This window comes from Poecilia formosa, unplaced genomic scaffold, assembly GCF_000485575.1.
Source record: "Poecilia formosa unplaced genomic scaffold, Poecilia_formosa-5.1.2 Scaffold129, whole genome shotgun sequence".
Lineage (NCBI taxonomy): Eukaryota > Metazoa > Chordata > Actinopteri > Cyprinodontiformes > Poeciliidae > Poecilia > Poecilia formosa.
Window position 1 is genome coordinate 612,857 of NW_006800068.1, and position 61,440 is coordinate 674,296.

The 61,440-nt window shown below is 39.9% G+C and overlaps 4 protein-coding genes and 1 long non-coding RNA gene across 18 annotated transcripts in view; 1 reads left to right on the top strand and 4 right to left on the bottom strand.

Annotated features, from left to right (window-relative positions):
- The window catches only part of vav2 (vav 2 guanine nucleotide exchange factor), a 189,734-nt gene extending 173,007 nt beyond the window's left edge, over positions 1–16,727 (bottom strand). For 5 of the 12 annotated variants that reach the window (XM_016676164.1, XM_016676165.1, XM_016676168.1 and 2 more), the window contains exon 1: positions 15,523–16,727. In XM_016676164.1, the coding sequence (XP_016531650.1) occupies positions 15,523–15,861 (339 nt within the window). In that variant the 5' untranslated portion in view covers positions 15,862–16,727. The remainder of the gene's footprint in view (positions 1–15,522) is intronic. The other 7 variants (XM_016676169.1, XM_016676167.1, XM_016676166.1 and 4 more) reach the window with 3 other exon arrangements.
- Positions 16,728–22,894: 6,167 nt separating this feature from the next.
- Positions 22,895–28,637, bottom strand: LOC103144565 (bromodomain-containing protein 3-like). 2 transcript variants are annotated; one of them, XM_007561616.2, is made up of 10 exons: positions 28,471–28,637; positions 26,935–27,251; positions 26,666–26,803; positions 26,450–26,585; positions 25,301–25,560; positions 25,086–25,214; positions 24,861–25,007; positions 23,607–23,725; positions 23,217–23,536; positions 22,895–23,129 (listed from the first exon to the last, which is right to left on the bottom strand). In XM_007561616.2, exons 2-10 carry the CDS (start codon positions 27,127–27,129, stop codon positions 23,023–23,025), a joined length of 1,551 nt encoding a protein of 516 aa, XP_007561678.1. In that variant the 5' UTR covers positions 27,130–27,251; positions 28,471–28,637; the 3' UTR covers positions 22,895–23,022. The 2 variants fall into 2 exon arrangements, with proteins under 2 accessions (XP_007561678.1, XP_007561677.1); XM_007561615.2 differs by having other exon boundaries at positions 28,167–28,637.
- Positions 28,638–39,554: 10,917 nt separating this feature from the next.
- On the bottom strand, positions 39,555–45,297 carry LOC103144567 (bromodomain-containing protein 3-like). Of its 2 annotated transcripts, none has more exons than XM_007561619.2 (10): positions 45,131–45,297; positions 43,595–43,911; positions 43,326–43,463; positions 43,110–43,245; positions 41,961–42,220; positions 41,746–41,874; positions 41,521–41,667; positions 40,267–40,385; positions 39,877–40,196; positions 39,555–39,789 (listed from the first exon to the last, which is right to left on the bottom strand). In XM_007561619.2, exons 2-10 carry the CDS (start codon positions 43,787–43,789, stop codon positions 39,683–39,685), a joined length of 1,551 nt encoding a protein of 516 aa, XP_007561681.1. In that variant the 5' UTR covers positions 43,790–43,911; positions 45,131–45,297; the 3' UTR covers positions 39,555–39,682. The 2 variants fall into 2 exon arrangements, with proteins under 2 accessions (XP_007561681.1, XP_007561680.1); XM_007561618.2 differs by having other exon boundaries at positions 44,827–45,297.
- Positions 45,298–47,806: 2,509 nt separating this feature from the next.
- On the top strand, positions 47,807–54,136 carry LOC103144569 (WD repeat-containing protein 5). Its single transcript, XM_007561620.2, has 14 exons — positions 47,807–47,970; positions 49,673–49,782; positions 49,889–49,997; positions 51,007–51,080; positions 51,160–51,249; positions 51,328–51,417; positions 51,591–51,674; positions 51,755–51,810; positions 51,891–51,937; positions 52,703–52,778; positions 52,931–52,964; positions 53,133–53,207; positions 53,290–53,377; positions 53,591–54,136. The coding sequence occupies exons 2-14, from the start codon at positions 49,705–49,707 to the stop codon at positions 53,689–53,691; spliced, it is 1,002 nt and encodes a 333-aa protein (XP_007561682.1). The 5' UTR covers positions 47,807–47,970; positions 49,673–49,704; the 3' UTR covers positions 53,692–54,136.
- Positions 53,806–60,634, bottom strand: LOC103144568 (uncharacterized). Its single transcript, XR_476928.2, has 2 exons — positions 60,395–60,634; positions 53,806–60,112 (listed from the first exon to the last, which is right to left on the bottom strand). It is a non-coding gene; the product is annotated as an uncharacterized LOC103144568 (long non-coding RNA).
- Between the last annotated feature and the right edge of the window lie 806 nt (positions 60,635–61,440).

Consider the following 61,440-nt stretch of genomic DNA (forward strand, 5'->3'; position numbering starts at 1 on the left):
GTTCTAATTTTGGCTGCAGCACCTGGCGCTGCACGCTCACGTGGGATCAGCAAGGCGGAGAAAAAAGAAAAAAAAACACGTCTGCGTGACATAAGTCTCTTTACAAAATCAGGAGGATGTGAGAACACAGTTTACATCGACTCTGAACTTATCAGCAGCACAGTTTACCAGAAATAGAAAGAAAATGTGATCCACGCTCAAAAATAGATGTGAAACACTTATGAGGTGAAAATTGGTTAGAAAACACACCGCTGCAGAGCGAAAGCCTGCGGATGCACAAACTTAAACCTCTGGAAAGGAGGTAACAAGGTGTCGTAATGAAAATTTGGAAAGGAAAATAACACCTTCTCAGAGCAAGAAAATTACACACTTTGAACACCACAGCGAGTACTTCATGTTAGAAACCCGCCCCATCGGCATTCTTCTCTGAAATCAGCCGAGTAACGATAAGAACGCAGCGCTCCGAGAGGGTTTGGCAGGAGAACAGCGGGGCGTCCCGACTCCAAGCGCTCAGTCCAGAGCCAAGCATTGTTGGACTCATCCGAGGAGGGGAGGGGTGCGCTCTGCGCCTTCTGTTCTCCGGCCAGATGTTTCTTGTTGTCTGGCTAAGTGGGTGTTGGGGGTGAGGGGGGGTGAAAGGGAAGGAATTACACAACTCCTTCACTTACTCTACCTCCCTCTCTCTGAATGTTTAATCCATGGAGGGCTTTAAGCTGAGCGGGAAGTGGGAAGCGGAGCATGTCCTTAGGAACGGTGAGGGAAAAACTTGGGTAAACAGTCAAAGTGAGTCTAAGCCAAACTGCAATTCACAAGCAGAGTCACTATTGTTGTTTAGGGGAAAACAAACAATAGTTTTTACCCTCAGGGGAAGAATTTCAATCACCAGCTACCTTCATCCTTTGAGGCATCTCAACCACTGTTAGAGCATCTCATACTGATTATTTCCACTTTGCTATCAAGTCACACCACGGCATCTCACATTTGTCCCAAAACGTCCTGATGACACCTGAGATTCGCAACACGTAAATGATGATGATGTGTTTGGGATTATACTTCAGGTTAGATTAGGCTAATTCATAAGAGTTTTAGCCTAATCTAAAACTCTTGGGTATTAGTGTGGATTATTTTCTTAATCCACACTATCCACTATTTCTTAAATAGTACTACTACTTTCCCTATTAGGGATTATTTTCTGATATCAACATGTACTTGTAAGGCTTAGACACTTAAATGTAGTGAATGCTGCCATTATTCAAGTTCCTGTCTGAGCTGAAGTCAGTGATTAGATTTTCATGAACTAATTTCTGTACAAACAGATCCAGAACAACCAGGAAGTGAACAAGGAAGAGTTTTATCAGATGTCATTCCAGCTTAATGATAAGGTTAGCAGCACCTACAGAGACAGTTCACTTTCTTGTTTTAAGTTGGGCTGAGTACAGTTCTGATGAGAAGTGAAAAGAACAATCAGTACAGTCAGCAGGAGAAATTACCACGTTCCTTAATTATACCACAATAATTGCTGGAGCTATCTTTAGCAGAAATTAATTGAAGTAATTGCTTTTTGTCTGATTTCTGTCGGTCTCTCTCAGCTTACTGGGGAGAAATTTTCTACCGCTCTTCCCGGTATTTTGTTGGGATTTTAAGAAGCGGATCACAAAGCAGCACGCTTTACTAATATAAATCTGAAAAGTGTGGCATGCATTTGCCTCGAGCCCCTGTGTAAATATTATATAGAACCACTTTTGACTGCAATTGCAGTTGCTGCTTTCTTTTTTACTGCCGCATGAACTTTAAAGTGTTGACACAGAGTCTCCGTAAAATCTAGGGCTGGACTTTGACTAGACCATTCAAACACAATTTATTTAAACCATTCGACTCCAGCTTTATGTTTTTATAAACCTCTCCACCTGTTTCCAGTAGCAGTAGGCATTTGCCATGTTGTTTGGCATTTATTGTGATAAGTTTCTTATAAGAATTCTGATTCATCCCAATAAATTCCAAATAATGATGTTTAAAATCCCCCAGAACGCTTCGCATTGCTTAGCCATTTTCTCCACTGTGTTCAATGTCTGTATATTGGGAAGTTTCTAGAGCAGAAATTATCCTTTAACTGAAAAATATGACAAACAATCCACTAAGTTCATGGGGAAAAATCAGTGGCAAGACCCAGAACAGGTGCATCACATATTAACTACAAAATATATCGACAGTGCATTCTTTAAATCCCCCACACCGAGGCTTCTGTTACCCAACGGGTCCAAAGCTGAAACAAAAAAAAAAACAGATAAGTGGTCCCCCGGACCGACACGGTGTCTGTAAATGCAGCTTGTTGTCCCGGTTTTAGCACATCTTTGTCTGCTAATGGAGGATAAGTTGCTGAAAACCAGACGAGCTGCGAGCGTCACTTCGAGGGACATGCTCAATTTCACAAGAGAACGCCACTAAAAGCGTCTCCTCAATCAAATTCTCTTTCTGTTTTCTCTCTCAGTTTGTTTCTCCCCCCGAGCCTCTGCCATTAATTCTAAATTGTTTAGCTTTCCTGCCTTCACACACTGTTGCTTTCATTATGCTAACACCAAGCTGGCGTCTTTCCCCCCCTCCACCCCACTTCTCCTTTACGTCTTCAGATGGGATTGAGGATGCTCACCTGCCTTTCTTTCAGCTGCCACTTATGAGAGATTGGTTTTTAGAAATGTCATCAATCAGGGGAGGACTGGACAGCGCGCCAGCGTTAAAGAAAACCGAAGCAATCGTCAATATCATCCGGGAAGAGGAAAAAAAAAAACAGCCTTCCTTTCTTTTGCCTCTTGCACTAAATCAAATGACTAAACTGAGGAATGTGATGATAAGTGGTTAAAGCAGAGCGGCTTTCAGTGCTTGTTAAGGTTTAAGGATCTTGATGTCCAAAGAAAATACTAAACCACACAGAGTTTCTGCATATTTCACATGGTTCAAGCCATTTTACCAATTCTCAGTGGGAATATGGACATTTCCAGCACCTTGCAACACCAAGAAATATCTTTATCTGAAATAATAAATAGCCTACATGTTTAAGATGTGGATTTCACATCTTCATCCCTACATTGCATTGTGCCCAACAATAATTCACAATTCTTGCATTTGTTCTCAAAAAGGTAAGACGGAAGACTCGTAACATTTACCAACTAAAACTTAAGGCGGTAGCTGTTACAGTTAGCGATGTGCTAATGGCTAATGAACGTACTTTAAAACAGCTTTAAAATGCCATCATATGTTCTTGGTTTCAACTGGCTAAAAAAAGGAAACTGTAATTTTATTGAGCTGTTTAGTGCAACTCCTCTCAGTCTCTCAGCACACAGATGGTTATGGCTCCGTTCATGAATTATTAATGACTTTTCAGAGCACTAAAGCTCATTATGGGAAGATTGTCACTTTTTTTTTTTTTTTGCAGTTTTTTTATACATTTTTCCAACATTTACTTACAGCACATAAAAAAACATTTAACAGTGGGAGCTTTTTTTAAATCAATGTTGTGTTATGGCTTTGCAGCTTGAAAAGATTATTCTGAAGTTTCTCATTTCTAAAATGAATACAGCTGAAGATGGAGTGTGACGTTTTGCAGACGGTGTCGTTGTGAAGGGGTTTGCTTTGTCGCATTATCGAAATCAGATCCGAGTCATCTCTATTAAATGTTTCCCTGGCCCCCATTTTCTGACAATGAGCTCGATAGTATGCAAAAATTATACATTAATTACTAAAAAAGAGCCTGATGAGGTGGGTTTACAGCAGCTGTCTATCACAGCATTTTTTTATTACGTTTCCAAAGCCCACACCAGCTTTACTGTGTTGCGCATGTCCTTGAGGATGATTCAGAAGTTGGAGGTGGTGGAGAGGCGTTTTATCCCTGCATTGCATTCTGGGGTTTGCTTCTTTAAGCCTATAATCACTCATCAAACTAATTTACTATGTGAGAAATTGGATTAAATCTAATAACAAAACTCCCAGCCAGAAATTCATGCTGAGCAGTTTATTAGTGTTGAAAGAGTCTGATTAGTCAACGGGAAAAAAACATGAATTTTACGTGTTTTCCTAAATCAACAGCAAAGAAAAGGGGAGGAAAAAGACTGTTTTTATAGCGTTACATCTGAATTGGTAACATATGCTCACACTAGGCCAGGAGGGGATTCAGGTGGTGAGACAACCTCAAGTTCAGATCAGTTCAAAATGAAAAACTTAAAAATAAATCTAAATTTTGTTATCCGATTTAATAACTAAAAATTTCCTCATGACAGGTTAAGGCTTCTGTGGCACCACAGCAAAACATGACATGTGCAGTCTTCCTTATTTCTGCATTTAAGGGTTCGGTCAATCAGCACCGAGGGAAATGAATGGTGCTCCTGGATTAGCTACTTTGCAAATGCCTTTCGAATATTTTACATTTGCTCTGCGAAGAAATCTGTGAATTTCTCTGAATAATTTTCCAGTAAAAAAAAAAAAATAAATCTGCTATTACTGAACCGTGTGTGGGTAAATGTCTGCTGTCTCTAAGCAGAAATGTTTCTCTATTGTGTAAACAGTCAACAAACCCTAACCTAACATATATCCACATACATCTGAGGGAAGCTCATGAACTGTCAGAAAAGTATGCTGAAAATATTTTAGCAAAAAAATGAAGTCATAAATCTTAAAATCTCAGGTAGTACCAAAATGCTCAATTTGCTTGTGTTCCAAAAAATGCCGTTACATTTTAGGGTTAATTGTGCTCGTTTCCCCACACATATCCGAAATAGTTTCACAGCCAAGAACAAGTACAAAGCACAATCCTTAGAGGACTAAACAGAAAGCATCAAAACGGCAACTGGGAGAAGTTTAAATTAAAAGTCACAAAGCAGCGTCCCACAGATGGAGCGTGAGGAAATAAGCTCTTCCGCTCCCTCCAGCCCACAACGCTGTTCCACTTTGTTTGCATGATTAACAAGGGAGATCAATAAGCACCGGCCCTTTACGGGACTGAGTGTAACATTGCAACCCTACCTTTGTGCCCTTCCAATCCCACAGCTAATTATGTGATATGATCAATACATGTCAGTAATGGGATATTGGTGCTTCTTGTGGCAGTTCAGTGGCAAAAAGCCCAGGGGAAAAAAAAAATGTAGTGCTACAGTCCCTAATAAACACAGCTATTCTTAGGAGGCACCAGGCAATGACGAGCGCGTTATCTGCTTCCGTTTGGAGAAGAGATAGAAAAAAATATGAAACTGTTTATCTTTCCCTGTGTTTGTGAGTATGGAGAAGAAGAAGAAGAAGAAAAAGAAGAGGGAGTTATGATTTGGATGCTGTGCCTCTCCCCCAGCCCAGATCGTTATCTGCTCCCAGTCAGCAGGAAACAGCCACAAGCAGTCTGCCACAACAACAACACCACCACAAACGAGACCAGCAAAGTCCCCATATCACAGGGTAAATGTTGTTCAAGACGGCGGTCAATAAAAGCAGAAAGGCAGCCAAGGCCAGGCAGAAATGGACTGCTGTAAAAAGAAATAAAAAATCACATACTTCAAACCGTTTTGATTTCCTATGATTGAGAAGAACAAGAGGAGGAAGATCCAGCCATCTGTCTCGCTCTGACAGGGGGAAGCACTGTGGCCTCTCCTCTCCCGTTTCTCCGCGGAGTGACGGTGCCCAGCGAAGCGTGGCTGGCACCAGAAGCATTCAGGCGCCATTCCGCTGCAAGCCCATGCAAATGAACCCCCTCAACAACCACTATGCAGATGGAGCCACTTTATAAATCAAACGGTGTCCATAAGGTTCGGTGATCCTCGAAGCTGGCTGCATGTCACCATGGAGGGTCGGTTTCCCCTCTAACTGGCATGTTCCCCACAGGTTCATAAGGTAACGGAATACATTTTTGATTTGATGAGCTAAATAACTGAAGAGTATTGGAAAACAAGAAATGGTACCAAATCTGAAAAGTTTGGTGTGTGTATTAGCCCCTTTTAACGTGATACCCATAAATAAACTATTATGCAACTAGTTGCCTTCAAAAGACATCTAATAAGTAGACGAGAGTCCACCTGTGTGGAGGTTAATCTCTATACGAATACAGATGTTCTGTCAGATAGTCCACAAATTCCACAAGTCTGACCTTTATGGAAGAAAGGTAAGAAAAAAAGCCAGAAGGACAAGTCTTATTTGTACCAAGGTATATTATATATTGCCATTTTAGACTTGATTCATTTTGTGTTTACAGTGAACCCTCACCAAGGTCCAGTATTCATTGAGTCGATGAAAACTGGAAGCGTTTGAAAGCACGTGCAGCTTGGGAAGCTAAAATAGAGAGGTGCAAAGCTTCTTGACATAAACCATTTATTTTTCTTGGTGCTGATTGGCTGTGCCTCTAAAAGCAGAGATATGGAAGATTGTAGATATTAGCTTAAAATGCAAGTTAATGCATTTTAAGGTATTGTTGGGGTCTTAACTATTAAAAAAGGCAATTATGCACACTTTTAGAGGTAGTCTAAATATTTGCAGGTTTTAGCTACACTAGGATGGTTGTGGTCCCTAAACCGGACGGACACCAGAGAGCCACTGGTTGTTATTCCAATAAAATACACTGAAGTTTGAGGTTTAGCTTTAATCTGCCTCAACATGACATCACTTGAATTATCCCTCTCAATCAAAGGATTAAGTCAGCTTGGAGTTCCCCGTATAAAACACATAAGCTCTCACATCTCAGACAATAAGCCGTCCCCGAGGAACGCAAACAGAAGAAAGATGGACATTAATGTACCACAAGCTTTAGGTGGAGCAGAGTGTTTAAATGCAATTGATGAAATATGTGGCTCTGGTTTTTCAGAACAGACTGGCTGACTCATGCACAGTCTGTCCAGTGTGCGGGGGGAAAAAAAGCAGCGGATCGCATTTTTACAATGTGCATCACGATGCAGTAACACCATGACCGCTGTTAAACAGATAAAATGAGTAAGAAATAAGGAGGATATGTTCAAGTTAAGGTAAAAAAAAAATAGAGAAAAAGTAAGAAAATATGAATCACTGACCAAACGTTAAGCAAATTCTCTTTACAGATGTTTGAGCCTCGTTAGCAGTAAAACACAGTTTTATGTTCCCAGATACCACCATCAAGGTTTCTTCACTCCTTTAATTCTTCCAGTCAGCTTTCTACTCTTTGGACTTTTAGCCATTATTTCATTGGTGTGTGGAGAACTGAGTATGATCTCAAAGTCTGGCAGGATTATTTTCTGCTCACTGGGGGGATAAAGAGGTCCTTATGTTTAATTAGAGCTGAAAAATATACTCAACTGTAAATCCTTTTGATTTTACAAAACAACTTCAAATAGTTACTAGAAAGTGGTAGATTGTTCCAACACAGAGTTCAATCCCTGCAGGAAGCTGGACTTCCTTATAATAATAATAATAATAATAATAATAATAATAATAATAACCCTGTTCAGTTTTGTTCAACACATTGAAGTTTGACTAAAAGAAAGCTTGAAAATGCAAGGTAACATATCGGACCTAATTTGCATTTTTTAGGAAAATTAAGCACCAAATTTCCAGGGTTAGACCAGTGCACAATCACTGTCATGGATAGGTTTGCAGAATATTAACAACAACATGGAGCCGATTTACCAGCTCTCCCAGCTTTCCTTTGACAAAATGATTTCATTTTCTGGCGCATTAGTTATCATCCGACATAAATTGAGTTTTATAATTAAAATATTGTCCAATTTTGGCAGCTAATAGAATTTAAAGATTACAGCACTGAAATATTTCGATCCAATAATTCAAACTTTACTTCCATCTTTCACAAAGCTGCAAAACTGTAGGTGTGAGAATCCATTTGCACGTCGTACACACTGACAACAGCTACTTAGCCGTTTTACCATTTGAGACTCAACTAATGCTGTTCTGCATTCTTCCTGCAGAATGGGAACTTTTACAGCTTCGCATTGATTTATTCTTATCAGAGCCTATGGTATACCACCAGATGCTATCTTAGTAATGAAAGTGATAAAGAAAAGAGACGCAACACTCCCTGCTCCACAAACATCTTAATCTAAAGAGAAATATTTTTCTCTTGCAGCTCAGAGTGCATCGCATGGCACATAAAAAAAATATATTACACAGACGGTTAATGAGAAGCAAGAGGTAATTTTGTTTGTACGTCTAATAAAAGCATATCATTATGGAGAGCTGTTGATGTGTTAGCACCATGTTAAACAGAGTTGTCTTGTATTGTAGCAAAATCTCACACTCCAAATGTTTTGAGAACATTAACCTTTAATTTGTGTCCATCTTTCAGTGGCGATTTTTATATAAAATAATAATAAATCAATATCTATACCAGTGAAACAAAAGCTTATACTTTACCTTATAAAATACACAAATGCCAATTACATCATGCTAATTATTAAGCACGGTAGAGGGTGAGTGATGTTTTGGTCTGTTTTTTCTTCAGCGCTCCAAATGATGGACTGAATGACATTATGAAATCTTTAAACTACCAAAACGTTTTAAATGAATCCTGACACACAAAGCGCAGCTGCAGCGTAGCGTCACATATACAGATGTACACTTTTCAGCAAGTCCCTCCAGGCATCCCTTTAGATTTATTAACACTATTCAAATGTCTGATTTGTACGCCTGACGCGCAGATTAACTTTAAGAGGATGAGTCTCATCTGGATTAAATAAAATTGCACCAACTTAAAAAGAAGCAGTTGGACGCAGGCATGTAAAGCCCTCCTCTGTTTAGTGCTTTCCTCTTGTTTCTACGTTACAATGTGTGGTTTTTCGGTCATGTGGACGCAGAAGCTCATTTATATCAAAGCCACATCCTGACAATAGGCGGTCGTCCTAAATAAGTGAAACTGAACACTGACTTCTGCAGCTTGTCAGTGGTTGACGTGGTTCTTCCCTCAAAAATGACATGCTATATGTTTAATGGTTGCAGAAATAATCAGCGCATTTTACAACCATTGTCCTATATCAGATTTACGTTCCTGGCATTACATCCTATCACCGTATAAAGGCGACTCTGACTTGTAGCAGAGCATTAAAGTAGCGACATTATAGAGATAATAAAATGCACGTCTCATTATCTGACCAATTTAAAAGGAGGATCTTAAAGGTGTGCCTTTATGCACATGACATCACACTTCAGGTGCTGCAGGCATCACTGCATGACTTGTTATCCATAAACTATTATCATGTCTCAGAAAACATCGATGTGTGCTCTCCGTTTCATTTTCTTCATATATATATTGAGATTAATGTAAAGCTTTAAGCGTGAAGCCCTGATCTTCTTTGGCCAGAATTCCTGGTTAAATACAAAAGACAATTTATTCCATGATATTAAAAAAAGCAGATCAGAAACATGGTCAAAGGCTTGCAGAAAATGTTGCTTTTGTGCTATTTGTTTTGTAATTTTACTGTTTCGTCAGCTGGATTTTCCTTTGCAAAAGGGAAAAAGTTAAGAGAGTGTTAAAGAGAGCTGCAGCACAGAGCTCAAACATGTGGTTAAAGCCCTTCAGCCACGTACGTCAATGATTTATGGCTGAATAATAAATTCCTGTAGCTTCTGTTGGTGTCAAGCTGAGGCTCATCTTACAATCTAAATCACAAACTCTGATATTAAGAAACTAAAAGCTTGATTATTTTTAACACCAAACCTAAATTTGTTTGCCGTTTCATAATTGGAACAGCGAAAAAGCAAATTTTATCTCCTGAAGAAATGGAAAGTGTCACTGAAGCCGCAAGAAACAGCAACAGAAACTCTCTTTCAAAGATTCCTGTGACCTTAAGAGCAGGATCACTTCATAAAAAGGTTAGACAGCCCTGAGCTGGGACTCATTCCCTTATTGTCAATCCCATTAGCTTTCAGCTGCACTACCCCAGCTGTTCAAACCAGTGTGGATCTCTAATGAGCTCCATTAACAGTATTACCTGCTTCCGGTGAGCACTGGGGTCACGGGTCAACAGCAGACCCAACGCTGAGATTAAATTACCCCTAGGGGAGGCTGGGGGCGGCTGGGCAATTTAACCACTGCCATCCTCCGTTTTTCTCTAGTCGCAAACCGAAATGTGAGAACAAGCTGGATTTACTCTCCTGATATACTTTGTTCTGATCTCACTTCCGCCACAGTGTGGTGTACATCCGCCCGTAACCTCAAACAGAATCCAGACAAGACGATAAATGAGTCTTATCAAGAAAACAAGGATAAAGAGATCAGCTTCAATTATCTACACAAAAACAGTCCAATATTATGGCAGGTGAGAAAAAAAAATCCAGAAGCCACTTACACAACTTTGTGAGGGTCAAACAGCAGTGAGTTTTTGTTAGCCCAGGAAGGCAGCCATTATTTTTATTCGTCATCAAGCAAACAGCAAATAACCTACATCTGGGAACACATAACTTACATCCATTTTAATAGTTTGAACACAAAATATACTTTAACACAGATTCATGCAAAAGTAGAAACTGTCATAGATGTTCTGCAGAAGCTAATATCTACAGCCTTACTTATTTCCTGCCATTGGTAGCCAACGAGCGGCTGCTTAGCCAGACAATCTGCCTTGGTAGCAAACCTGCAGCAGGTTGTTTATTCTGCAGACGCACAATGCGATTGTTATATCTTGTTGCGAAGTTGTGTTTCAGATGTGAATCAAAAGCTGTAGATTTTTATCTTCTAATGCAGAGAGCCATGACTGTAGAGAACAGATTGGGATAACTGTGGTCGTTTACATCCTACACGACTAACTGACAGCTCACAGGAGCAAGTTGGAGAATGTGGTCTGAAAAGGCTGAGTTTTTATCGATGGGCTCTGGGTTATTTTTTTAATTTTCTAAAATTTGATTTACTGCCTTAAAAAAATAATAAAAAAACCAAATCCTATTTGCTATAATGATAAGAATTTCCTTTGAAAAGCCTGGTTTGCCAGGCGAGCGTGTAATGGTCGATTTCAAATCAGCTCTTGCTACTTGCTGTCATCAGCTAATCTGTCAGGTGGGAGCAGGACAAAAAAGAAAGAACCTGGATTGCAGTGATTGGAAGCAGCAGGCGCTGTGTGGGATCTGGAGCCCCGCGGAGAACTGGGAGGATTCAAGAGAGCTCGATTGGCTTGGCATGCAGCCACAACACAGGTACTGGAACATTTCTCACTCACGCATACAATTCCAAACGTAACAAGCACACTGAAAACAAAAGCATGGTACTACATGCATATCTGCTTCAGTCATCCCAAAGGCATTCACAGTAACCTCGCTGACAGGATCGGGGAAGAAAAAAAATATATATCAAAGAATGAGAGGGGGAAAAAAAACAATACAGCAAAACACGCACACACAAAAAAACAGCTACAGAGAGCAAAGCCCTCGTCTCCCAGACACAGCTTGAGGCGCTGCACTATCGGCTCATACAATTTGAGCTGCTGAGAGTCTGCAAACACCAGGGCTCATTAGGTTTCTGTTTACAACCTTGAGGTGAAGATGAATAAACGATGAGAGCACAATGAAGGATTCATTGGGCTAGATAGATGAGGGTCAGCTAAACTCCTGTCTGAACAGATAAAAACATAAAAACATCTTAATCTCCTCCCACTCCCTGCACACATTTGATAAGTAACTCTGCAGTCCTTCAGAATATAGATTTTAACATAATTAATTGGACCTCTCGTAATGCTTGTTGTTGTGCTTCTTCTGCCTGATGCGCAGGTTTTGCACGGGGAACCAGATCGTGTTTGTGTACCAGCTCCGTCGTTTTCTGTTGCGTTTTTAACAAACCACAGATAGAAAGTGGGGTTTTTTGGAATTAAGCATTTTAGCCAACTATCGACACCTGTCAGCATTATTAATGTAGATGACCAACAAGAAATGGGAAAAGTTAAGGAAATTGTTTCAGTTTGTTAATGTTTGATTTCTGTGCATGTCCATAAGAGTGAATCCATTCCAAAGATAAGAAGTCTTTGCAGAAATACAGGTACACTGTGCTTTTAAACGTCTCAACTGGGAGGCGGTTTGCCGACATCGTCCCTCTCTACATGTTAAAAATCGCCACTTAATTCATCTTTTTTCTTTAAACATTTGTTTGCATATTCCCCAAACTCAAATCAACTATAGAAAGCTACAAGCCTGACGAAACTTTTCACAGAAGAAGCTATAGGCAAGACAGATGTCCCCTCTGCTTCACATCCTTCTCATTTGGTTAAGCCACTCAGGTTGTGTGCTTCTAAGTATCAGAACACACACACACACACACACACTCTGACCTTTTCCTTATCATAAATCACAAACTACCGTTCTCCTGCCAGGGTTTTGTTTAACCCAATTTGTCACTAAGGACACCTCTTCCACCCTCGCTGCAGATTTTCTCAGAAGGACCGGGAGGGCAATTAGTGGGTGGATCAAAGGATGCCATCCAGAGCTCTCCTTCGCCTTGTAATCATGGACGTCCACAGCTTCTGGAGCTGATAAGTGAGGGCTACAGTTTGCCTCAGAGCACGGGCAGAAAAGTGCCACTTTTCCAACCTACAGCCCTGGATTCAGAGTGAATTCTCATCTGAAGTCGCAAAAGATGCGAGACGTTCAATTAGTCTTTTGAATCCTTTACGTTTCAATCGCATAAATCAAAGTATCAAACTGTTAAAGTTCTTGAACATTCATTATGCTAAACCGAGTGACCGGAAATACAAATTTTGGTTTTCTTTTTATTATGCACAGGGGGGAGCGGGTGAACCCTGGTGCAACGCAGACAGACTCATGTGACACATATTCACACATTGCTGTGACAGAAGCAGGTCAGCGAAGGTGTGCTGAGAATATTTGACAAATGCGCCGTCAAACACCCGCCGCTCTCGAATGATGGCCGTTTCGACTCCCTCTGTAGCATAAGAACGGGAATAATCGCAACTATTTTCTCCAAGCTGGCAATTTTTATTCAGAATTCCAGCCAACCCTCACAAAGATGACTCAACATTCAGCAGACCTACTGGCACTCACGTCAGATTGGGGAGTGAATGAAAGCAGAATGAAACATTTTCCACAGAGCACTTTTCACTCTACTGCTGCGGTCGTGTTGACTTCCTGAGGAACCAAATGCTTCCTCATATTGATGTTGGAAGCATAAACAAGATTAAGTGAATGGGAAGCTCTAGACAAACGGAGGCACGTCAATGTAATCATAAAACCACGTCGGCTCATGTGTAATCTTAGTCTAATTATATATCAGGATGCCTGCTCATCCCAAATTCTCCTTTGCAGGGACATGTTTGCCTATTGTGGCATAAGGTCACTCTATGGGTCACAGAATCATCCATGAAAAGCTTCACATCTTCATACAGACATCTTTCATGCATATGGCACATATACGGTATAAAAAAAAGTTTTAATTTGCAGAATTTTCTGATGTTCACTCAATAAAAAGACAATGTTTTCCAACTAAAAAGAATTTAAATGAATTAGAATTAAAAAGAATTGTCCTGTGTAGAAATAGAGATTAAGAGTATAGTGTCTTGCCTTCCCATGCATGAAGTTGTTGCAAAACCTAAGAGCTCCTTCAGTGACAGATTGCTGCATCTGAGGTGCAGAAAGTAGCTTCATCCCATATCCCCCCCGACCCCCCATCAGCATATACACTTTATAACCCTCACAACTCCCAATAAACTCAAACTCAATAAGTGTTTATATCAGTGCAATCTTTTTTTTTATGTCTAGTAATCTGTTGCTGCTATCAGTGCACAGATATTGTAACATTGTAATTTTGAAATAAGCAGTATTGTTTCTTCTATGTTGTAAGATTGCACATATTGCACAAATTCTTACTGTTATTTTTTCTGTTTACTTGCAACTTTCTGTTGCTACACCTAAATGTTCCCACAGTTGGACAAAAAAAAAGATACTTATATTCCTTACTAGTAAAATTTACTGCTTAAATAGGCAAATTATAAAGCAACATTTTGACATTGTATTCAGGGAAAGCTTTTATCTCAGTAAAACTATGCTACAGTTCCTCAGATTTAAACAAAATGGAAGTAAAGTAAAAAGAAAAAAAAACACTTCTGCATTGGTATACTAATATATGAGTAAGAATAGAAGCTGTTATATTTATTTTCTTTATATAAAATGCTAAGCGGCCTTAAAATGCTTGCAAAATAGTATATCCTGTTTCTATTCCTCATAACAGCCTAAATAGGGTGGCAAAGCTGCAACAACTTCCACATCTCAGTGTAAATGATTAAACAAATAAAATCTGAAACTTCCTCTTTTTAAGCAACATATCTTTTCCCACTTGCACAACTGGCTTGGTTGATAAAGTTGAGTTAACATCTTTCGAAGCAGATGAGAAGATGCTGAAGTCGCAGCAAAACTGCAAGATCATTTTGCTGACGAGGCAACATTTCTGGCAGACAGGTGAATGGCGATGAAGCGCTCAGACCTCGGCAGGAGATTTGCATGATTGCGTTTGTGATAAAACCGCCGTTGCAAACACAAAGCACGGCCCACACCTACAGAGTTGATCTATTGTTTCTTTCATCCAGAACAAAACTGAACTTAATTGTGCTAATTTACGTTTTGTTGCTTGCACGCTGCATTTTTTGCAGACCGCAGTTCTGCAACAACCGAGATGTGGGCTTGCTCTGACAGGAAGCCCTCCAAATCAAATGACAGAACACCTCAGTGGATGTCTGACCAGGTGAGAATCAAAACCTGATAGGATATCAGCAAAAAGCTTATTTATTTTAAGCATTTATTGCTATTCAGCTTGATAATTACAGCTTAAAGCTAATGAAAAAAAGCCAATATTATGGAAGAACAATAAAACATATAGACAATACAGAAATGTTGTGCTATGGACACACATTGCTTACTCACAAACTCCAAGTGGTTTGCATACACAAACCCAGAGAGGTATGTCAAATCCTTAAAAGACTATTCCTAAAGAAGCTAGGTGGTTGCACCGTGCTGTGTCCCAAAAACACTGATGAACAGCTTAGAGGAAGGAAAAACTGGGGGTGAAAAAGCTCCAAAGCTCCAATTATCATTGTTGCTTGTACGTCTTTTTTTTATTTTATTTTTTTTTTGTACCAGACTTTTTACTTCCACTAAAACTTTATGACAGGGAGATTGATGCTGCACTCTGAACAGCCAGCTTCCTTATTAATGGCCTTTCATGAATGGTGTCACTCACAGCCTGATGGACGACTGCCAACTCAGAATTCAATCAAATAATCGTGAATACCAGAACATGGCCACGATCTAACATTTGTGTTAAGGTTATTGCTAGATCACCTGCAATAATCAGCAAATGTAACTAAATTAAAGGCTTGAAACATATCACTATGTGTGTAAGAAATGAGTTTCACTTTTATCAACTTTCAGGTGATATTCTAATTTACGTAGATTTACCAGTACATACAGCAGTGCGATGTGTGTGTGTGTGTGTGTGTGTGTGTGCAATCAAGAACAGAGTTTGGGGCGTAAACCAAAACCCCTCATCATCTCTTTGAAGTTTGTTTTGCACAGACTTACCTGTGACATCTGGGGCCTGAAATTGATCTCCTTCAGATCCACCGATCCGGGGGAGAGGTTATGCAACATCTGGCACAGGAGCACCCCGTCCCGCAGCGCCTGTGCCAAGTCGAACACGACCGCCGAGGGCCACACGACCCGGTGGTTCGGGGGCAGGACCTTGCAGTCTATCAACCACCGCCCGCATTGTCTCCACTCCTCCATCTCTGCTCCGGAGACTCTCCTGGCAAAACTGACCGAGCCCTGGAACTGCTTCACAGCCGGCGGAGAGCTGCGTTTCTCGGCGCACGGGCAGGCACTCTGGTCGGCTTCCTTTGCGCTCTGGGTGTCTTTGATCATTCACTGTTACTTCTGTAACGACGTGATGTCACAACTTTAGGTTAACAGCAGTAAGACGCTGAGCTCGTATCACTGCATGTCAGCTCTCCTGTGGTCCCAGCATGAAGGCTAAAGAGACAAAAAATCAGGAGAATTTTCTCCTCTTCATTCTCAAAGCCAAAAAAAAAAGTTTATTTCAGAAAATCCAGTTCCCAAACAAAAAATAATCCCAACAGCAGAGAATGTGTGCGGTGTGAAGTCTCGTTTAATACTGAACAAAGCCCGGTGTCACTTACCGCATTTGCATTTTGCGTTTCGTCACAGCTAAGCGTGCAGGGGGGGAAAAAAACATGCCAACTTTCAGTATTTTTTTTTAAGCACAAAAATAAAATTACGCAGAGAAGTGAAGACAGAGAGAACAGCAGCTCAGTCCACAGCCTACACGTCGCTCACAAGGAGCGGAAACATGTCCAGCGGGAACAAAAAACAGAGGAGCTCGTGTTTACATTCTCCTCCGTTAAACGTCACGTTTCTGATACTTTGTATCGAACCTAAGCGCACGCGCCAAAACACCGTGGTACAGATTTACAGCCCCTGTTCTCTTCCGCTCCCTTTCCTCACGCGCTTCTCTCCCTCTCACTGGTTTCTTTTGGCAACGAGATGTTTCTGCGGTCCCAACTGCAACCCACTGCTCACATTTGACCCGTTGTGCCCCGTTTCAGATTCGTTCCAGACCCGGGAGATGAAATGAGCTCACAGCTTCCCGGTGGTTATCTCCTGCGAACTTACAACACGAACAGTGTGTCCCGACTTTCCCAAAGTGGATCCATACTCCATACAACAAAAAAAAACAAACAAAAAAAAAACAGAGAGAGACATGGGAGTTTCAGTGTTTTGGAAGTAGGAAAGTGAGAGTTGTCTATCGCCCCCTGATGGATAATGTGCAAACTGCAGGCGTTCAATTAAGATTTTGTTTGCTCCTCACTGATTATAAATAAATGGAAGTGAAACATTATGTAAGTGCAAACTTAATTAACTATTTAGAAAACATTTATTTAACAGAAAAAAACATGAATGGAGAAATAGCAAAGGTATACCTGTACAACTCCTTATTTGTAAAGCTTTGGGTTTAACTTCAGCTGTTATTGCTTGGTAGGAGTCTATGCGTACGGACATCTTGTCTTTAAAAAGTTCTACCCAATCAGATCGGGAGGTCATCTCTTCTGTACAGTTAGTTAGTTAGCACTGGACTCAGTTATGTTATTCCAAAACTGCAATTTTCCTTTTATGAAGCCATTTTTTGTTGATTTGGGTGTATGCTTGTGATGTCGGAAAAATCTATCTTTATTTCCACCTTTCTAACAAACATGTAAAGGTTTTGGAAGTGTTTTTATTTTCATCCATATATCAAAAACCTCAGTTTCATAAAAAGAGAAGTCACCAGCCTCATGTTCCACCCTCATAGCACTTCCTCCCACACAGTTCTTTGACATTTTAACCAAGCGTGGATGTTTTCTTTCAAATCAAAATCTTTCATTTTTAAACACTATCAATTAGTCCAGACAGGTGATAATCTTTACATGCATGTCCTGTGATTTCCATTTTATGTTAAAAATCTCCTTGCAGTAAAAAGTGGCATCATGGGGTCAGTGTCCATGACAACCAAAGATTGGTTTGAAGGAAAAATAAATAAAAAGCAATAACCTTACAGAATCATGCACAACCTTCAACCACTACTTTCCTAAAGCACCTTTTGATTCAATTTTAGCATTCATTCTGCTTCGGTCGCAGTCTAGCAACGCTCCATCTCTTCTTGGTAATATCTCCCCGCTCTGTCTTGCAAACTCTCTCCGAATCCATCAGACAGTGAAGACATTACATGCCGACAGCCATCTTCATGAAACCCTAACAGATTTTCAGTTGAATTTGTTTCTGGACTCTGGCTCAGCCATGGCAAAACTTTATTTGTTCTTCTTCACTCATGTCATCCTTCTAAAATGAATTTGGATTGTAGATCACGTTTGGACTCACAATCATTATGAAAAATAAAATCCCTCTTTATCTTCAGGTTTCCAGCAGGCATTTATTTCACAGCCCTGGATACATGGAAAGCAGAGGAGACTGTTGTCACATGCAGAACAAAACTAGTCATTGTTGGAAATTCCTGCAATTCCTTTAACATTGCTGTCAGCCTCATGGTAGCCTGCCTGGTCATCGCCATGTTGTCCTTTCAGTAAAATTGTCAAACTGTCCAGTTTTCATAATGTTCATAGCCTCTTTCAGATCATATTTTTGCTGAAGCATGAGCACACACCGATCAGAGGCGTCACATGCACCGTATTGCGATGTTCAATTAATAACAAACAGAAGAATATGATGCAGACAGCGGACAATAAGTGCTGCACGACAAACTTGTATTAAAAACGGATGAATAGAGAATCATGTTGTTCCAAAATTACTGTTATTGTTTGTATCCAAAAAACAATAAAATAAATTGTGCTTATACTACAGCCGAATAAAAAAACATAAGTAGCACTGGAGACAATGCATTGCATATGCCAGGCCTGTAGGAGGCGATGTTTCATTCTTGGGTGAACAGACTTATATAGTTTATATGTGGGAAAAGTGTTCTGTCAGTAATTAACTTTTATTAATCAAAGCAAAAATCGCATATGAGGCACCCCAAACTTCCATCTTTGGGTCCTTCTTCTTTAATATCTACATGATCCCGTCAGCTCTCATTATAACTACTAAAAAGAATAGACCATATGCAGATGATACACAGCTCTACATTACAATGTGACCAGGTGACCATGAACCATTGTTCATGGTCACCTGGTCACCATGAACAATTGCACAGACCATTGATCTGGTCTGTGCATCTGAGCAGATGCACAGACCAGATCAATGCCTTGATGTGCCACAACTTTCTTCAGCAGAACAGAAACAAAACCAAAGTAATTATTTTTGGGCCTAAAGAGGAAAAATTAAGAGTCAACACACACAAAAATGCGAGTTTATATTTTAACTCTGCCAGAAGGTCTAATAATATTCTGTTTAAATTAAAATTCCCTCTTTTTTATAATATTGGTCTTTTTTTTTTGCTGTTATTTAGAAACTGCTTTGTGAAATTCTTAATCTGAACTGTGTATTTGATAGCAGACGACTGATCACTCAGTCAGATATTTCAAGCTGATGAAAGCCAATTTCTACCTCGGGCTAAATCTGAGATAAATCCACCCAATCTTCCATCAGCGTTGTTTTTAAACACAGCGAGTAAACAGATATTACAGCACAGAGTGCAGCATGAAATGTTTAAAAGAGCTAGATTATTTTACTTTTTTTTTTTTTTTACCCCTGTAGCGTTAGTGGAGCCAAAACAAGAAGAGTTATTGGATTTTAGTCCAGGAGGCGATTGAATGCCAGTGCTGCTGGTATTTAAAACTTACACCTGCTGCCTCTAAAGTGTTCCAAATATCAGCTCATGCAAGCTTAAGTTTCCCCACTTTGGTTTTCATCTGGCAGGTCAATATGTTGTTCATGTCTGCCATACTTTACGGGGGAAAAAAAGAGAGAAAAATCTATGCCCTCTTCTTTATTCTCTCTAAAATCTATTACAGCCGATGCCTGCTGTGATTCAGCAGAGTCGACAGCTTTTTGCTGTTGCTTTCCTTTCCAAATATTTCACTCCTGCTCCGATCGTGTAGGTTGGAGGTTTTTTTTTTTTTTCCATTTCTGCCGAAATGTCATTTTTGTAAATCAAACAGTCACAACTGGTCAATTAAACACTTAATTGCCACTAACATCAGTATGCCACCTGTTCATGGTTAAATGGCTTTTGTCATGTCTCATTACACTCTCTGCTCACTCATCGCTGCGCCTCCCCAGCTCCAGGATTCCCACTGGGACGGAACATTTTTAGCCAATTTATCTTCCGGCTCAAAACAAAGCTGGCTTTTCTCCACACACATGACCAAGCATATCTGTTTTAGATGATTCATGTGCCTTGATTTTTTTTATTTTTTATTTTTTTACATTTGGTTAACCACAAATATTCATCTGTTTTGATAGTTTATGTGATTGAGCAACACAAACTTTGGGCTATGGGAGTAAAAAGCAGATCCTGCCTGTAAACAGCCATCACCATCTATGAGCTACATGTAATTTCTATTTGGTATCCATACAGTATTTTTGAAGTTGACTTGAATTTCATCATTTTTTCCTTTCACTTCCTACTTAAGCTCTTCTTTGTGTTGGTCTGGTGGATACAATTTTATGAAGATACGTCCGTCTAACTTGACAAAATGTGAAGTCGAGGAGGCATGAAAACTTGCTAGGAGCTAAATGTGAAATGAAAGCTTTGGAAAATGTCCTTCTTTGTGGTTTCCCTGATGTTACAACCTTTTAGCGAAGGCTTCCCTGAACTTCCAACAGCCCTGACATTTAACAGGCCCTGATATCAGCACAGAAAATGACTGTTAATGAGAGCCGAGGCTGTGTTTTAATGCACCTCATTATATCACAGCAAGACATTTAACTCTGCGAGCTTCAATATGCAGTGCTATTCTCATGAAGACGAGGGAGTTGCATAAAAGGATGGCCTTTGCACAGTGAAATCTGTGATGTATAAATACTCTTTGAGTGTGGCCACGGAGCCGTGAGATCACTTAACCTTTAAGGGCTTTTTCTCATCCTGTGAGCCTAAAACGTGGCTTTTAAGCCTTCGTGCAGCCGGTTTGTTCACTGCGAGCTGTGTTGCTATGCTGACAGGGAATCAGTGTCAGGGAAGAGACAGAGAATCAACTTGCAGCTATTTCCAAGGAATTTTGTGGCTTTCAGCACCACCAGACTGTGGTTCTAAAGCAATTATGGCAATATGCTGCTCTCAACAGTTTCTATTAAAAGTAAACAATCTAAATCTTCTCAAGACAGACGCACCAAGGCCAAATTATGTCAGGAAAATACAAGGGGGGGTACCCATTTAAGGCTTGTTTGGTTTCATCCATGCTCCAGGGCTGCATGATTAGGAGTTTTATTACACTGTCACTGGAGGAAGTGGTCCGGAGTGAGTGATGGACCTGAGCAAGTGGCATGCAGTGAAGGACTAAAGGAGTCATAAACGGAAAGAAGCAAAGGACAGACACAAAGAATCAAAGAATGAAGTAAAAAAAAAAAAATCAACATAAATTAATACTTAATTAAACAAATGAATGAATGCATAAAACAAATAATGCACAGCATAAACAAGCCAACAAACAAATAGCAATAAAATTCAAGTATAAATATAAAATAAGTAATGAATGAAGATGGAATAAACTACAACAGATTAAAAAAAACCCTAAACAAATAAATAATTTTAATTACAAAGTAAAAAAAAATATTTTTTGGAATAAACTACTACAATAAATAAATAAATAAATAAATAAATAAATGTACTCATGCCTGGCAAAGAGATGAGGTGTGATAAACAGTGCCTATCTGCTCCAGATTCAGCCCGGAGCTGCAGGTTCAGTGTCATTGTTTGTTTCCTTAGCAGCTTCCTGGACTGAGCATGCTCTGTGCATTTGAAACAAGTCTTTAAAAATCTACCAGTTCAGCAAAACCTCTCCAACCATAAGTAATGGCTTTAGAACAGATTAATAAGCACCATAAAGCCTCAAACAAATTGAGCATATTGAGCAGAAGAGGCTCCGGCTTCCAGAGAACAGTATCAGCTAATTTTCAATTAAGATGCCACATTAGTATGAACCGAGCTCCAAACAGAAGTGTGTTCACCTGGATTTCGCTCCGCGGCTCTCGATCCAGAGCAGCATTGACAGAAAGCCCACAGTAACTGTGTTTTCATTTGCTTCCCGCTGGTTTCGGATGGGGTGTTAAAAGAAAAGCAGACACCAGTTAATCAAAGCGGTGAATCCTGTGCACCATATGCGGAGTTGCAGCGGGGCCAGCAATGGGAGAAGTGACCTGTTGTCATTAGAGGTGTGGAACCGATGGATCGTGACCTGAGGCCGGTGTGCGCTGCAGGATGGCATTTTCCATACGGCATGACGGGAATGCGGGTCACAGAGTGAACCGTCCTGCAGCATGCACTCGGATGGACAACAGGCTTTCCCCCCATAAAACTAAAGTTTCATTTAACAGTTGTCTCAATCATTTAAAGCTAGTTGTAATGTTTTATGTAATCAAAAATGTAAGAAATGCACTGGAAACGTAGTCACACAACCAAACTTCTGCTTATTTCAAATCTGACAAAGTGAAGCAACCTCTAAGCTGATCCGTGATAGCCCCCTGCTGGCAGACTCCTGAACTGCTCAGTCTTCTCTCAGCCAGCGCCTCACGACCACATTTCCTCTCTAAAAACTCCCCAACTGCAGATATGGAGCGCTTCAAAGTGCGCGATCCAGTGGAGCAGAAACTGGTGGCAGGACCAGCTGTTAGGCCTGGACTGTGCCAGTTTGAGCCGAGCAGTTGGCAGGCCTGTTGGAAGCACGGCTAATGTGTAATTCAGTGCAGCTTTTTGTCACAGTCTAACCAGTCACAGACGGTGGAAAAAGATGGTGTTATTAGATTCTGCAGGCATCAGCTGCCTGTTGTTAGGTTCATGTAGAACAGATCTGAAATCCAGTCAATGGAACTTGGTAAATTACTGAAAATGTCATTTATTTCAGTATTTCAATTCAAAAAGGGAAACTCCTGTGTTAAGACAGATTTTGAAGTCAAACCCTGTTTTCATATTCTGGGAAACAACCTACTGAATTGAACTCACTCAGAGATCAACGTCTGGGTTAGACTCTTGATTCTCAGCCGGTCCTCTGTGGAGTTACTGTTGTGTTTTGGGTTGTTCTCGTTGTGCAGGATGTCCCAACAACATAGAAATCACAAAAAATACGTACGAGGAATTTGTTATGGCCACTCTAAAGCATCATCTTATTCAACAACAGGCTTAAATTATGACAGAAACATTTTATGATCTTATTGAATAAATGTTAAAAAGAACATCATAAAACGATTCTTGGAAATTTTTAAGATGCTAGAGATTATAAAAAACACCGAATAAAAAAGGTATTCAGGTTTATTTTCAACAATTAAAATATATACAGAAACAGATAAAAAAATTTAAAAAAACGTTTAACACGTAACAACTTTTGGTCCTCAGAGCAAGATATAAATAGAGAACAAAGATTATGAGTCAGTGTCTTCTGAACTGGAGTTGGTGGAGGTGGTGGAGGCAGAATCTGACAAACTGCTGCTTGTGCTGACGGACTGAGAGGCACTTTTGCTGGTCTTCTCTGGAGAGCGTAAAGGAAACGAAGCACCATCAAAATCTTATTATCAAATTATCCAAGGATAGCTTTGTGCCAACATGCTTTGCTTACTTTGATATTTTTTGAATTTCTTGAACAGGCAGGATCTGACAAATCGCTCGAGCTCCCGCAGAGTGGACGGCTTCAGTAACTCAAAGTCGATCTCGATCTCGTCCAGGTTGGTGGTGCACATGGTGGGCTCCGACGCTTGGAGGATTTCGACCACGCGGGCCAGCTTTATGCCAGGAAGGCGGTTGATGTCGAGGCTCAGCTGATGTTTTTCCTCATACGTCATCGGCAAGGCCTTATCATCCGAATCCCATCTTTTCTCGTGTGTAGCCGCCAAAGCTTTCTCTCTCAAATCCCAATCTTTGTTTTCTCTCAATGGATTCCTGAAATTAGAGAAAATAAGAGTAAACTTGTGTTTAATGTATAGAAACAGCAGTAAGTCAATAATCATACCTAACTGCAGGGTTTGAAGCACTTTTAGGTACGTCCCCGCCATGTTGTTTCTGGTCATTCTCCTTCCGCAGTTTTGGGGTTTGAGAAACGGCTGCATGCTGTCCATCAACCGTCTTTAGCTGGGCAGAAAAAACACCAGAACATTATTTTTATGTGGTGAAGCCTTTCTAATAAAGCTCCAAAACAACTAAAAGCACCAAGAAGCCAAAGATGTTGAAAACGGGGTAGTGAAGAAAGAAATGCAGCCGATTTCACACATGAACACCAGAGTTCTAGAGGATGTTCTGGCAGGTTTTGATTTAGACATTTTATGTTAGAAACACTCTAGAAATGTGGTGGAATGGCAGAACACAACGCAAAAAATCCACTGAGGAAATCTCTCTCAACACGTTAGGTTACACATGTTTTTACTACAGCTCCTTCCTGGCAAAAAGCAAGCAGAGATCAACGAATCAGGAGAGCAGAAAGGAGATTGAAGCAGCCATTTTGATCTGCAGCAAACACTCTGTGAGATCTGCCATCTCACCCGCTGATATTCCAGACATTCAACTCAAACGAAAAATGTCTTCCAGGCGTCCAAAGCGGACGTTGTGGAAATTTGTTGACACATATTTCACCAATCAGGAACATCTCTAGAACATTTAAGTGCACGTGTGAAAATGGCTCTGGGGCACGTCTGCAAGGGAAGGCAACACCGTTAACACGTCAATATATATGTTACAAACAGCACCTTCCGTTCATTAGCACCCCTGGAGAAGATGAGCCTTAGGAAATATATATTTTATTGCACTGATATTAAATTGTAACAAAAAATATCTAACCGTTGATTTAAGTGTATTTTAGTGCAGAAAATATACTGATAAAATGTCTTTTAAACAAGTACAAGTAATCACCCTTGTCTATGGGCCTATTTCTTTAAACTACTCTGCAAAATGGAAAAGAACACATTTCATGTCAATTAAAAAAAAAAATAGATGACTCCTCAAAGTCCGTCGTCCAGGTGGGTTTTCATGAATATGTTCAGTGGACGACACTCTGGGCATTATAAATTCCTTCACATTGTGAATAAAACAATACAAAATGCAGCCCCAAAACAACACAGAATCGGTTTATCGGACAGTAAAAGCACCGTTTTTCCACGGCGTCATCTCTCAAATCTACTGTAAATCTCGTAGTTTTGTCAGGTGAACATCTATTGCGATATCTTTTGATTTCATGAAAAACAATTATTTATTTCTTTCAGATGAAACCCACCTGTTTTCGTGCCTCGGCAAACCGGGCGGAGTCCTCCACTGTCGACTCGGATCTGTCCAAACTAGCCAGACTGCTGATGGTGCAGCTGGGAGCGGTGACCCCGACTTGCTCGTCTGGCATCTTGGCAAACCTCTGTTCGAACACTCCCTTCAAGCATCCATAAGCAAGCATGAAATGGAGAGAATTACTAAAACAAATAATACAGTATTATAATTTGCAACACACCTGAAGCTTTCTGGCCATGCCGACCACAGTGTGATGGGAGGGGTTGTACTTGTAGCAATTGGAAAAGATTAAGCGGATATCTGCAGCAAACTGCTGCGCGTCCTGGTACTCTCCTCCATCCATCTTTTTCTGCAGGTGAACAGAAATCTTTTAAGTGATGCCAGGATTACACTTCAATCCACAAAAAGGTTAAAAAAAATAAAAAGTAGCTCTACTTTCACAGTGCTGAGATCCATTGGGTATTTGATGATGTCGTGGTAATCGTGAATCCCCAGAGCGTTAGCGTCTACAGGCATGTAGAATGGCCAGGCGTAGGCAGAATGTTTTTTCGACAGCATCTCCTTCAGGATGTTGCTGCAGTACTTTAGCTGTTCCCTCAGCCCTCCATGTTCTGTGTTCGGAAAGTCCCTCGCTTCAAAGTCGCTCTTGGTAGGAGTGGTAGTTCGGCCCACGCCTTCAGGCCTCATCCTTTTTTCTGAAAGGAGCAGCAAAGCGTATTCAACCCCTCTTGAAATATTTAGATTGTGCCAAACTACAACACAGACCAACACAAATGTAGTGCAAGTAGACAAAAAAAAAAAAAGGTCTCTGATGACAGAAACTGTTTGTTGAAGTGGCACAAATAATTTTTGCATTATCTTTTGTGGGGAAATATTCACTGGCTGTAAATTCTGATTGTTTGTCTTTGAGTGTTGGACTGTTCACATGTGGAATGGATGTTTGATTCATGTTTAGAAGATTAAACAGTTTTAGTCGTTTGAGATCTCAGGTTTGTTTTGATTCTGTTTTTTCCTGAAAGGAGGAAGACTTGCTGTCAGTTTGAGTCACATCCTGACTGGACGATGTTTTAGATGTATTGTGAAGGTCTTGTGTGAATGAATGATACATTTTATCTGCTTTCAAAAGGGTGGAAATCAAGAAATTTTACTTTAGATTCTGTATTTTCTTACATGCATGTAACGGTTAATGATTAGGTAAAAATAGAGCAGACTGTAAGCTGGACATCAACAGATGGGTGCAAGTCAGAGTCATGCACCAGCTGTAGGAATGTACAGGTCATCTTGAGTGTGTGAGGAGAGAGAGAGGGGTGTTTTCAAGATCAACACATACTGGTGTTGGTGCCAACAGGCAGACAGAGCTCTCATTGTTATACAAGGCCTTAATTAAAACTCTCAAAGACAAAGTAGTTGAATCTTATCAGTTATTTAATAGAAAATTCCCCAACAGAGTCTCCCACATGAAAAACCCCAATAAAATAAAGTGACATTTATGATTACAATGTGACAAAATTTGAGCACAAATTGTTTTTCAATGCGCTGTACGTCTCACCTCACGTCAGCCGTTTGAAGACGCGACTACATTACCTGTTGGGATGCTTTTTCTGCCTCTCCCTTTGCCTGCATGAGGGACAATCTCCTCCTCTTTCTGAGGCATCTGGGAAACTTTTTGCAAGAAAATCTTCTCCAAGGCGAGAGCCATCAGCACGATGTCATCGGTAGGCTGGACAGGAGGATGGGGAAAACTCTGTTAGGACTTACATATCCAGGACTTTACCTTCTTTAAACCAAGAAGCTCCTAACCTTGTTATATATGTAACAGTTGGTAAACATGGTGTTGAAGTCCTGCAGGCATTCACTTGAACTCCAGTAGTAGTTGTTCTCCAGGCGTTTCTTGATGGTGCCCAAGTCCATGGGGGACGTTATGATCTTATGATAGTCCTGTTGAAATAGAAGGTGAGTTTGGATGTAAGAGACAGTCTGTCCAGGTATGACTGACAATGCAGGGCAGTTCCTATCTGGCAATAATATGAGGTAAACCCCACCCCCCCAAAAAAAAACAGATTACTCACTGGTAGACCAAGACTGACTGCATCAACAGGCTGGTAGAACGGCCAAGCGAACTGGTGCCGCCACAGAGCTTTCACCACCACTTTCTCCATGTACTGCAGCTGGTTGGTCCGTCGGCCAGGCTTGTTGGGATCGGTCACCTCCGGAGGAGGAGGATTCACGAGCATTTTGGGATCTGGCTCAGCGTCGGAGGACATGATGCAGGTGAAACGGGGTTCGCCGTTATCTCCTTTTAGCCAGGTAGCATGTGCCTTTCAGCTCAGTGGAGACTCCGAGGGAACGCCAGCCTGCTTCATGCATAGTTTTCATGCCACACAACCTGTCAATCAAACAGCAAACGGTTACAACTGTGCAATTCTGACAACGCTGTGGGAATTGTAGTGGCATTGTTAAGCTTGCCTCTACTCTTTTTGTTCATCTTTTGTATGTTTGTTATATCAGCTTTCTACCATTATAACCTAAATTAACTGAAATAAATACTTGAAATATTTCAGTCTGTTTAACAAATTTGTATATTCTAAGACTAGCTTTCATTTAATGGAATTAGCTCAATAAATTAGCTTACATAAATGTACAAAAACAAGAAAAAAATGGGGAAATTTAATTGAACAGATTTATGTAATCATTAAAATGCTAGGTCTTACTAAGCAGAAAAAACATCTTAAGGGATATATTATTCCTTTTTATTTAAGCAAATTATTTTGAACCCTCTAAACTTGACAATTTGGGCCATCAAGGGAAAAATCACTGTTTTAAAATGCTCAGATTTATGGGATGATATTTAGTGAAGGGCTGTGTCATTACAGTAGCCTTAAAAACACCGAAAATGGTGGCCGTTACAAAAAAACAACACGTAAATAAAATAAATAAATAAATAAATCTTAGTCCAAGTATTTTAGTTTTATCGAGCAAGTTCAAAGAAGAGTTTAACCAACAGTTACTGAAACGGTAAACTTGTTTAAAGCAACAAACAGCTCTGGATGTTGTCGAAATAATACAAAGTATCCTTTATTGAATGCTGGTAACTGTTGGACATTTTCAAGCGCTTTGTTCCGACAGAGAAAAAAACAGCGGTAACACGTAATAACGTTACAGCAACACTCGCTAGCTCACTTGGCTAACTGGTTTTCATAAAGTGCTACTCACTAGCAGATTAAAGCAACAAAAAAAAAAATAAAACACTCAAAGCCCAGTAAGCATCGGCATAAATCAGTCTCACATAAACACAGCCAACCTGGAGTAGCCGTTCTTTGTTTTGTGGTGGCCGACTTCTAGTTTAGGAAGTCTTGACGCTGAACCTTCGTGTTTAACGAAGCAAAAGTATCCTTTACAACAACTGACCAGGAAAAATAACGGTTGAACAAAAACTGAAGGGTTTATGAACTCCTTTTTTTTTCTCGTGAGAGGGGGTTGAGGTGATCTTCTGAGGACTTTTTTCTGACTCAAATAAGTTATTACTGAAGGGAAATGAAATCAGAAAGCCGAATTAGATTTACTTCAGAGTGCAGGACTGGGGTACCAACTGAAAACTAACTGACCAGTAGCTGACATGGCTGGAGCAGGAATGGAGGGAGGGGCGTTCCTCTTCACACCGCCACCTGTTGAACTGGAGTGTCTAGAGCAGCGGTTCTCAAGCACGGGGTCCGCTTCCCATTGGGGGTCGTCTTGAGATGGACAGCTCTGGAAATCCAAATACATGAATCAGTGCTTGCCTGAGAGCTTATTTGCTGTTGTTGTTAGTCTACAAGAGAAAAATGTATACAAAACAACCATAAAAGTTGTGGGTAATTATCGAGAAGAATTAAGATATATATTTGAAAAGACCGCAGGCTCAATTTTCTTCTCTCAGATCCCAAGACTTGGGATTCTGGGAGAATCGCGGGCAGAAGTGAAACCACAGAAAAAACAGCAATCGGTGTTCGACACAGAGTTTAATCAAAACCAAAACAAAGTATGAAAATTACATNACACACACACACACACACTCTGACCTTTTCCTTATCATAAATCACAAACTACCGTTCTCCTGCCAGGGTTTTGTTTAACCCAATTTGTCACTAAGGACACCTCTTCCACCCTCGCTGCAGATTTTCTCAGAAGGACCGGGAGGGCAATTAGTGGGTGGATCAAAGGATGCCATCCAGAGCTCTCCTTCGCCTTGTAATCATGGACGTCCACAGCTTCTGGAGCTGATAAGTGAGGGCTACAGTTTGCCTCAGAGCACGGGCAGAAAAGTGCCACTTTTCCAACCTACAGCCCTGGATTCAGAGTGAATTCTCATCTGAAGTCGCAAAAGATGCGAGACGTTCAATTAGTCTTTTGAATCCTTTACGTTTCAATCGCATAAATCAAAGTATCAAACTGTTAAAGTTCTTGAACATTCATTATGCTAAACCGAGTGACCGGAAATACAAATTTTGGTTTTCTTTTTATTATGCACAGGGGGGAGCGGGTGAACCCTGGTGCAACGCAGACAGACTCATGTGACACATATTCACACATTGCTGTGACAGAAGCAGGTCAGCGAAGGTGTGCTGAGAATATTTGACAAATGCGCCGTCAAACACCCGCCGCTCTCGAATGATGGCCGTTTCGACTCCCTCTGTAGCATAAGAACGGGAATAATCGCAACTATTTTCTCCAAGCTGGCAATTTTTATTCAGAATTCCAGCCAACCCTCACAAAGATGACTCAACATTCAGCAGACCTACTGGCACTCACGTCAGATTGGGGAGTGAATGAAAGCAGAATGAAACATTTTCCACAGAGCACTTTTCACTCTACTGCTGCGGTCGTGTTGACTTCCTGAGGAACCAAATGCTTCCTCATATTGATGTTGGAAGCATAAACAAGATTAAGTGAATGGGAAGCTCTAGACAAACGGAGGCACGTCAATGTAATCATAAAACCACGTCGGCTCATGTGTAATCTTAGTCTAATTATATATCAGGATGCCTGCTCATCCCAAATTCTCCTTTGCAGGGACATGTTTGCCTATTGTGGCATAAGGTCACTCTATGGGTCACAGAATCATCCATGAAAAGCTTCACATCTTCATACAGACATCTTTCATGCATATGGCACATATACGGTATAAAAAAAAGTTTTAATTTGCAGAATTTTCTGATGTTCACTCAATAAAAAGACAATGTTTTCCAACTAAAAAGAATTTAAATGAATTAGAATTAAAAAGAATTGTCCTGTGTAGAAATAGAGATTAAGAGTATAGTGTCTTGCCTTCCCATGCATGAAGTTGTTGCAAAACCTAAGAGCTCCTTCAGTGACAGATTGCTGCATCTGAGGTGCAGAAAGTAGCTTCATCCCATATCCCCCCCGACCCCCCATCAGCATATACACTTTATAACCCTCACAACTCCCAATAAACTCAAACTCAATAAGTGTTTATATCAGTGCAATCTTTTTTTTTATGTCTAGTAATCTGTTGCTGCTATCAGTGCACAGATATTGTAACATTGTAATTTTGAAATAAGCAGTATTGTTTCTTCTATGTTGTAAGATTGCACATATTGCACAAATTCTTACTGTTATTTTTTCTGTCTACTTGCAACTTTCTGTTGCTACACCTAAATGTTCCCACAGTTGGACAAAAAAAAAGATACTTATATTCCTTACTAGTAAAATTTACTGCTTAAATAGGCAAATTATAAAGCAACATTTTGACATTGTATTCAGGGAAAGCTTTTATCTCAGTAAAACTATGCTACAGTTCCTCAGATTTAAACAAAATGGAAGTAAAGTAAAAAGAAAAAAAAACACTTCTGCATTGGTATACTAATATATGAGTAAGAATAGAAGCTGTTATATTTATTTTCTTTATATAAAATGCTAAGCGGCCTTAAAATGCTTGCAAAATAGTATATCCTGTTTCTATTCCTCATAACAGCCTAAATAGGGTGGCAAAGCTGCAACAACTTCCACATCTCAGTGTAAATGATTAAACAAATAAAATCTGAAACTTCCTCTTTTTAAGCAACATATCTTTTCCCACTTGCACAACTGGCTTGGTTGATAAAGTTGAGTTAACATCTTTCGAAGCAGATGAGAAGATGCTGAAGTCGCAGCAAAACTGCAAGATCATTTTGCTGACGAGGCAACATTTCTGGCAGACAGGTGAATGGCGATGAAGCGCTCAGACCTCGGCAGGAGATTTGCATGATTGCGTTTGTGATAAAACCGCCGTTGCAAACACAAAGCACGGCCCACACCTACAGAGTTGATCTATTGTTTCTTTCATCCAGAACAAAACTGAACTTAATTGTGCTAATTTACGTTTTGTTGCTTGCACGCTGCATTTTTTGCAGACCGCAGTTCTGCAACAACCGAGATGTGGGCTTGCTCTGACAGGAAGCCCTCCAAATCAAATGACAGAACACCTCAGTGGATGTCTGACCAGGTGAGAATCAAAACCTGATAGGATATCAGCAAAAAGCTTATTTATTTTAAGCATTTATTGCTATTCAGCTTGATAATTACAGCTTAAAGCTAATGAAAAAAAGCCAATATTATGGAAGAACAATAAAACATATAGACAATACAGAAATGTTGTGCTATGGACACACATTGCTTACTCACAAACTCCAAGTGGTTTGCATACACAAACCCAGAGAGGTATGTCAAATCCTTAAAAGACTATTCCTAAAGAAGCTAGGTGGTTGCACCGTGCTGTGTCCCAAAAACACTGATGAACAGCTTAGAGGAAGGAAAAACTGGGGGTGAAAAAGCTCCAAAGCTCCAATTATCATTGTTGCTTGTACGTCTTTTTTTTATTTTATTTTTTTTTTGTACCAGACTTTTTACTTCCACTAAAACTTTATGACAGGGAGATTGATGCTGCACTCTGAACAGCCAGCTTCCTTATTAATGGCCTTTCATGAATGGTGTCACTCACAGCCTGATGGACGACTGCCAACTCAGAATTCAATCAAATAATCGTGAATACCAGAACATGGCCACGATCTAACATTTGTGTTAAGGTTATTGCTAGATCACCTGCAATAATCAGCAAATGTAACTAAATTAAAGGCTTGAAACATATCACTATGTGTGTAAGAAATGAGTTTCACTTTTATCAACTTTCAGGTGATATTCTAATTTACGTAGATTTACCAGTACATACAGCAGTGCGATGTGTGTGTGTGTGTGTGTGTGTGTGTGCAATCAAGAACAGAGTTTGGGGCGTAAACCAAAACCCCTCATCATCTCTTTGAAGTTTGTTTTGCACAGACTTACCTGTGACATCTGGGGCCTGAAATTGATCTCCTTCAGATCCACCGATCCGGGGGAGAGGTTATGCAACATCTGGCACAGGAGCACCCCGTCCCGCAGCGCCTGTGCCAAGTCGAACACGACCGCCGAGGGCCACACGACCCGGTGGTTCGGGGGCAGGACCTTGCAGTCTATCAACCACCGCCCGCATTGTCTCCACTCCTCCATCTCTGCTCCGGAGACTCTCCTGGCAAAACTGACCGAGCCCTGGAACTGCTTCACAGCCGGCGGAGAGCTGCGTTTCTCGGCGCACGGGCAGGCACTCTGGTCGGCTTCCTTTGCGCTCTGGGTGTCTTTGATCATTCACTGTTACTTCTGTAACGACGTGATGTCACAACTTTAGGTTAACAGCAGTAAGACGCTGAGCTCGTATCACTGCATGTCAGCTCTCCTGTGGTCCCAGCATGAAGGCTAAAGAGACAAAAAATCAGGAGAATTTTCTCCTCTTCATTCTCAAAGCCAAAAAAAAAAGTTTATTTCAGAAAATCCAGTTCCCAAACAAAAAATAATCCCAACAGCAGAGAATGTGTGCGGTGTGAAGTCTCGTTTAATACTGAACAAAGCCCGGTGTCACTTACCGCATTTGCATTTTGCGTTTCGTCACAGCTAAGCGTGCAGGGGGGGAAAAAAACATGCCAACTTTCAGTATTTTTTTTTAAGCACAAAAATAAAATTACGCAGAGAAGTGAAGACAGAGAGAACAGCAGCTCAGTCCACAGCCTACACGTCGCTCACAAGGAGCGGAAACATGTCCAGCGGGAACAAAAAACAGAGGAGCTCGTGTTTACATTCTCCTCCGTTAAACGTCACGTTTCTGATACTTTGTATCGAACCTAAGCGCACGCGCCAAAACACCGTGGTACAGATTTACAGCCCCTGTTCTCTTCCGCTCCCTTTCCTCACGCGCTTCTCTCCCTCTCACTGGTTTCTTTTGGCAACGAGATGTTTCTGCGGTCCCAACTGCAACCCACTGCTCACATTTGACCCGTTGTGCCCCGTTTCAGATTCGTTCCAGACCCGGGAGATGAAATGAGCTCACAGCTTCCCGGTGGTTATCTCCTGCGAACTTACAACACGAACAGTGTGTCCCGACTTTCCCAAAGTGGATCCATACTCCATACAACAAAAAAAAACAAACAAAAAAAAAACAGAGAGAGACATGGGAGTTTCAGTGTTTTGGAAGTAGGAAAGTGAGAGTTGTCTATCGCCCCCTGATGGATAATGTGCAAACTGCAGGCGTTCAATTAAGATTTTGTTTGCTCCTCACTGATTATAAATAAATGGAAGTGAAACATTATGTAAGTGCAAACTTAATTAACTATTTAGAAAACATTTATTTAACAGAAAAAAACATGAATGGAGAAATAGCAAAGGTATACCTGTACAACTCCTTATTTGTAAAGCTTTGGGTTTAACTTCAGCTGTTATTGCTTGGTAGGAGTCTATGCGTACGGACATCTTGTCTTTAAAAAGTTCTACCCAATCAGATCGGGAGGTCATCTCTTCTGTACAGTTAGTTAGTTAGCACTGGACTCAGTTATGTTATTCCAAAACTGCAATTTTCCTTTTATGAAGCCATTTTTTGTTGATTTGGGTGTATGCTTGTGATGTCGGAAAAATCTATCTTTATTTCCACCTTTCTAACAAACATGTAAAGGTTTTGGAAGTGTTTTTATTTTCATCCATATATCAAAAACCTCAGTTTCATAAAAAGAGAAGTCACCAGCCTCATGTTCCACCCTCATAGCACTTCCTCCCACACAGTTCTTTGACATTTTAACCAAGCGTGGATGTTTTCTTTCAAATCAAAATCTTTCATTTTTAAACACTATCAATTAGTCCAGACAGGTGATAATCTTTACATGCATGTCCTGTGATTTCCATTTTATGTTAAAAATCTCCTTGCAGTAAAAAGTGGCATCATGGGGTCAGTGTCCATGACAACCAAAGATTGGTTTGAAGGAAAAATAAATAAAAAGCAATAACCTTACAGAATCATGCACAACCTTCAACCACTACTTTCCTAAAGCACCTTTTGATTCAATTTTAGCATTCATTCTGCTTCGGTCGCAGTCTAGCAACGCTCCATCTCTTCTTGGTAATATCTCCCCGCTCTGTCTTGCAAACTCTCTCCGAATCCATCAGACAGTGAAGACATTACATGCCGACAGCCATCTTCATGAAACCCTAACAGATTTTCAGTTGAATTTGTTTCTGGACTCTGGCTCAGCCATGGCAAAACTTTATTTGTTCTTCTTCACTCATGTCATCCTTCTAAAATGAATTTGGATTGTAGATCACGTTTGGACTCACAATCATTATGAAAAATAAAATCCCTCTTTATCTTCAGGTTTCCAGCAGGCATTTATTTCACAGCCCTGGATACATGGAAAGCAGAGGAGACTGTTGTCACATGCAGAACAAAACTAGTCATTGTTGGAAATTCCTGCAATTCCTTTAACATTGCTGTCAGCCTCATGGTAGCCTGCCTGGTCATCGCCATGTTGTCCTTTCAGTAAAATTGTCAAACTGTCCAGTTTTCATAATGTTCATAGCCTCTTTCAGATCATATTTTTGCTGAAGCATGAGCACACACCGATCAGAGGCGTCACATGCACCGTATTGCGATGTTCAATTAATAACAAACAGAAGAATATGATGCAGACAGCGGACAATAAGTGCTGCACGACAAACTTGTATTAAAAACGGATGAATAGAGAATCATGTTGTTCCAAAATTACTGTTATTGTTTGTATCCAAAAAACAATAAAATAAATTGTGCTTATACTACAGCCGAATAAAAAAACATAAGTAGCACTGGAGACAATGCATTGCATATGCCAGGCCTGTAGGAGGCGATGTTTCATTCTTGGGTGAACAGACTTATATAGTTTATATGTGGGAAAAGTGTTCTGTCAGTAATTAACTTTTATTAATCAAAGCAAAAATCGCATATGAGGCACCCCAAACTTCCATCTTTGGGTCCTTCTTCTTTAATATCTACATGATCCCGTCAGCTCTCATTATAACTACTAAAAAGAATAGACCATATGCAGATGATACACAGCTCTACATTACAATGTGACCAGGTGACCATGAACCATTGTTCATGGTCACCTGGTCACCATGAACAATTGCACAGACCATTGATCTGGTCTGTGCATCTGAGCAGATGCACAGACCAGATCAATGCCTTGATGTGCCACAACTTTCTTCAGCAGAACAGAAACAAAACCAAAGTAATTATTTTTGGGCCTAAAGAGGAAAAATTAAGAGTCAACACACACAAAAATGCGAGTTTATATTTTAACTCTGCCAGAAGGTCTAATAATATTCTGTTTAAATTAAAATTCCCTCTTTTTTATAATATTGGTCTTTTTTTTTTGCTGTTATTTAGAAACTGCTTTGTGAAATTCTTAATCTGAACTGTGTATTTGATAGCAGACGACTGATCACTCAGTCAGATATTTCAAGCTGATGAAAGCCAATTTCTACCTCGGGCTAAATCTGAGATAAATCCACCCAATCTTCCATCAGCGTTGTTTTTAAACACAGCGAGTAAACAGATATTACAGCACAGAGTGCAGCATGAAATGTTTAAAAGAGCTAGATTATTTTACTTTTTTTTTTTTTTTACCCCTGTAGCGTTAGTGGAGCCAAAACAAGAAGAGTTATTGGATTTTAGTCCAGGAGGCGATTGAATGCCAGTGCTGCTGGTATTTAAAACTTACACCTGCTGCCTCTAAAGTGTTCCAAATATCAGCTCATGCAAGCTTAAGTTTCCCCACTTTGGTTTTCATCTGGCAGGTCAATATGTTGTTCATGTCTGCCATACTTTACGGGGGAAAAAAAGAGAGAAAAATCTATGCCCTCTTCTTTATTCTCTCTAAAATCTATTACAGCCGATGCCTGCTGTGATTCAGCAGAGTCGACAGCTTTTTGCTGTTGCTTTCCTTTCCAAATATTTCACTCCTGCTCCGATCGTGTAGGTTGGAGGTTTTTTTTTTTTTTCCATTTCTGCCGAAATGTCATTTTTGTAAATCAAACAGTCACAACTGGTCAATTAAACACTTAATTGCCACTAACATCAGTATGCCACCTGTTCATGGTTAAATGGCTTTTGTCATGTCTCATTACACTCTCTGCTCACTCATCGCTGCGCCTCCCCAGCTCCAGGATTCCCACTGGGACGGAACATTTTTAGCCAATTTATCTTCCGGCTCAAAACAAAGCTGGCTTTTCTCCACACACATGACCAAGCATATCTGTTTTAGATGATTCATGTGCCTTGATTTTTTTTATTTTTTATTTTTTTACATTTGGTTAACCACAAATATTCATCTGTTTTGATAGTTTATGTGATTGAGCAACACAAACTTTGGGCTATGGGAGTAAAAAGCAGATCCTGCCTGTAAACAGCCATCACCATCTATGAGCTACATGTAATTTCTATTTGGTATCCATACAGTATTTTTGAAGTTGACTTGAATTTCATCATTTTTTCCTTTCACTTCCTACTTAAGCTCTTCTTTGTGTTGGTCTGGTGGATACAATTTTATGAAGATACGTCCGTCTAACTTGACAAAATGTGAAGTCGAGGAGGCATGAAAACTTGCTAGGAGCTAAATGTGAAATGAAAGCTTTGGAAAATGTCCTTCTTTGTGGTTTCCCTGATGTTACAACCTTTTAGCGAAGGCTTCCCTGAACTTCCAACAGCCCTGACATTTAACAGGCCCTGATATCAGCACAGAAAATGACTGTTAATGAGAGCCGAGGCTGTGTTTTAATGCACCTCATTATATCACAGCAAGACATTTAACTCTGCGAGCTTCAATATGCAGTGCTATTCTCATGAAGACGAGGGAGTTGCATAAAAGGATGGCCTTTGCACAGTGAAATCTGTGATGTATAAATACTCTTTGAGTGTGGCCACGGAGCCGTGAGATCACTTAACCTTTAAGGGCTTTTTCTCATCCTGTGAGCCTAAAACGTGGCTTTTAAGCCTTCGTGCAGCCGGTTTGTTCACTGCGAGCTGTGTTGCTATGCTGACAGGGAATCAGTGTCAGGGAAGAGACAGAGAATCAACTTGCAGCTATTTCCAAGGAATTTTGTGGCTTTCAGCACCACCAGACTGTGGTTCTAAAGCAATTATGGCAATATGCTGCTCTCAACAGTTTCTATTAAAAGTAAACAATCTAAATCTTCTCAAGACAGACGCACCAAGGCCAAATTATGTCAGGAAAATACAAGGGGGGGTACCCATTTAAGGCTTGTTTGGTTTCATCCATGCTCCAGGGCTGCATGATTAGGAGTTTTATTACACTGTCACTGGAGGAAGTGGTCCGGAGTGAGTGATGGACCTGAGCAAGTGGCATGCAGTGAAGGACTAAAGGAGTCATAAACGGAAAGAAGCAAAGGACAGACACAAAGAATCAAAGAATGAAGTAAAAAAAAAAAAATCAACATAAATTAATACTTAATTAAACAAATGAATGAATGCATAAAACAAATAATGCACAGCATAAACAAGCCAACAAACAAATAGCAATAAAATTCAAGTATAAATATAAAATAAGTAATGAATGAAGATGGAATAAACTACAACAGATTAAAAAAAACCCTAAACAAATAAATAATTTTAATTACAAAGTAAAAAAAAATATTTTTTGGAATAAACTACTACAATAAATAAATAAATAAATAAATAAATAAATGTACTCATGCCTGGCAAAGAGATGAGGTGTGATAAACAGTGCCTATCTGCTCCAGATTCAGCCCGGAGCTGCAGGTTCAGTGTCATTGTTTGTTTCCTTAGCAGCTTCCTGGACTGAGCATGCTCTGTGCATTTGAAACAAGTCTTTAAAAATCTACCAGTTCAGCAAAACCTCTCCAACCATAAGTAATGGCTTTAGAACAGATTAATAAGCACCATAAAGCCTCAAACAAATTGAGCATATTGAGCAGAAGAGGCTCCGGCTTCCAGAGAACAGTATCAGCTAATTTTCAATTAAGATGCCACATTAGTATGAACCGAGCTCCAAACAGAAGTGTGTTCACCTGGATTTCGCTCCGCGGCTCTCGATCCAGAGCAGCATTGACAGAAAGCCCACAGTAACTGTGTTTTCATTTGCTTCCCGCTGGTTTCGGATGGGGTGTTAAAAGAAAAGCAGACACCAGTTAATCAAAGCGGTGAATCCTGTGCACCATATGCGGAGTTGCAGCGGGGCCAGCAATGGGAGAAGTGACCTGTTGTCATTAGAGGTGTGGAACCGATGGATCGTGACCTGAGGCCGGTGTGCGCTGCAGGATGGCATTTTCCATACGGCATGACGGGAATGCGGGTCACAGAGTGAACCGTCCTGCAGCATGCACTCGGATGGACAACAGGCTTTCCCCCCATAAAACTAAAGTTTCATTTAACAGTTGTCTCAATCATTTAAAGCTAGTTGTAATGTTTTATGTAATCAAAAATGTAAGAAATGCACTGGAAACGTAGTCACACAACCAAACTTCTGCTTATTTCAAATCTGACAAAGTGAAGCAACCTCTAAGCTGATCCGTGATAGCCCCCTGCTGGCAGACTCCTGAACTGCTCAGTCTTCTCTCAGCCAGCGCCTCACGACCACATTTCCTCTCTAAAAACTCCCCAACTGCAGATATGGAGCGCTTCAAAGTGCGCGATCCAGTGGAGCAGAAACTGGTGGCAGGACCAGCTGTTAGGCCTGGACTGTGCCAGTTTGAGCCGAGCAGTTGGCAGGCCTGTTGGAAGCACGGCTAATGTGTAATTCAGTGCAGCTTTTTGTCACAGTCTAACCAGTCACAGACGGTGGAAAAAGATGGTGTTATTAGATTCTGCAGGCATCAGCTGCCTGTTGTTAGGTTCATGTAGAACAGATCTGAAATCCAGTCAATGGAACTTGGTAAATTACTGAAAATGTCATTTATTTCAGTATTTCAATTCAAAAAGGGAAACTCCTGTGTTAAGACAGATTTTGAAGTCAAACCCTGTTTTCATATTCTGGGAAACAACCTACTGAATTGAACTCACTCAGAGATCAACGTCTGGGTTAGACTCTTGATTCTCAGCCGGTCCTCTGTGGAGTTACTGTTGTGTTTTGGGTTGTTCTCGTTGTGCAGGATGTCCCAACAACATAGAAATCACAAAAAATACGTACGAGGAATTTGTTATGGCCACTCTAAAGCATCATCTTATTCAACAACAGGCTTAAATTATGACAGAAACATTTTATGATCTTATTGAATAAATGTTAAAAAGAACATCATAAAACGATTCTTGGAAATTTTTAAGATGCTAGAGATTATAAAAAACACCGAATAAAAAAGGTATTCAGGTTTATTTTCAACAATTAAAATATATACAGAAACAGATAAAAAAATTTAAAAAAACGTTTAACACGTAACAACTTTTGGTCCTCAGAGCAAGATATAAATAGAGAACAAAGATTATGAGTCAGTGTCTTCTGAACTGGAGTTGGTGGAGGTGGTGGAGGCAGAATCTGACAAACTGCTGCTTGTGCTGACGGACTGAGAGGCACTTTTGCTGGTCTTCTCTGGAGAGCGTAAAGGAAACGAAGCACCATCAAAATCTTATTATCAAATTATCCAAGGATAGCTTTGTGCCAACATGCTTTGCTTACTTTGATATTTTTTGAATTTCTTGAACAGGCAGGATCTGACAAATCGCTCGAGCTCCCGCAGAGTGGACGGCTTCAGTAACTCAAAGTCGATCTCGATCTCGTCCAGGTTGGTGGTGCACATGGTGGGCTCCGACGCTTGGAGGATTTCGACCACGCGGGCCAGCTTTATGCCAGGAAGGCGGTTGATGTCGAGGCTCAGCTGATGTTTTTCCTCATACGTCATCGGCAAGGCCTTATCATCCGAATCCCATCTTTTCTCGTGTGTAGCCGCCAAAGCTTTCTCTCTCAAATCCCAATCTTTGTTTTCTCTCAATGGATTCCTGAAATTAGAGAAAATAAGAGTAAACTTGTGTTTAATGTATAGAAACAGCAGTAAGTCAATAATCATACCTAACTGCAGGGTTTGAAGCACTTTTAGGTACGTCCCCGCCATGTTGTTTCTGGTCATTCTCCTTCCGCAGTTTTGGGGTTTGAGAAACGGCTGCATGCTGTCCATCAACCGTCTTTAGCTGGGCAGAAAAAACACCAGAACATTATTTTTATGTGGTGAAGCCTTTCTAATAAAGCTCCAAAACAACTAAAAGCACCAAGAAGCCAAAGATGTTGAAAACGGGGTAGTGAAGAAAGAAATGCAGCCGATTTCACACATGAACACCAGAGTTCTAGAGGATGTTCTGGCAGGTTTTGATTTAGACATTTTATGTTAGAAACACTCTAGAAATGTGGTGGAATGGCAGAACACAACGCAAAAAATCCACTGAGGAAATCTCTCTCAACACGTTAGGTTACACATGTTTTTACTACAGCTCCTTCCTGGCAAAAAGCAAGCAGAGATCAACGAATCAGGAGAGCAGAAAGGAGATTGAAGCAGCCATTTTGATCTGCAGCAAACACTCTGTGAGATCTGCCATCTCACCCGCTGATATTCCAGACATTCAACTCAAACGAAAAATGTCTTCCAGGCGTCCAAAGCGGACGTTGTGGAAATTTGTTGACACATATTTCACCAATCAGGAACATCTCTAGAACATTTAAGTGCACGTGTGAAAATGGCTCTGGGGCACGTCTGCAAGGGAAGGCAACACCGTTAACACGTCAATATATATGTTACAAACAGCACCTTCCGTTCATTAGCACCCCTGGAGAAGATGAGCCTTAGGAAATATATATTTTATTGCACTGATATTAAATTGTAACAAAAAATATCTAACCGTTGATTTAAGTGTATTTTAGTGCAGAAAATATACTGATAAAATGTCTTTTAAACAAGTACAAGTAATCACCCTTGTCTATGGGCCTATTTCTTTAAACTACTCTGCAAAATGGAAAAGAACACATTTCATGTCAATTAAAAAAAAAAATAGATGACTCCTCAAAGTCCGTCGTCCAGGTGGGTTTTCATGAATATGTTCAGTGGACGACACTCTGGGCATTATAAATTCCTTCACATTGTGAATAAAACAATACAAAATGCAGCCCCAAAACAACACAGAATCGGTTTATCGGACAGTAAAAGCACCGTTTTTCCACGGCGTCATCTCTCAAATCTACTGTAAATCTCGTAGTTTTGTCAGGTGAACATCTATTGCGATATCTTTTGATTTCATGAAAAACAATTATTTATTTCTTTCAGATGAAACCCACCTGTTTTCGTGCCTCGGCAAACCGGGCGGAGTCCTCCACTGTCGACTCGGATCTGTCCAAACTAGCCAGACTGCTGATGGTGCAGCTGGGAGCGGTGACCCCGACTTGCTCGTCTGGCATCTTGGCAAACCTCTGTTCGAACACTCCCTTCAAGCATCCATAAGCAAGCATGAAATGGAGAGAATTACTAAAACAAATAATACAGTATTATAATTTGCAACACACCTGAAGCTTTCTGGCCATGCCGACCACAGTGTGATGGGAGGGGTTGTACTTGTAGCAATTGGAAAAGATTAAGCGGATATCTGCAGCAAACTGCTGCGCGTCCTGGTACTCTCCTCCATCCATCTTTTTCTGCAGGTGAACAGAAATCTTTTAAGTGATGCCAGGATTACACTTCAATCCACAAAAAGGTTAAAAAAAATAAAAAGTAGCTCTACTTTCACAGTGCTGAGATCCATTGGGTATTTGATGATGTCGTGGTAATCGTGAATCCCCAGAGCGTTAGCGTCTACAGGCATGTAGAATGGCCAGGCGTAGGCAGAATGTTTTTTCGACAGCATCTCCTTCAGGATGTTGCTGCAGTACTTTAGCTGTTCCCTCAGCCCTCCATGTTCTGTGTTCGGAAAGTCCCTCGCTTCAAAGTCGCTCTTGGTAGGAGTGGTAGTTCGGCCCACGCCTTCAGGCCTCATCCTTTTTTCTGAAAGGAGCAGCAAAGCGTATTCAACCCCTCTTGAAATATTTAGATTGTGCCAAACTACAACACAGACCAACACAAATGTAGTGCAAGTAGACAAAAAAAAAAAAAGGTCTCTGATGACAGAAACTGTTTGTTGAAGTGGCACAAATAATTTTTGCATTATCTTTTGTGGGGAAATATTCACTGGCTGTAAATTCTGATTGTTTGTCTTTGAGTGTTGGACTGTTCACATGTGGAATGGATGTTTGATTCATGTTTAGAAGATTAAACAGTTTTAGTCGTTTGAGATCTCAGGTTTGTTTTGATTCTGTTTTTTCCTGAAAGGAGGAAGACTTGCTGTCAGTTTGAGTCACATCCTGACTGGACGATGTTTTAGATGTATTGTGAAGGTCTTGTGTGAATGAATGATACATTTTATCTGCTTTCAAAAGGGTGGAAATCAAGAAATTTTACTTTAGATTCTGTATTTTCTTACATGCATGTAACGGTTAATGATTAGGTAAAAATAGAGCAGACTGTAAGCTGGACATCAACAGATGGGTGCAAGTCAGAGTCATGCACCAGCTGTAGGAATGTACAGGTCATCTTGAGTGTGTGAGGAGAGAGAGAGGGGTGTTTTCAAGATCAACACATACTGGTGTTGGTGCCAACAGGCAGACAGAGCTCTCATTGTTATACAAGGCCTTAATTAAAACTCTCAAAGACAAAGTAGTTGAATCTTATCAGTTATTTAATAGAAAATTCCCCAACAGAGTCTCCCACATGAAAAACCCCAATAAAATAAAGTGACATTTATGATTACAATGTGACAAAATTTGAGCACAAATTGTTTTTCAATGCGCTGTACGTCTCACCTCACGTCAGCCGTTTGAAGACGCGACTACATTACCTGTTGGGATGCTTTTTCTGCCTCTCCCTTTGCCTGCATGAGGGACAATCTCCTCCTCTTTCTGAGGCATCTGGGAAACTTTTTGCAAGAAAATCTTCTCCAAGGCGAGAGCCATCAGCACGATGTCATCGGTAGGCTGGACAGGAGGATGGGGAAAACTCTGTTAGGACTTACATATCCAGGACTTTACCTTCTTTAAACCAAGAAGCTCCTAACCTTGTTATATATGTAACAGTTGGTAAACATGGTGTTGAAGTCCTGCAGGCATTCACTTGAACTCCAGTAGTAGTTGTTCTCCAGGCGTTTCTTGATGGTGCCCAAGTCCATGGGGGACGTTATGATCTTATGATAGTCCTGTTGAAATAGAAGGTGAGTTTGGATGTAAGAGACAGTCTGTCCAGGTATGACTGACAATGCAGGGCAGTTCCTATCTGGCAATAATATGAGGTAAACCCCACCCCCCCAAAAAAAAACAGATTACTCACTGGTAGACCAAGACTGACTGCATCAACAGGCTGGTAGAACGGCCAAGCGAACTGGTGCCGCCACAGAGCTTTCACCACCACTTTCTCCATGTACTGCAGCTGGTTGGTCCGTCGGCCAGGCTTGTTGGGATCGGTCACCTCCGGAGGAGGAGGATTCACGAGCATTTTGGGATCTGGCTCAGCGTCGGAGGACATGATGCAGGTGAAACGGGGTTCGCCGTTATCTCCTTTTAGCCAGGTAGCATGTGCCTTTCAGCTCAGTGGAGACTCCGAGGGAACGCCAGCCTGCTTCATGCATAGTTTTCATGCCACACAACCTGTCAATCAAACAGCAAACGGTTACAACTGTGCAATTCTGACAACGCTGTGGGAATTGTAGTGGCATTGTTAAGCTTGCCTCTACTCTTTTTGTTCATCTTTTGTATGTTTGTTATATCAGCTTTCTACCATTATAACCTAAATTAACTGAAATAAATACTTGAAATATTTCAGTCTGTTTAACAAATTTGTATATTCTAAGACTAGCTTTCATTTAATGGAATTAGCTCAATAAATTAGCTTACATAAATGTACAAAAACAAGAAAAAAATGGGGAAATTTAATTGAACAGATTTATGTAATCATTAAAATGCTAGGTCTTACTAAGCAGAAAAAACATCTTAAGGGATATATTATTCCTTTTTATTTAAGCAAATTATTTTGAACCCTCTAAACTTGACAATTTGGGCCATCAAGGGAAAAATCACTGTTTTAAAATGCTCAGATTTATGGGATGATATTTAGTGAAGGGCTGTGTCATTACAGTAGCCTTAAAAACACCGAAAATGGTGGCCGTTACAAAAAAACAACACGTAAATAAAATAAATAAATAAATAAATCTTAGTCCAAGTATTTTAGTTTTATCGAGCAAGTTCAAAGAAGAGTTTAACCAACAGTTACTGAAACGGTAAACTTGTTTAAAGCAACAAACAGCTCTGGATGTTGTCGAAATAATACAAAGTATCCTTTATTGAATGCTGGTAACTGTTGGACATTTTTAAGCGCTTTGTTCCGACAGAGAAAAAAACAGCGGTAACACGTAATAACGTTACAGCAACACTCGCTAGCTCACTTGGCTAACTGGTTTTCATAAAGTGCTACTCACTAGCAGATTAAAGCAACAAAAAAAAAAATAAAACACTCAAAGCCCAGTAAGCATCGGCATAAATCAGTCTCACATAAACACAGCCAACCTGGAGTAGCCGTTCTTTGTTTTGTGGTGGCCGACTTCTAGTTTAGGAAGTCTTGACGCTGAACCTTCGTGTTTAACGAAGCAAAAGTATCCTTTACAACAACTGACCAGGAAAAATAACGGTTGAACAAAAACTGAAGGGTTTATGAACTCCTTTTTTTTTCTCGTGAGAGGGGGTTGAGGTGATCTTCTGAGGACTTTTTTCTGACTCAAATAAGTTATTACTGAAGGGAAATGAAATCAGAAAGCCGAATTAGATTTACTTCAGAGTGCAGGACTGGGGTACCAACTGAAAACTAACTGACCAGTAGCTGACATGGCTGGAGCAGGAATGGAGGGAGGGGCGTTCCTCTTCACACCGCCACCTGTTGAACTGGAGTGTCTAGAGCAGCGGTTCTCAAGCACGGGGTCCGCTTCCCATTGGGGGTCGTCTTGAGATGGACAGCTCTGGAAATCCAAATACATGAATCAGTGCTTGCCTGAGAGCTTATTTGCTGTTGTTGTTAGTCTACAAGAGAAAAATGTATACAAAACAACCATAAAAGTTGTGGGTAATTATCGAGAAGAATTAAGATATATATTTGAAAAGACCGCAGGCTCAATTTTCTTCTCTCAGATCCCAAGACTTGGGATTCTGGGAGAATCGCGGGCAGAAGTGAAACCACAGAAAAAACAGCAATCGGTGTTCGACACAGAGTTTAATCAAAACCAAAACAAAGTATGAAAATTACATAAGAAAACTGCAAAACAACACAAAGAACATACATTCATTTACCTGAGAGAAATAGGGTAAGGGAAAAATGCCAAAATAGAAGGAAAGCAACAACGCGTCTTTGGAGAGTCCTCATGCGTTTTGCAAAACAATCTGATTCGTTGCTCTGGGGCTTTACTTTTTTATTCAAAAAGAGTGTTTTCTTTGTTTTAATTTATGCAATTATGCGATTAAGGCGTGTACTTTCCTTGTATAGCTGAAACCAGTTTCAAATTACGAAGTTGAAAAGTTCGAAGCAATTTTATTACCTTCTGAGACCTGTTTAATTTCGGGCTATCTCTTTCTAGATAAAGGAGACCAAAGGTCATTTTAGAGCAAGCTCTTCTCATGTCAGTTTGAAATGTGATGTTACTCCTAATTCCTGGTTGGAACAAAGCCTCTATTTTTTGCCAGGGTTCAACCAAAAGTCCTCTGAGATCAAAGCGCAGATTTTAAGAATTAAAAGACTTATAGAATACACCTGAGCATTTTCAATACAAACACATTCATTCTAGACATTTTCTAATTAATGTTATACTAGTTTTAATTATATGTTTGGCTCACTTAGTGTTACAAATAGTTAGCTAAGTTAGCTAACACTAATGTAGCTAGCACTAAGTTAGCTACATTAGTTAGCTAACTTAGCTAACTAACTTAGATAAGTTATCTAACTAACATAGCCAAGTTGGTTAGTTAGTTTTAACTAACTAACTAACTAACTAACTAACTAACTAACTAACTAACTAACTAACTAACTAACTAACTAACTAAGTTAACACTGTTAGTTAGTGTATTAACTACCAGTGCTGTCAATATAAAACTACATATTAGACTAGTTCGAGTCATGTTAATTTTAACTAAATGGTATTCTACCAATTAAATTGCAATTATTAAAAGTATTATGTGTTGTTAGTTTGTTTTTCCATAAGTTTTAGTGTTTCTCTGTGGGGGATGATTTGACTTGTCTCCTCCACTACCTGTGTGCCAGAGTTAATTTATGGCGTGGTTCCTTCCTGATAACAGACATTCTTTTCTGCAGGGATAACTTAAAGCCCTCTTATTCAAACTAATCCTGCTCAATCTACCTTTTTCTCATGTGGTAAGATTAAATACTAAGAATATTCAATTTTTCTCAACAGTAATACATAAACCATTTGTGCACAGTGACCACTTGAGTACCCATTTGTGATGCTACACATACAGGCTATTAACATTTTAGAATTGCACACAGTATAGATTAGCTGTACATATTCAAATAAAACCATCTTGCACAAATAATCCTTTATCCCACTGCCTCTTCATTTATCATTTTCTACCATTTTTGAAATTGGAGAAAGAACCGCAAAAATACCAATTTTATGCTGTTTTGTGGCATAGACTTAGAGTGCCTGTGGACTCTATTTGCTATTGTGAATCAGGACATGTGTTGTGTCACTGCAAGGTGTTGACCACACTTACCTTCCCAGAGGGCCATCTTGTCAGGACTTAGCCCTCTTTGACATTCATTTAGCCGAGATGTGGCAGAGGGTGTGATGTGGAGGTGGTGAATCTACAGACTAAGTGAGATGTTAGGAGGTGTCGATTGGTTCAATAAATTAACCCTGTTTTCTCTCATTTTTTTTTCTCAGTTTTCGCTGTTCTTCTGTATCTTAGATGTGTTTGGCAGTGGGGGTTGAAATCTTGTCTCTGGATTCGATTCAAATGTCATACATCGACCAACACAAAACTGTTTCCAAGTGTGAAACACCCATATTATTAAGTATTTAAACATCAAGGTAAGACATTAAAAAAACACAAGACATACATATTTTGCTTGAACAATTTGTACATACAATAATGAATAGATTTCTAAGATTTAAAAAAAGGGTTGCAGTCATATTGGATGTTGAACTTGGGACTTCTAACTAACACTATTGGAATTCTGACTCCTGTGGGATTCCTTTTTGTTTTTTCTGCTTGCAACTTTGAAGTTCTAAGTATAAATGTGTAAAAATATAAGTATTACAGACCTTTTCTTCTTTTTTTTTACACAATTACTGAACCAAAACCCACTTATGTAATAGTTTCAAAATACATTTTCGTCCTGTGACCAAATAACGGAGAATAACACAACCAGTTTACTAATACAGCAAAAATAACAGTACAAAACACACTTTTGGTCCTTGTAAGTTCCCGTACCTTCCCCTCGTAACGCGCTTGCGCAGAACCTTAACAGACCACATTCCCCGCTTCTCCTTCTCCTCGCAGGTCCTCTTAGCTCAACGCAAACATTAAGAAGCGAGCTGCTTGGCTTAGCCGCTCAGCAGGGCCCTTTCCTTCACTGTACGGGTTTTTCTCCCCTTTTTCATACTTTCCGATGAAATAATATCTGACTGTGCAGCAGCATCAATCCTCGTGAGTATTAGCATATAAGCAAAAGCTCATTGTTTGAATGGAAGATGGCCCCCCTTCGTGTCTGCGACTTGTCAACAGCGCAGCACGCTAAGGCCACTACTCGGTTTTTTGTTAAAATCGGTATTTTATGTCTTTTAATTTGTTTTAGTAAAACCTGGTTCACATTATATGTAGCCGTATTTGGAATACTATCTCTGTTTCCAGCGTTGAGTACCACAGAAACACAACTAAGCGATCCCGTCTTGCTCTTTGTTTAATGTTACTTTTCCACATTTTATTTTATTTCAGCGAACATGTATAAATCACCTCGTGTTTAAAGGTAACCTTAAATCCAACAAGATGGTTGTTAAAGGTGTTTATACCTGTTCCTTTCTCAAAATATTAACATTTTAACGTTAGTTAACTGAAGCTAGCTGCAGTAGCTAACTGTGTAGCGTAACGGTTGAGCTACTGCAGGTATTTATTAAGCAGTTAGCAACAGTAAGCAGCCACATTACTTCCCAATTAGATTTGTTATAACATATACTGAATACGGTAAGAACGTTTAAAGGTTAGAAATGTAGCTATGCTTGTAAAACTTTGAAGTAGTGTGTAAAAGTAGCTAATCGTTGTGCTAGCAAGCCGTTTAGTTGAGCACATCTTTTTAAATCAGTGGTCTGCATGTTTGTTGTCAGAAGACCGGTAGTTTAATTCCCTTTCTTTAGGAATGTCGGCAATGTCAGATGAAATCTCTATGTTAGAACAAATGATGCCATTTGAAAGCTAATTTAAAAAGGCTTCATAAACATTCACGGTTGTTGTCTAGAAATGAAAAAGTTACGGTGTTTTGAATGCAAAATAAATGATTAAACACCCGAGTAAAGACAAAATAATTCTGTTAATGTGCTCCCCAATTTACAATGAAAAATACAGTATTGTATCATAAACAAAGGTCTTAACATCGGAAAAGTCCTTTATTCAGCTTAAAAGTCACATTAATTATAACACAATATTTTCTAAAGCGATCAGTCTAATACATAAAAGGAAAGTAAAAAGAGTTTAGTTCTGAAATTAATGTTTAAAAAAACCGAGCAGGTATTATAGTGGACTATTGTAGTTTAGATATAAGTGGAATTTAAATCCGATTTTTTTTTCTTCTGTTCTCTTTCTTTTCCATCTAAATGAGTTTCATATACTCTGAGGACAAGCACCTCTGTCAAGTTATGAAATTAAGATACAATTTGCTACTTTTTTTATGGGGCCATCTCTGCTCTGACTAGATTAGGACAATATGAACTCAATATTTGATCTATATAGTTTTGAGTTCAATCAGGCACATTAATACATGTTGGTTTTGTTTTAACAGCTAAACTAACATCCCCAGACATACTGTCAAGTTAAGAGGTTTGCAAACATGTTATGTAGAGTGACGGCAATGAGAAACCGTGTAGTAATTTCCCATTTCTAGAGCTCAGGTAGTTATTTACAAATTGATGGTATATTAGTATTTAAAACATCTTTCAACAGTTGCACCGTATGTATAGAGTAGAATATTATATTGGCATTGCATCAGAATGAAGCCTGTTTAGTCCAATCAGGTGTATAATATAAATACTGAAAATCAAAGATAAGAGTGTGGACTGTGTGTGTGTCTGATTACCATTTACTTTTCTAAGACTTATTAATGACAGCAAACCACTTGCCTGTTTGTTCTCTATTTCAGGTTAGCGTGCAATCAATGTTAGTGTCCTCACCATGGCAACAGAAGACAAGAAGCCAGAGACTGACACTAAGCCTCCAGTGGTCCCATCAGCGTCTGCCAGCCAAAGCAAGGTCTGACGAATGAAAGCGATCGATCCCGTTGCCCGTTTTGTCTCGTCCCTGCAGACGGCCTGATCACTGTGGCTGTGCTGATCTTTTCTGCTGCTCTTGTTCACAGTCTGCGCCTGCCAAGCCAAACTACAGCCTGAAATTCACATTAGCAGGACACACTAAGGCCGTGTCGTCCGTCAAGTTCAGCCCGAGCGGAGAATGGCTCGCCAGCTCCTGTGAGTCCATTAAACATCATTGTGATGACAGTCTGACTCGGATTCTAATGTGACTCTAATGCCAGTAAAGTATTGAAATGTTAATTGGTATAAAACTGCATTTTTAGGGATGCCCTTTAATGTAATGCTTCTATGCGCCGTATTAGCAGATATGAACTTTTTTGACCTTAGCAGCAAAACTTTGATCATTTTCAAAGTTCTCTGAGCTTCAGATCTCATCATTCCATCATAGTTTCTTTTTTCCACCCAATATGTTACCACGGGAACAAATAAAAAACTTCTTTAATGCTATTGTAGCGATGACATCGAACAGCTGGACAGGCAGTCTGACAAAACCGATCCAGTACAAGTCAGCAAAACTTTCAAAGTAAGAGTCTCAAACTCTTGATGCATCAAGTTTCAAACTAAAATCACAAACTTTCATGTGTTTGATTGTGAAAATGGCATCTTTCACAATCAGCCTCTGATCAACGCTTCATGGACATGACTTCACTTTCATTTGAAGTTGTGTTAAAAGAATTATTGCTCATTTGGAGCAAGACTTGTATGGAAATACAAGTGATTTAAATTGTAATATATCAGCAATATTAGCCCACACTAATGTTGGGGTAATAATAAGTAGAAAAGAAGATAAAAATGAGGGAATTCTACATAAACACAAAATAATAATTCACACACACTAGCAACCAAAATAATAGTGTTGTAAATGTCAGTATTATTTGTTATTATAATAATAATGATTATTTCTGCTTGGTCTCCGGAGGTTTAAATGATTAAAGTGATTTATGCTGATTATTTTACGACCTGCAGTACACATTTATTACATAATACACGTTTAAATAAGTTGCTTTTAGGTCAACGGTGCCGACAAAAGATTTTCAGTCCTCTGTTATAAAAACGGCCATCTGTGATTTACAGAGTTATTTTCCGACTCTCAGCAGATTCGCCAACATTCGTTTTAAGGTTGTTTTCCCAAACAGTCCTGACTGAGTCTCTGTTTCTGCTCCAGCTGCTGATAAACTCATAAAAATCTGGGGTGCGTACGACGGAAAGTTTGAGAAAACCATCTCTGGACACAAGCTGGTGAGCAGAACTGGACCTTCTGTCTGAGCAGGTTTGCCTTTAAAAGCGTCGTTTGTGACTTTTGGTCCTAAACCCGCAGGGCATCTCTGACGTGGCGTGGTCCTCGGACTCCAACCTGCTGGTGTCGGCGTCCGACGACAAAACCCTGAAGATCTGGGACGTCAACTCGGTAAGGCGGCTCAGACGCGTCAAACCCGCGGTGCTGGGATTGGCAGACGCCAGACTGAATATTTTCTTTTCAATCCAGGGAAAGTGCTTAAAAACCCTGAAGGGCCACAGCAACTACGTGTTCTGCTGCAACTTCAACCCGCAGTCCAACCTCATCGTGTCGGGATCGGTGAGTGCGCTCGCAGCTCCTGGCAACAACACTCCGTCAGAAACATGGAGCAGATGTTGGACTGCAGCCAGAGCTCTCTCCCACTAGCAGCAAAACTTTAGTGACTTTGACTGAAACACTCATCCAGTGTGTGTGTGTGTGTGTGTTTTTTTTCTTTTCTTTTTGGCGTCTAGTTCGACGAGAGTGTGAGGATATGGGACGTGAAGACCGGGAAGTGTTTGAAAACACTGCCGGCTCACTCCGATCCCGTCTCCGCTGTGAGTTGGATTCTGTTTCTTTTTTTTTTTAATTCTCTTTGACTGAAACAGGAAAACGTGAAATCTGCTTAAATCTGCAGGTTCACTTCAACAGAGACGGCTCTCTGATCGTGTCCAGCAGCTACGACGGACTCTGGTAAAGCGCTCCGCTCTGAGATTCTGTTTTTATTTTACTTGTGTTTGTCTTGTTAACTAACAGTTTTGTTCTTATTCCAGCCGAATCTGGGACACGGCGTCGGGGCAGTGTTTAAAAACGCTCATTGGTAAGATCAGCCACAAAAACACAAAAGATAAACCAATAGACTTTAACATTGTCAAGAAGTTATTTTTCCAATAGATTCGATGAGTGGATTCAAAAAGTGATTGTTGCACTTAGTGATGAGTTTTGACTTTAGAAAGTTAGGTGGAAGGAAAAAGTGAGGCAGGGAAAAGGTACAGTAGCAACAAATGTAGTGTGAAACCTTGAGAGGATTGTGAAGCAGAACTGTGACTGTCAGTTCCCCTATGAGGGAGATTCATATTCCTCTACAGCTGTGGTTTTACCACATGTTTTCCTTCCACCAAACTTTCCATACATCTCTGAAAAGACAGCGACAGTCATCAGTCTTCCCATTTTTTTTGTTTGTATTAAAAATCCTAGCATGTAATGCAGTTTTTTTTTATATACAAACATAATCTTGGACTTTTATAAACATCAAAACAATCTGATTTAGAGGCTTGAATTATATCCCTTATATCTGACTTTATACAAGTTATACATTTAATTACTGAAATAAATGAACTTTTCGATGATTTCCTGATGCACCAATATAAAATATTATTCCGTTGCGTGAATTATTCAACAGCAGACCTTAAAATCGTTTCTAATATCGTCGGTATTATAATAACTGACACATCCACCTGCAGCTGCTCCCTACTGAGCCCCAGAAATATCACAGAGATGAAATGAGAACCATCCAGTCAGAAACACAGACAGGAATCCTAACAGGCTCAGATTTGTTTGCTAACGTTGCTCCCGCTTCCAACAGACGATGACAACCCTCCTGTGTCGTTTGTGAAGTTTTCTCCCAATGGGAAGTACATCCTGGCAGCTACTCTGGATAAGTGAGTGCTGCACATTTGCAGAGCAAAGTTGTTTACAGGGGCTGATCACTCGGGTTGTGTGCGACGCTCACCTGCAGAGGGCAGCACAACGCCACGTGAAGCTGGACTGTGGGGTTTGTTTCACAGTTTGTGTTCATGGTTTGTCTTTGCAGCACGCTGAAGCTGTGGGACTACAGCAAAGGAAAGGTGAGAAAACATCTGTTTTTTAAAAAAAAGAATTTTTTTTTCTTTTTCGTTCTTTTTACCCGAGTCTGTCAAGTGTTTCCACCCAGACTGCTTAAAGGAATGCCTTAGTTTTTGAAACAAGTGAAGCTGCAGTTCTGATCACCTCCTGAATGTTTCTCATAATTTCAGTGCTTGAAGACGTACACAGGCCATAAGAACGAGAAGTACTGCATTTTTGCTAATTTCTCTGTCACCGGAGGGAAGGTAAGTCCCCGTCTCGTCTTGTCTCAGAGTGTGTACGGTGTCACGAGTGGCTAAACGTGACTCTCTGGCCGCTGTCCTGCAGTGGATTGTGTCCGGCTCTGAGGACAACATGGTTTACATCTGGAACCTGCAGACGAAGGAGATCGTGCAGAAACTGCAGGGCCACACAGGTACAGCACACGAGTTGTCTGTTTGATTCCCTGCTGGGTTTGAAGTCTTAACTCCAAATTTGCTTTTTGTGTCATTACAATTAATGTTTTTGATCAGTCAGGAAAACATAAGTGGAAAAATATCCCCAAAGCATGGTGCTTCCACCTCCGTTTCGCTAGATTACTTGCACATTATACCTTTAAAAAATGTTTTTTTTCCACGTTTCTGCTCAGACGTCGTCATTTCGACCGCCTGCCACCCGACAGAGAACATCATCGCATCTGCTGCTTTAGAAAACGACAAAACCATCAAGCTATGGAAAAGCGACTGCTAATTCAGTTTTTGTTTTTGGGATATTTTTGGCCTATTATTCACCTTTCTATATAATATATGTTGTTTTTTTCTACATTGTGATGCAAGACAAGAAAGAGGACCTGTTTTTTTTTTTTTTTAAACGGAGCTCCGGATGAATGCAGAGAACTGTACCTGAAGTTCAGTAAGGAGTAGCAAACCCGTCAACCACACATCAGCTTCGCAGTGCAGATCCTCCTCACATCACGTTTATTGGTCTCCTTAAAGAAAACAGGTAAATCGTGTTGACCCTTCAGCTGTTTCAGTATTCTTGACTCTGCCTCTGCTTTTTACCAGCTACTGTACAATAAACGTAATTGTTTCCAGGCTTGTTGTTCCTTGAATCCCTGTGTAACTGTAAAGTACCATTTAAATGAAGACGGCATATTTGCATTAACCTTCAGTCTTAATGAAATGGAGAAAAAGAAGAAAAATAAAGCCGTATTAATATTGCGTTATTTTCCCTAAATGTCAGATCTTTGTGCCACTTTTTTGTTTTCTCAAAAAAATGCCTCAGAGACTGAGTTTGACTCTGAGTTAATTTTAAAACTTGTTTTATTATTTTATTATTTAGCATAACTGTACGAGCAACCAGTTACAATTCTTGTGTTCTATTTGTACATATGTACTGATTTTTTTTATTTTTTTTGGCTTATACTCTATTAGTACACACCTGTGTGAAAACAACAAGCAACATCCAATTTCTGTAGTTAATCTGGATTTCAGTGGAATACTTGTTTGCAGCTCTCAGATATAATCTGCAGCCTAATAAAGTTTTGTATGTTTCATGTTGTGCAAGTTGTTTTTGTACCTAAATGTGCATCAGTTCATTCTTTGTAAAGTTTTCTGTGTGTGTCTGTGCATGTATGGGTCTTGAGGCTTACAGTCGTATTTCTTTTTCAAATCAATGCTGATGCAAACTTCACACTGGACCTACAAGTTTTTCCTTCCACTCAATTTTCCATTACTCTGAAAGTAAATCTTGTTTACAGCAATTACCATTTGTGGTCAACTCTGTAACAATACAGTAGTCTTCCCTATGACTGTGCAGGTCACAAAATAATGAAAAAATTCAAAATAACCAAACATCTACATATTTGTGAATGAAAGATGTTCGGGTTTTCCACCAGAACCCGTTCCAGCTGTCATTTCATCTCATATAAGAACAGATGGACTTTAATCAGTTTAAAGTTTTTTTTTAATAACTTTTTGTTTCTTTCCATGAGAGAACATCAGAACAATCCACAAACAGATGACAAAAACAAACAAAAAAACTTTGTCTCCTTAAAAACAGAAAAATAAAAACATAATCATCAGAGATGTTCCCATCTTGCAGTGACAGGTTGAAAAATGGCAAAAGTAAAAGGCGACACAAGTTACCAAAGTGCCAAAGCGGACAATCCTTCCCTCCCACTCCCCACAAAACAAAATTACACTTTCATTCTGAAGCTGAGGAAACTTTTCCACAAAACAGCCACAGAGAAGGAAAAGAACAGAGTAAATAAGCAGGGGATAAAACTACCTTTGTACAAAAATAGATCTTTTTCCCAAGTGATTTTTTTTCTTTTTTTTTATAAACTAGAACATTTAACCGTTTATGCCACAAACAAAGCAGTGATTGTGTCACAAGCTCAGCTTTTCCTGATTACATGTTTTCAACATACATTTGCTAAGCAACATATACATTTAGGAGAGTTTAAATTTTTTTTTTAAGTTTTATTTTTGCCTCTCCTGATTTTTCGAGGTCACAGAAAACGGCTTAAGCTGGTTTCTTTTTGAGTTCAGAGCTGCTGCGCTTCTGCTGGTGGATTATTGTGTTTTTTATTTTTTTATTTTGTTTTTAATAAAAGTTACAATCCAACCCTCCCCACCCGTATTTGTGATAATAAAAACACCTTTAAACTCCCACAGCTTAGGAAAATTCAGATTTTTTTTTTTTTTTCAGTTTTGGAATATTCAATGAGTTGATCTGCTGATATATATTTATAAATATATACAAATATACATATTAACAAAATATAGCTTTATGTTGTAAAGCATCCGTTTAGGTTTTCATTCTATGTGGACAATTATTTCCTTTTCTTTTCCCACATCTGTCAATTTCCTGCAGGGGGCGTGAACTTTTGCACGTCACACACTTTATATGGCTTTTACACGATTGCTTCCAATCTTCGGCGAGTCAGCCAGAAACGAAGAGGATGTTCATATATATTTCTTTTTAATATTTGGGGAAACAAATCTTTGACTGTTTGAAACGAGCTTTTCTTGATTAAAAAAAAAAATCAAAACAGAGCATATTCTGCATCGGGGAAACAAACATGTTCTCCCAGAATATAAATACTGTAAACTGAGCCCAAGCTGGCAGGTAATACTGTCACCTGGATAGGATGCAAAAACACACAAACCACCGTGCTTAAGTTCATTTTAGCAATAAACACCACGCTGATGGGTTAAGCTGAAGGTATTGCTACTTTTCTCATTGCTACTTTTCTGCTCGGCGCGGAGCATCTGTGACAATTAGAAAGCTGTGACAAAGTGCCTTCCTTCTGTTTGTCCATTTAAATACTTCTAGAAAACAATTTCAAGTAATGTTGCAGCGCTGCTTCTCTTCCGCCAGAGGGAGCTCACGGCACACAAATCACCACACGCTCGAGGTAAATCGTGACTTCCAGCACATTTCACATCCATCACATCTGACTTTTCCGAGCTGGCTTTTCAACAGAGGGAATAACTGGAAACAATTTCACAAGATGGAACAACATCCATCTCGAAATAGTGAGAAAAAAAAAAACAAAACAGATTTAAGCACATATTCTACCGTTGGTGATTTATGTATAAATTCTTTGCGGAGTCTTTGTGGGGCTACTGGAAAAGTATGGAAATGTCATAGTGCTTAAATATGTAATTATATGAGAAGGAAAACTAGTAAAACATAAGAGAAAGGGAGCAATGAAAGCGGTCAATATCCGGCAGCTTTCAGCTCATAGAGTTCTGTTTTTTTTTTTTGTTTCTTTTGTACTCATTTCTTCTATATTTTACTTTTCACATTATATGTTCTGGGCAGTAAAGAGGGAACAGGGAATATTGGTGAGCTGTTCCAGCCAGCTTCTACAATGGGGCCCACGTGGGTAAGCTGGAAAATGGGCCCCAAATAGGATTGTCACTGGGTTACATAACAACCCCATGTCAAAGGCCTGCATAGGTTGATGTAGGGACAAGATGTGATAATCAATTCAGACCGATTTTCTAAGAATTCATGTCAGAGCCAAAACCAAAGTCCACTTAATACCAGCAGAGGCGATGCAAACATGTATATGGGGCCCTTATGCAGTGGGGAAGGTCCAAACTGAGAAGCTGTTTGGTTTTTAACAAACTAAAATTGAGTTTAGGTTCCATGAAACATCAGTTAGTTAACATACCATCGTTAGAACTGTTTGAAAGTTTTGAAATAGATTTAGTTAAAATTTTATTCTGCTACGAAATGACAATTTCTATTATTTTGTGCGTTGCAAGATGCTATAAATAGCATCCATGAGGTGAAAAGTGAATTGCTGTCAAGAAGCCAAGACTTGTTTGCTCGTGTTGCCTTAGAAATCTCAGCGGTTGATAAAAACAGTCATTGCTTAGGTTTGTTCTGACTTACCGTTTCCAGACAGTCAGGAGTCGTGTGAATAAGTTTGGCGCTTCGTAGTTTGAGAGATTTTCTGGTAGATTTATGGTGCGTTCCATTTACCCTGAGAGGTGAAATTTTCATGGATGTAAGAATTCGATCAGATTAAACTTTTCTAGTTAGAAAACCAAACTGAGTCAAGCATGGCATACCAGCGAAAGTTACAGAAAAAACATTAGAAAAGTGAAAAATCAATTTATAACAAACTTCTCTTTACGTAAACAGCTGTATTGAATTTTTAGGTTGGGGTTAGTGATAAACCTCAGTTTCCGGGGCATAATTCTCAGTTTTTCCGGCAAAAAACTCAGAAATTCTGCATTTCAAGCGCAACTAAAATGTCCCGTTAGCTAACATTTAAGACAAACTGTTTGTAATTCCTAGTTTAGCTAGTCGATTCATGCTTTGCTCTATTTTCCACAGGACCCAGAACTTAATAGGCACAAATAATTATGGTGTAATTTCTAACTTAACTGCAAGTTAGAAACCTACCAACCTATAGCTACAAGTAGCAATAAAACCCCTAAATAATTCATTTCTCAGTGTCATGCATTCAAGCAGTGAAGCCAAACATTGTACATTGTTATAAGTGATGCCATATTATTGACAGAAAAGACTTTTTAAAGTGAAAAAAAAATGTTTAGCTAATTTCTTCCAACTTGGAAAATTTGACTTCCAAGCACAAATGGAACGCACCGAAGATTTCAACTAATATGCTGAGCCGCTAATGGCTAAAGCTCATCTGTTCAGCTACCAACTTGGTTTATCTGAAGGTGATTCAACCAGATTAAAGTGAGCATCAATTTCTGAATAATAGAGACCCCCACCTCCCAAACATTTACTCTGGTTAAGCCGCCCTGCAGACAGTCTTTGGACATGAACACTATGCATAGTTTTGCAGCAGCTGCAGCATTTAGAGAAAAGCAGGAAAAGAAGAAAAACAAGAAAAAGAACGTGGACACAAAACACGTTTACACATAAAGACCTTTAACATTTCAGTTCAACTTAAATGTCACTTGGTTGTCCAGAGAAGTGCACAGAGTGAATGTGTGTGTGCGCGTGTGTGTGTGTTCTTTTCAGGAGGAAAAGTACTGAGGCGTTCTGGAACGGGACAGTGCCAAACTCCGCTGCAGAGGTCGATCACATCAACATCCGCTCTCCATGGAGAAACCCAACTACACTGTCATGAGGTTAAGTGCCAAGTAACAAACAAACAAACAAACACATAATGGCTCTGCCACAACAAACAAGCGCTCCTTCCCGTATACTCTAAAGCCTACACGAGTGTATGGAAACAGAGGTATTTGTGCATTACTGAAAATAAGGTCAATACTGTCGTAGCTTTCAGTACATGTAGATATGAGGTGTTGGAAAGAAAGACGTGATGCCTGCTGCTGCAGCGAGCAGAGGGGTTTCTGAGCGTGGAGGTGTGTCTGCCTGGCAGAAATTAGCATGAAATGTGAGGCAGAGAGAGAAAGAGAGAGAGAGAGAGAGAGAGAGAGAGAGGACTACGAGGAGCTCAGAGTCTGACAGAACGATGACATTTCCTCTTGTGTGGGACTGTGTGTTGAGGCAAAAAAAGATAAAATAAAATAAAGTCTGAAAAAAGTAGACGTGTCGTCCCTGCACCTGCTGGAGCATCCACTGACGCCCAAGTCTCATAAAGCTAATTTACATCAGTTTACGGGCACAGAGAGTTACAGAGATTGTACTAAACAGGGTTTCCCCAAGTCATTCTGAGTACTTGAGGGTGGATTTGTGGACTGCTGAGACGTCCTTCCCCAACGCCGCACAGTGCTGGTACAGTAAGACATGGTCGGCTCTGTTGGAATTGGCCAGAGACCTGAGGTTTGTGAGAACTTGCCCTCCTGTTAAGCCACTTCTGAGTTCTACGCCGGCAAGCTCACTCTTCCAAAAAAATAAAATAAAAATAAAAAAACACCTGGTGCAAGACCTGACATGTTCAGTCAGGTTGAAGAGACGAGTTTCTTTGTGATGATGTGTTGTTGTTGTTGTTTTTCCCCAAGCTGTCCAGTCCTGAAAAGCAAAAGCAGGCTCAGATCCCAGATGAAACATCCCAGATGAAACATCCCAGAGGTTCCACAGAAGGTGCGATTGTCCCGATCACAACGCCTGTGACATCTGAGCACTGTGGGTGTTGAAAACCTGATCGTCTCTGCTGCTGTTTTCTCATTTTGGGGGGGGGCACGATCCGACAAGCAAAGACGGAAACCATGGCTCAGTATGTCTATGTCCTCGTTTCAGTCCCATCTCATCACTTACGTTGATGGTGTTTTATATATTTATATATATATAGATATTTTTTCTTATTTATATATTTTACAAGGTATAAAAGAGACCCATATTCATGATGGATTCCTCGTGTTGAAACACTTCAGAGAGTTGGTGAGCAGAGAAGATGGCTGGAGGGACAAAAGCAAGAAGGGAGATGTTCGTTTGTGTTGTCTATTTTTCTTAAGTCTGCCCTTTTCTAGATGGATCCAAGGCAGCTGGGCTGATGCATGTTGGGGGTTTAAGTGTGGGAGGGGGTGGGGGCATGAGGCTGAGGGTCAGGAGGGGTCACTCCTATTATGTCATTTGATGAGGAGCTTCTAGCATCTCCATGAGGAAGGTGTCGATGGGTGTGTCGCCAATCAGCTTGAAGAAGAAAAGGTGCTCCAAACACTTGAGCCCGATGGAGCGCAGCGCTGGTAACCGTAGCAACAGCTTAGCGAACCTGTTCAGAAATCAGTACGTTATTGGTTTGAATAAATGGTGAAATTAGTACGTATTTTTCAGACTATAAGCTGCTACTTTTTTCCCCACGCTTTGAACCATGTGATATATAAATACATATATGTATGTATGTTACATTTCACCGTATTAATTTCCAATCTTCCTTTCATAAAGTCTGCTAGTAAACAACCGCACATAAATACCTTATGAAAGGAAGATGTCATCTGCATAACGCAGAACATCTGATAGTGTTTATGATTCTCTGGCTGCTCTTTAGTCTCACCTGCCCGGCTGCTCGGGGTATTTCTGTTTGCAGTAAGCCTCTAAAGACGCGTAGACTTTCTCTCTCAGAGCTTCAACCTCACCTGGGTTGGACAAACCTTTAGAGTCTGTAAACACACAAGAAGAAATGAGCCGGCTTAGATCAGACCTCACTGCAGTCAAAACGCATTTCCTCATTTTCTTACGTCCTTCTGAAGGTCGTGCCAAAAGAGGAAGTTGATTAAATAAATGTTTATTTAAAAAAAAAGAAAGAAAATACATGGAAATCCATTAAGTTTATATATATATGTACAAAACCATATATATTATTCAATTATATTTTGTGTTAATTTTCTGATAAAACTCACAAAATTGTCTGAATAATGTTGTAGTCCTGTGTTTATTGTACTAAGTGCTAAATAATATTTATTATATAGACAAAAATATTGGTCTGATGTTGGACCAATCAAATAATAGTATTTCATGATGGACTGAAATATCAAACAAAAACTAATATAAAATTTAATGGTGAATAATTTAGGTTTTTCTTTTAATTTAACAATTTATTGCATATTTTAAGTTTACGTGTTAAAAAAATAATTGTAATTTTTACTTATATCTTTATTTAAACTATTACTGGACAAAGGAACTAATGGCTCTCGAACATTAAAGCCTTGTGGCCAAAATTATTACTAAAATAAGCGGTTCAATTTTTAACATTTTAAAATGAAATTGCAAGACAGGCTTCAAAAGAGCCTCAAAACTAAAATGACACAGAAAAGGACAATGAGTCATGGCAACACATTTTGTAATAATGCAGTGACAAACAGCGTTTAGCTAATTAAGTTATATTTATTTGCTTCTACAAAGCGCTGTGATTTTCCCGGACAGTCAGGATGTGACTTCCACATTAAGCTTTAACCCTGTGAGCTCAGTCCAGGCCCGGTCCGGCCAGGCCCGGTCCGGTCCGGGTTGGCCCAATTAAGGCTGCGCTAATTTAGGCTCAACAGAAAGACACTGGAAAACAAACAAGTCATTGATGAACGTTTCAGCTCGACAAAGCGCTGC

What these genes read in the sequence shown, in the direction of transcription:
- LOC103144565 (XM_007561616.2), bottom strand. Translation starts at nt 27,129, where the DNA reads ATGTCCTCCGACGCTGAGCCAGATCCCAAAATGCTCGTGAATCCTCCT. An exon ending in GCTTCAAACCCTGCAGTTAG is followed by an intron (nt 23,537 to 23,606) that starts GTATGATTATTG and finishes CTCTAATTTCAG; the next exon opens with GAATCCATTGAGAGAAAACA. An exon ending in GAAATTCAAAAAATATCAAA is followed by an intron (nt 23,130 to 23,216) that starts GTAAGCAAAGCA and finishes TACGCTCTCCAG; the next exon opens with AGAAGACCAGCAAAAGTGCC.
- LOC103144567 (XM_007561619.2), bottom strand. Translation starts at nt 43,789, where the DNA reads ATGTCCTCCGACGCTGAGCCAGATCCCAAAATGCTCGTGAATCCTCCT. An exon ending in ACTGTTACATATATAACAAG is followed by an intron (nt 43,246 to 43,325) that starts GTTAGGAGCTTC and finishes CCTCCTGTCCAG; the next exon opens with CCTACCGATGACATCGTGCT. An exon ending in TTGCCGAGGCACGAAAACAG is followed by an intron (nt 40,386 to 41,520) that starts GTGGGTTTCATC and finishes TTTTCTGCCCAG; the next exon opens with CTAAAGACGGTTGATGGACA.
- LOC103144569 (XM_007561620.2), top strand. Translation starts at nt 49,705, where the DNA reads ATGGCAACAGAAGACAAGAAGCCAGAGACTGACACTAAGCCTCCAGTG. An exon ending in AGATCTGGGACGTCAACTCG is followed by an intron (nt 51,250 to 51,327) that starts GTAAGGCGGCTC and finishes TTTTCAATCCAG; the next exon opens with GGAAAGTGCTTAAAAACCCT. An exon ending in GAAACTGCAGGGCCACACAG is followed by an intron (nt 53,378 to 53,590) that starts GTACAGCACACG and finishes GTTTCTGCTCAG; the next exon opens with ACGTCGTCATTTCGACCGCC.